This window comes from Eumetopias jubatus, unplaced genomic scaffold (assembly GCF_037043125.1).
Source record: "Eumetopias jubatus isolate StellerSeaLion01/CBP00866 unplaced genomic scaffold, mEumJub1_p1.0 scaffold_4, whole genome shotgun sequence".
In the NCBI taxonomy this organism is placed as follows: Eukaryota; Metazoa; Chordata; class Mammalia; order Carnivora; family Otariidae; genus Eumetopias; species Eumetopias jubatus.
In genome coordinates this window covers 14,830,534-14,902,324 of record NW_028274810.1, presented here as the reverse complement: position 1 = coordinate 14,902,324, position 71,791 = coordinate 14,830,534, and the positions used below count along the sequence as shown (strand labels likewise).

General features: G+C 43.8%; 2 protein-coding genes across 2 annotated transcripts in view; both read left to right on the top strand.

The window, feature by feature from the left end:
• Positions 1–19,549: 19,549 nt before the first annotated feature.
• AHCYL1 (adenosylhomocysteinase like 1) lies at positions 19,550–55,197 on the top strand. The gene is given in 16 exon segments (XM_088022334.1): positions 19,550–19,713; positions 43,267–43,378; positions 45,879–46,022; positions 47,033–47,133; positions 47,557–47,659; positions 48,797–48,891; positions 49,474–49,580; positions 50,417–50,533; positions 50,795–50,858; positions 51,661–51,749; positions 52,078–52,148; positions 52,519–52,671; positions 52,674–52,795; positions 53,180–53,248; positions 53,692–53,770; positions 55,073–55,197. Coding segments are annotated over 16 exon segments (1,671 nt in total). The 5' UTR covers positions 19,550–19,593.
• A 14,809-nt stretch (positions 55,198–70,006) lies between these two features.
• Positions 70,007–71,791, top strand: part of STRIP1 (striatin interacting protein 1) — an 18,135-nt gene continuing 16,350 nt past the window's right edge. The window contains exon 1 of the mRNA XM_028102021.2: positions 70,007–70,288. Within this exon, the coding sequence (XP_027957822.1) occupies positions 70,016–70,288 (273 nt within the window). The 5' untranslated portion in view covers positions 70,007–70,015. The remainder of the gene's footprint in view (positions 70,289–71,791) is intronic.

Here is a 71,791-nt window from a genome sequence, read left to right as displayed (position 1 = left end):
AGTGAAATTCAGGAGGGAACATTTGAAAGGTAGGAAGGAACAGATCAAGAGCTTTGAATGTTTGGCACGGGAGTTTGGGCTTATTTCAACAGGCAGGAGGGAGTCAAAGATTCTGAGCAAGATGGATGTAATCAAAACTGCTCATTAGGAAAATTAATTTGACAGTAGTGCCTAAAATGGACTGAGATGAAGAATAATCATACAGAGCAGCCAGCGATGACTGGGTACTTACTCTGCACCCAGCGCCATGCCAAGTCGTTCATACACATTGTCTCATTCAATAAAATTAATAGATAACGCATTTAAGACTCAGTGCCTGGCTCCTCGTCTTTTCTAATCTTTACAATGAACCTGTGAGTTGAATATTATTCTTACCTCAATTTTACAGATGATGCCTGAGGTGCAAACTGGTTAAATACATTATACCCAAGGTGAGAAGTGTTAAGTGGCAGGCACGCCCCGGGGCGCGCAGTCGGTTGAGCACCCAACTCTTGGTTTCAGCTCGGTCCTGATCTCAGGCTCAGGAGATGGAGCCCCGCCTCCGGCTCTGCGCTCAGCGGGGAGTCTGCTTGGGATTCTCTTTCCTTCTGCTTCTGTCTCCCCCCCACCCCGATGCTCGCTCACTTTCTCTTAAATAAATAAATAAATCTTTTTTTAAAGAAGTGTTAAAAGCAGAGCCAGGGTTTAAACTCAGATCGGTCTGACTCTAAAGTGAACTCTTAAGGGAGGACATGTTAGGAAGTAATTGCAAAATCCTGACCAGTTGGATGAACTGGAAGAAGAGCAGGAGGGAAGGAAAAGAGAAAAGGGATGCACAACTGAACTGTGGATACATGACAGACATGACGTAGCAACTGGGGGACTACTGGAGAGACAGAGTGGTCAAGGATGGCCCCAAGTTTAGAGGATGGGTGACCAACAGAAAGGAGGCACTGTAATGAAAATGAAGAACATAGGAAGTAAAGCAAGTTAAAGGAGTTCAAACTATGTCGAGTTTGATGTGTTGATGGCATTATCATGTAGAGATATCTTGCAAGCATTTGGAAAACCCACCTTATTCCTTACACCTTGTTCCTCATTTATAATGTCTCATTCTTAAGTGTCTCATTCTTTTCTTTTTTTAGATGTTATTTTTTTTATTTTATTGTGATAAAATATGCCTCATATAAAATTTACCTTTTAACCATTTTAAGAGTCTTATTCTTGGGGCGCCTGGGTGGCTCAGTGGGTTAAGCGACTGCCTTTGGCTCAGGTCATGATCCTGGAGTCCCGGGATCGAGTCCCACGTCGGGCTCCCTGCTCAGCGGGGAGTCTGCTTCTCCCTCTGACCCTCCCCCCTCTCATGCTCTCTCTCTCTCTCATTCTCTCTCTCAAATAAATAAATAAAATCTTAAAAAAAAAAAAGAGTCTTATTTTTTAAACTAATAGGACTTCTGGTTACTGCTCCAGCATGGAAGGAGCTTGGAAGTCATCAGTCCATCCACCCAACAAGTAAAAAGCTGAACAAACGGAAAAAATCAACTCTTCTTAGATCTATCAGAACACTGTGGTCGCAGAACACACTGCTGCCCCCCAGAATGGAGAGAGAGACAGGTACATACAAAGAATCGCAACTTTGTGTAGCAGAAACGGCCGTGGGAGTCAGTCCTGGGGGAGGAGAACCTAAGCTGTAGCTGACAAGTTGCTGGAGGCTCAGTGCTGACAAGTCTGAGAGTGAAAAACTCCAGGGGGCAATCATAGGGCTGTACCAGGTTCTCGCTGAGCATATCAGAGAAAAATCCCCTTGTACTTCCTTCCGGCACAGAAAGGGAAAAAGTGACCATTTTGAAATATGCCAGAGCATTCCATTCTTCTTAATGGAGGCCTGCTCCCAAGAGAAACTATTTTACCACAGCCTAACCTATTGGGGTTTTTCTCAGAGCTTAGTCCTTAACTAAAGGAAGGGAAATACCCAACTTTAGCCCCTATTCCACCTAAGGGGAGAGAAAATGAAGAAGCCTATGTGAAGTTCACAGCCCAGGAACACAGCCTCACTAAAAGACGGAGACCTAATCATCAGACTACAGAATGCTTCCCCTCCCCCCGCACCTGACCACCACACCACTAAAGGCCTATTTCCCAGAGTTCCTTTTACCCAGTACATCATGGCAGGCTTTCAATAACCAAAACACACACAAACACAAAAACAAAAAACAAACAAACAAAAAACTCTGCAAGGCATATACTAAAAGGCAAAAACCACAGTGTGAAGAGGCAGAGGAAGCATCAGAACCAGATTCAGATTATAGCAGGTGTCCTATTATCAGCCTGGGAATTTAAAACAAGTACGAATAATATGCTAACGGCTCCAGTGGAAAAAGTAGACAACATGCAAGAACAGATGGGTAATGTAAACAGAGAGATGGAGAGTCTTAGAAAGAATCAAAAAGAAATGCTAGAGATAAAAACAACAACCACAACACCACGGTAACAGAAATAAAAAATGTCTTTGATGGGTTCATTAATAGACTGGAGACAGCTGAGGAAAGAATCTCTGAGCTAGAGGATATGTCAATGGAAATTTCCAAGACTAAAAAATCAAAGAGGAGGAGTGCCTGGGTGGCTCAGTTGTTAAGCATCTGCCTTCGGCTCAGGTCATGGTCCCAGGGCCCTGGGATCGAGCCCTGCATCGGGCTCCATGCTCGGTGGGAAGCCTGCTTCTCCTTCTCCCACCCCCCCTGCTTGTGTTCCTTCTCTTGCTATTTCTCTCTCTCTGTCAAATGAATAAATAAATTCTTTAAAAAAAAAAATCAAAGGGGAAAAAGATTGAAGAAAAAAAATGGAACAGAATATCCAAGAACTACAGGACAACTACAGAAGAGGTAACATTCGTATAATGGGACTACCACCAGAAGAAAAAGAGAAAGAGCAGAGGAAATATTCGAAACAATTATGACTGAGAATGTCTTCCAAATTAATGTCAGACACCAAACTACACATCCAGAAAGCTCAGAGAACACCAGGCAGGATAAATGCAACAAATAAACAACAACAAAAAGTTACACCTAACCATATCATATTGAAACTGCATAAAATTAAATAAAAAGTCTTGAAAGAAGCCAGAGGGGAGTGAAAAAACACCCTACCTACAGAAGAGGAAAGATAAGAATGAATTTGGCTTCTCAGAAACCGTGCAAGCAAGAAGAGAACAGAGTGAAATATTTCAAGTGTTAAGAGAAAAAAAAAAACCCGCCAATGTAGAACTCTGTGCCCTGTGAAATTATCCTCCAAAATTAAGGAGAAATCAATCCTTGTTAGACAAACAAAAACTGAGGGAACTGGTTGCCAGTAGGTCCTGATTTGCAAGAAATGTTAGAAGAAATCCTTCAGAGACAAGGAAAATGATATAGGTCAGAAACTCAGATTTACATAAAAAAAGAGGAAGAGTATTAGAGTAGGTGAAAGCAAAACAAAAACTTTTACTTTTCTTATTCTGAATTAATCCAACAGATCATTGTTTGGAGGCAGGAATTTGGAATATTTTGTTATTGTAAGGCACTACCCATGAAGTGGTACAGCGTTATCTGATAATGGACTTGGGTTGGCTGTAAATGTATATTGCAAACTCTAGGGTAACCACTATAAAAAGTTTAAAAAGGAAGTGTAATTGACAGGCTAAGAAAAGACAGAAAACAGAATCCTACAAAAACTTCAAAAGCCAGAAAGAATAGAAGACAAAAGTAGGAACAAAGAACAAGGGTAATGAATGGAAAGTAGCACCAAAGATGGTAGATATAAAAACAACTATAGCCATAATTGCATTAAATGTCAAAAATCTATCATGCCAATTAAAAGACAGAGATGTCAGAGTGGATCAAAAAACAGGGCCCAGCTAAATGTTGTCTACAAGAAGCCCATTTTAAATATAATATAGATCATATATATAAATAAATATGTTTACAAGTAAAGGAATAGGGAAAGATATACAATGCCAATACTAACCAAAACAGAGTGAGTGTAGCTTCTTTCACTCAGCATAATATCTTTGGCAGTCATCAAAGTTGTTTTATATATTAATAGTTTACTCCTTTTTAATCCATTGTATAGATGGACCACAGTTTTCTTTTCTCCATTAACTTATTGAAGGATATTTGGATTATTTCAGGTTTTGGCAATTATGAATAAACTTTCATTTCTCTAGGGTAACTACCCATGAGCGCAATACTGGGTCATAAGGTAATTTGTGTTTCATTTTATAAGAATTTATCCAATTGTTTCCCAGTGTGGCTGCACCCTTTTTCATTCCTACCAGCAATGTATTGGAACCATGTTCCAACGTATGACAACATCTCATCAGTACTTGGTATTGTCAGGGGTTTTATTTTAGCCATTCTAACATGTGTACTGCTATCTCATTCATGTTTTATTTTTTTCAAATTTTATTTATTTATTTGAGAGAGAGAGAGAGAGAGGACATGTGCATGAGCAGGGGGTGGGGCAGAGAGAGAGGGAGAAGCAGACTTCCCACTGAGCAGGGAGCCAGCCCGACGAAGGGGCTCAGGGGGCTCGGGGATCTGGGCTCAATCCCAGGGCTCTGGGATCATGACCTGAGCTGAAGGCAGGCGCTTAACTGATGGAGCCACCCAGGCGCCCCTCAAAGTTTTTAATTTTAATGAAGTCCAATATATTTGTATTTTTCTTTTATGGATCATGCTTTTCTTGTCAAGTTTCAGAATTCTTTGCCTAACCCCCAAGTCATGAAGATTCTCCTGTTTTCTTCTGAAAGTTTTTTTTTTAAGATTTTATTTATTTATTTATTTGACACAGAGAGAGAGAGAGAGAGAGAGAGAGCACAAGCATGGGGAGCGGGAGAAGCAGCAGGCTTCCTGCTGAGCAAGGAACCCAATGCAGGGCTTCATCCCACGACCCCTGAGCCAAGGCAGATGCTTAACTGACTGAGCCACCCAGGCACCCCAAGGAGTTTTTAATGATAGCATAATACATATTAACGACAGAAAATGTAAATAATATAGACAGGCAAAAATGAAGCAACATCTCTTTCTTTTTCCCAGCCCAAATCCTGCTCCCTTAAAATAGCCACAAGAAGAGTTTGACTTATTCTTCCAATACGCTTCACTTCTCTATAGATACACATCAGCTCAAAAAAAAACCTCATAGGATCATCTTGCAGCCACTTTTATGCAGTGCTCTCTTAACCTAACAATACAGATTTACCTCAGTCTTTTTAGAGGCATTGTCGGTGTAGAACTCCACCACCATGCAGTCCACAGCACAGTTTAAGGAATTTCATCAGCCGCTCAAACGCATGGACAGCAGATTATATTTTGTGAATTGCAGTAATTTATGCACCTTATAGATGCAAAGTATTTTAGGGTGTATTATCCTAAGGGGAATTTGAAAACAAAATTAAGAACGAGGGGCGCCTGGGTGGCTCAGTTGGTTAAGCGACTGCCCTCGGCTCAGGTCATGATCCTGGAGTCCTGGGATCGCGTCCCACGTCGGGCTTCCTGCTCAGCAGGGAGTCTGCTTCTCCCTCTGACCCTCTTCCCTCTCGTGCTTTCTATCTCTCATTCTCTCTCTCTCTCAAATAAATAAATAAAATCTTTAAGAAAAACAAAAACAAAACAAAACAAAAAAAACAAAATTAAGAACGACTGTGACACAAGCCCCAATGTATGTGGCCTTCTTCCCTGGAGAACATTTAACACCACGCCAGCACTTCAGAGTTCTCTGATTTTAGTCCCAGGGGTGCTGCGTCTTCTGAATTCTCAAAGTAGATGCTTGATTTCTATTGCTGTTGCAAATTCTTTTCTTTCTTCTTTCCTCTTCTGAAAGTTTTATAGTTTGATGTTTTACATTGAAAGTTACATGGATTAAACATCCATTCAGAGTTAATTTTTGTACATGGTATGAGGTTTGTTTTTCTGCTTATGGATCTCCAACTGTTTCAGCACAATTTGTTGGTAAAAAAACACAAAACTGTCCTTTTTTGCACTGGATTGCCTTTGTGCCTTTGTGAGATACCAATTATAGCCATATTTGTGTGTATCTGTTTCTAGATTCTCTATTTTGTTTCACTGACGTATGTGTCTCTCCTGTTTTGATTAATATAGCTTTGTAGTAAGTCTTAAAATCAGGCTGTGTGATTCTCCCAGCTTTCTTCCTCTTTTGCACAATTGTTTTAGTTCCTTTGCTTTTCGGTATAAATTTTAGAAACTGCTTGTCTATATCTACCAAAAATCTGCTGAGGTTTTGATAAGAACTGAGTTAAATTTATTGATCAAGTTGGAGAGAATCAAATCTCTATACCCTATTGAGTCTTCCAGTCCCTGAACATGGCATGATTTTCTATCTTATTAGGTCCTCTTTGATTTCTTTCATTAGTCTTATACTTTTAAGCATATAGATCCTGGATATGTTTTAGGAGATTTGTATCTAAATCTTTGTTTTTCTTAGCTATTGAAGATGATATTGGTTTTTTGAATTTTGGTTTCCGATTTCTATTGCTGGTATATAGATATAGGATTGATTTTTATGTGTGGATCTTACCTTTTGCAATATTGCTAAACTCACTGCTAGGTGATGTTTCGTGTGTGTCTATGAATTCTTTGGGGTTATCTGTGAACAAAGGCAGTTTTATTTCTTTCTTCCAATCCATATGACTTTTATTTCTTTTTTCTAAAATCATAAATAGATGTGAATTTTGTCAGGTGGTTTTTATGCATCAATTGCTGTAATCATGTTTTTTTTTTTTCCTTTAAATGGTAAATGTGGGAATTACATTGATTGGCTTTCAGATAATGAGTAATCCCTGCACTCCTTGGATAAACCCTATTTGGGCATGGTGTGTTATTCCCTTTTTATATAGTGTTGGATTTGATTTTCTAATAGTCTGTTGAGGATTTGTATCTATGTTCATGAGAATTATTTGTAATTTTCTTTTCTTGTGATGTGTTTTTCTGGTTTGGGTATAATGCTATTCTATTAATGGATCAATCCTTTATTTTAAAGAGGATTGAACCTAAGAAATGACAAGGATTCTGCAAACATCCCATAGAGCACAATTCCTAGATTCCAAACCAGTGCCATTTGCTGTGCTGTGAATTATATATAATTTCTTGTACGTTTTGCTCCTGGGTCCAAAATACGATGGTAGTCATGTTGGCTACAGTGATAACTGACTACTGTAATCTCAATATCTCATTGCCAATTATTAAAACTGTCTTCTTCCCTGCTGACACATTTTCAGTATTTGATATAACAAATGTTTCCATTCTCCTACAGCTGCACTGTCAACCTGATCTCTTTTTCCTTTCCTTTTTGCAGTCACCCCGGGACTGCGTAAAATCTACCAGCCAGGTAAGCCCAGGCTTCTGTGCGATTCAGAGCTACACACAGTCCCTGACTTATGTATGATTCGACTTACAACTTTTTGGCTTTACGATGTTGCAAAAGCAATATATTCAATAGAAACTCTACTTCGAATTTTGAGTTTTGATCTTTTCCATGGCTATTTAGACACCTTCCGATCTTCTCTCGGGATGCTGGGCCCTGGCAGCCAGCCGCAGCTCCTGGTCAGCCACGTGATCAGGAAGGGTAAACAACCCCTACAGGTACAACCATACAGCTATTCTGTTTCTCAGTTTTAGTACAGTATTCAATAAATTACATGTGATATTTGACACTGTACAGTGAAATAGACTTATGTTAGATGATTCTGCCCTACTCTAGGCTAATGTAAGTGTTCTGAGCATGTTTAAGGTAGGCTCCACTAAAGCTATGATATTCAGTGGTTTAGATGTCTTAAATACATTTTCAACCTAAAGATATTTTCGACTTATTATGGGTTTATTGAGATAACCCCATCATAAGCGGAAGAAGATCTGTATATTGATTTCCAGAGGGCTTAGGGAATTTCTGCTTCCTTCTCTCCAGAAAGGGACAAATAGTTCAGATAACCCCGGGCCTCTAGGTAGCATGCATTTGGCTGAATAGTTGCCTGTCTGAGGCTCATGATCATATGATCATTCAGGTGAAGGCCAGCCAGGTCATCAGTGTGAAAGTAAATAAGGGGGGAACTTTCCACCAGGCAGCCCCTCTCCAAGTGATGAAAGGAATAAATGAGAAGTCAGCTATTCATTTGTTTTGTTTAATTTAATTTTTAAAATTTTATTTATTTATTTGAGAGAATGAGAGAGAAGAGCAAGAGCATGAGCTGTGGGGAGCAAAGGGGAGGCAAAGGGAGAGGGAGAAGCAGACTCCCCACTGAGCAGGGAGCCCAACACAGGGCTCCATCCTAGGACCCCGGGATCAAGACCTGAGCCAAAGGCAGATGCCTAACCGACTGAGCCACCCAGGTACCCACATTTTGTTTAATTTTTAAAAAACACAATTTTAAATGTTTTCCTAAGTATTAAGTTGATATAGTTTTAATGTGGAGCAATGTCTATAAAATAGAGTGGGAAATTAAATAATAAATACATTATTTATGTATTATACCATTCAGGTAGTGCTTTTTATATGCCAGGCACGGCTCTAAGCCTTTTATATATATGAACTCATTTAATTGTGACAAAACCCCCAACAAGGTAGGTATCATTGTAATCCCAATTTTACTAGGTAACTGTCAAAAGAGGGGTTGTAGAATAATATGAATAGCCTTATTTATGCAATAAAAAAATCCCATCTATGAAAATACAAAAAATATGTGGAGGTGAGGTTCCCCACTCTAAGCCCGGAGTGTGTGCTTCACTTTTGTTGTACATACATCTGTTTGCTTAGATTTCTTTTTACAAGTATACATTACTTTTATATTTAAAATTGCATTTTTATTCAAATTGCTCACCAAAAGTAATATGCACTGACTGTCAAATTTTTAGAAAATGAAAACACACACAAGTGAGAAAATAGAAATGACTTGTGATCTCACCTCGGAGAGGAAATAAGCATTTTGGTGTTTATCTTTTTAGTTCTTTTTTCTTTGTATAAATAAGTGGTTTTACATTTACCAAAAAGTTGCTTCACACTTGAGAGATAACCGAAAATATATATTGGCCTCTGTCCCCCATTCCTGGCTCCTAAAGAGCTCCTAAAACCCTTGTAATTTCCCATATGATCAGAACCCCGGGAGCATCTCTTGTTTTAGTGAGGTGACTATTGGTGGGCTTCTGAGTGGGGGCTGGTCAATGGAAAGAGCAAACCATGACTTGAAGCTCGGAATTTTCAGGCTCTTCAAGAAGGAATGGCTGAAAATGGAGTTAATGATTGATCATACCTATGTGAGACTAAGTCCATCAATTCCCACAGGTACAGGCTCAGAAAGCTTTCAGGCTGACGACCACGTGGAGGTGAGGGGAGAGGGGTCACTCCATGTCCCTTCTCACATACCTCACCCTGGGCGTCTCTCCCATCTGGGTGTTCATCCTTTATCATATCCTTTATATAAGAAACTGGCAGATATAAGTCAGTGTTTCCCTGACTTCTGTAAGCAGCTCTGGCAAAGTAATCAAACCAAAGGTGGGGTCATTGGAATCTCTGATCTACAGCTGGCTGGTCAGAAACACGAGTGACAGCCTGAGCACGCGACTAGACTGGTGTCTGAAGTGGGGCTGGGAGGGAGGTGTCTGTGTTGTGGGACCAAGCCCTTCACCTGTGGCATCTGATGCTGTCTCCTGATTAGATGGTGTTGGAATGGGGTTGAATTATGGGAACCCTAGCTGGTGTCACAGAGAATTGCTTGTTCTGGGGAAAAACCTCTACACATTTGGAGACCAGAAGTGAGGTGCTCTGTCTAAAAGTAGAGAAGACACACAGGAGAGACACACATTGGGCAGGAGCTGGGTTTTCCCCATTTCTAGGTGGAAAACGGAGTCTTTCCATACACAGCACTGTAACGCCGTCTGAAAAGCTGCCTTTTTTGGCTAGCCATTTTACGACGAACATCTGTCCAGGTCATTAAGCCTTCTTGCATGGTATGGCCTTGACCATAGTTTTGGTTCCCTGCAGCTATACTTCTCTTTTGCTATTGGAAGTGGGAGAGGGTGATTAATTGAACATTTAAAGTAGTGGGATAACGTGATTGAGAAATCAGCTATATGTGGTTTTCTTGGCTGTAGACTCTTCAGGAAAGAATGTGAAGTATTTTCCCCACATCCTCCCAGGAGGGTGGCCAGACTTTCCAGTCCTGGAGGTCAAAGGGGAATTGGAGCTGGTTTTCCAAGCTGGGGAAGCGAGAGCCTTACCTGTGGGGCCGTTACTTCTAGTACCTGAGAAGAAGGTGCGAGATCACGAGTGTCCACAAGTGGCAGACGTTGAGATCCGGCTGGAACACACATCCCCTGACCCCACGCCGCCCGCCCCCCTCCCCCGCCCGCCGCCCCGGGGGGTGGAATCTGGTATGGGACAGCTATGTGGAGGAGCCAATAGTCACAGACAGAAAGGACCGGCATTCAGCATGTAGTACAAGGAGCAATGTTACTGTGGTCATTTTCCCTGAATAAGGACCAGCTGCCCCAGTTTTACAAGATCAAACCCTTTGTTTGTTTGGGCATTTTGGGGTTTCTGTGGGGGTTATTTTGTTTTGTTTTGTTTTTTGTTAAATCCAATGGGCCAGGGGATGAGGACCTAATAATGATTTTAAACTTCTCACCAACTGTGGATGGGGCTTGTGATCAGATTTAAATAAACCTGGCAAAATGAAAAATACTGGCATTTATTCTCCATCAAGTTTCATGGAACCGTTCGTTTCCTCATTTATGCACGACGATATGAGGCACATTCATGTGACTAAATCTGTGTTCATTCTTGATTGCTGGCTGTTCATTCCAAACATCTCTTGGCCTGGAAAGTGGGGCAAGGTCAGCTGGGCCGGTCAGCTCCATGGATTAAGAGACCAAACCGGGCAAAGACGGACAAGAGTATGGGAACCTGGTTCCAGTCCTCACTTTGTCGCGACTGTGCTTTATGACGCTGAGCAAGTCTCTTTACCTCTCTGTGCCTCCGTTTTCTGATCTGGAAAGTTCTGTGGACCCGTAAGTCCTTGCTTCTTGGAGCCCTCAGTCTGTAGGAAGTTGAGACAACTCGCCAGTAAATTAAATGACATATTCATGGAAACCGTAAGCAGCTCAGTATCCTCCCATGTGCTCTGGTCAAACTAGATGGTGGGCCATGTTCCAGAACATACGCTGAGGTTTACACATCCGTGGTTTTGCTCTTGCTGTTCCCCTAGAACAAGTGGCCCTCGCTCCTGCCTGTGGAAGTCCCACTAGGCCTTTGAAACTCAACCAAAACGACTCTCCACGAGGCCACCCCCCTTGGAAGCCCCCTTCCTTTTTTCTTCTCTTTTCTTTTCTTTTCTTTCTTTCTTCCACGTCTTATGCCTGAAACTACAGTCATCAGGGTACATTTTTCAAGCTCCCTGAGGGCAGGGGCTGGGCCTCGCTCCTCTCTGTGGTCCCCACAGGGCCCAGCCCAGGATGCTACATGTTATGGTGCAGCCAAATGTTTGTGGAACTAAACCGGGATCTGGGCCTAGGCTTGGCTCAAGTTTCAGGCTATTTCAGGCCCTGGAATGGGTGGGGTGACGAGGGGAATGCTGGGGCTGCAACATAAAAGGCCTGAGCGGGAATGTGGCCTAGGCTTCACAGCCTGGAAGGGCCTCTCTGCCTCCCTCCTCTCCCTGCCATTCAAGCTGATGCAGGGAAACACTGTGTCCTAGGGACGCTTCCATCAGACCCCTGTGGGCCCCTTAGAACCCCAGCCCCGCCCACCCCTTCCCTGGGTCCCTGGCATGGGGGAGGGGTGGGCCAAGGCCCAAGCAGGTCTGCAGGAAATGGTTGGAGGGGCTGTGGGGAGAAGTTAACGCCCAAGCTCCTGGTCTCCGCTTGGGCCCCACTGTTGCTTTTGGTCTAAAACGTTGTGTTGACCCTTTGTCCAGGCTCTGTTTGGAGTGTGGAAGTGGCATGAGCTCATGCAAGAGGCCGAGGAGCCTTTCCTCACTGCTGCAGAATGGGACAAATGCTGAGGGTGGGGATGAGGGAGGTTAACTCTTCCTGGGGTTAGAGTCCAGGCTTGCCATGCCTAAGGTGGAGGCTTCAACCCTCCGATGGCCGCCCAGGCAGAACTCCTGCATATCACGGGGCAGAAGGGAGGTTTGCGAGATCCAGACAGACAGGTGTGAGGGGCAGCTCTGGGAATCTAGGTCAGCTATAGGAAGGGCTGGGAGGCTGAAATGGTTAAAGGTTTGTTGAAAAACAGGGAGAGTCCCTCCTCCAGGGGCCCAGTTGGCTGCAAAGCCAGGAGCAGAGGCTCCAAGGGTGATGCAATGGGGCCCGCCCTGCACACCAGAGAGGGTGAGGAAGGCGGGCTCCCACCCAGCAGCAGCCTCCACACTGACAGCTGACCACACTCCTCCAGCTCCAACAAGCCAACCTTGGGGCAGGGCCTTTGGGGCAAAGGGGGCAGCATCCCAGCCACCAGAGACTTAGAGGGTTGAAACTTCTGGCTGTCCCACTGCATCCAGCCCCAGTGTCCTTCCCGTCAAGGCAAATCCCTCTCTGAGCCCCCAACAGCAGATCTAATCAACCTGGCCCAACCTCTTGTCTCTCCCAAATCCAAGACCATTTCCAGCCCTAGGGGCAGGTGGCTAGCAGCAGGTGGGAAGCCAATGCTGGTGAGAGGTGGAGACAGGCAATGCAGTCCCCGATCCCAGCAAACTGGTACCTCCGCCTCACCAGCCCATTCTCCGTTGTCTTGGGACAGGATATCTGCCAGGGAGACAGTATTCCAGAAACTTCTAAGACTCCAGGACAGAGCCAGGGGTGGGTAAGTCGACGCAAACTCTGGAGATGGACGGCCGTCCTCCACCCCACCCTGAGGTCTGGCATGGTAAATGCAGTTTACTTCTCAGAAGGACTTTGCAGGGTGGGGCACATGGAGAGAGGAAGGAAGAAGGCCCCACTCTGAAAAGGTATGAGGGGGAGACAGATTTTGTGACCGAGTCCTGCTGTTGACTCTAAGCCCCATGAGGCCAGGAACAGTGTCTGTCTTGTTGACTGCAGGCGCCCTGACATCCAGCCCATCCCCTGACAAGAAGCCTGTGCTTAATAAATAACTGACTGGCAGAGACCTGGCCACAGGCTGGTGCCCAAGGCCAGTTTCACAATTTCTGGAGTCTGCTTTTTTGGTAAACTCCTTACCACTAACACACAGTGCACGCGCGCGCGCACACACACGCACACTCGCAGGCACAAGAAAGTACACAAGATAGCACAAAGAACCATCAAAACAGGTTCCTTGAACATTGTTTACAATGACTGGATGCTTGCCCAGCCTTAACTTTTCCCGGCTGCAGTCTTGGAAAAGGAAAACTGAAGAAAGATACATCAGGCTCTCTGGTCCAACCCAGGAGAAAGCATTTGAGGAAGCCTGGAGGGGCTCCTGGATACACAGTAGCCAGAGCCCAGGCCAGGCTGCGCCAGGGAGGTGGTAGCTCCTCACGAGAGCGGCAGAGCGGCAGTTCTCAAGGAAGTACAGTCCCAGTGTAAGCAAGGACTCAGCACCAGCACTGACAAGCAAGTAGCTGCTGCTCATCACTCTGGGAAGCGGGGCACCGAGAGAATTCCAAATTCTCCATGATAACACCTTCCCCTCCCGATTTTTAGCTGGAGCCACATTTTGGTAACTTACATTTGCACAATACTTGTAACTTGTTCAAAGCTCTTTGATATTTATTGTTTTATGAGATTGGATCATCACAGGCCCCAGATGGAGAGCTATCCCCCTGTTTTGCATGAAGAAACGGAGGCCCGGAAAGGCCCGGAAAGGCCCAGGATTCCAGCAGCCAAGTTGGTAGCAGAGTCAAGACTTGAGAGGCCAGATCGCCATCTGTCCAGAGGCCCGGCTTCCCTCCACACCATGCAGCACCCTGTGGCACCCCGGGAGTCAGTCATCACGAATTCCAAGCACTGGGCCTCACATCCCCTGTGGCTTAAAGGTGCCTTACCCCCAGTTTCTATTTATAGCCAGGACAATTGGCCCCACTCTTTACATTTTTGCTCCTTCTCTCTGGCAGGACCTGGGGGCTGTGACCCAACCTTGTCTATGTTGTTTGAAAGCCTATCCCTCTCTGACTCCTACTCTGGCCCACACTTTATTCAGAGGGCACTAAGTTGGAAACCAGGGCCCAGCACTGGGAGCACGACCTAGCTAACTTTTATGGCAAGATGATGGAATGCTTGGGAAATGCTGACAAGGACAAGCATGTAAGCAATCTCTGTATGTGGTAATGTGTTTTCGAAATATTGTAATCTGATCAAAGCAGAACACAAAGCGACATGCACCTACTAATCACAGGTATGTAAACGCCAGCTTCTGCAAATGGCCAAGAACCAGAATCTAACTTAGAGGGATGTGAAGAGATTTTTATCTTTGCAGGTTTTTCTTTCCTATGGTGTTCCAAACAATAATAAATTATAAATATGATTGTCAGAAGCAGAGGAGGCAGAGAAGGAGAAGGCCCCTGGGGGACTGTCCATCTTCTCAAAAGGGCTAGAGTTACAAAGGGAGGGGGAAGACTGGACATGGGGAGTGAAGGAGCTGGGTGGGAGGTAGGAGCCAGGCATGCTTGCGGAGCCAGTCCCCCTGCGCCCCACCCCCCGGCCCCGAGATGCAGAGGTGCAGCTGGGAGCCTCGCCTCTGGGGGTCCCTCAGGGCCAGGAGGGCAGATTAGCCATCTGGAGTCCTGCTTCAGGGGCCCCTTCATGTCAATGTTCATGGTGTCTCCCAGAGTTGTGCAACATGGAGGCCCTGGGACAGAAAGAAGATGGGCGGTGATCCGCCGAACGTAGAGCCACGGAGCCTTGCTCCCCTGCTTCTGCGGTCATCCAAGATCTCTTGCAATTTTTCTGCACCTTTCATTTCAGAGGGCTAAAGGGAGGCCTGGCCTACAGAAGGTGAAAAGCCTCCAGGGGAAGGCCAGCCTTGCTCTGTGGGGTGCCAGCCTGGCAGGGAGCCAGCAAGTATGAAAGGCACCAACCTGGGCTCCCCTGGGACTTGGGAACAGTGCTCTCCACAGATATATCGAACTCGACACATCTGAAGCTGACTCCTTTTTTTTTTTTTTTTAAGATTTTATTTATTTATTTGACAGAGAGCGACACAGCCAGAGAGGGAACACAAGCAGGGGGAGTGGGAGAGGGAGAAGCAGCCTCCCCCGCGGAGGAGGGAGCCCGATGCGGGACTCGATTTCAGGACCCTGGGATCCGGACCTGGGCCGAAGGCAGACGCTTAACGACTGAGCCACCCAGGCGCCCTGAAGCTGACTCCTTATCTCAGCAGCCCCTCTGCGCAGACTTGCTTCTCCTCCCATGTTCCCCATCCCGGTGGACGTCACCACCACCAGCCCTCGGCTTGCCAGAATCTGCAGGATCTGGCTCCAACTTCAGCTCTCATTCTGCTCCATTTTGCACCCTAGGCCCCACCTGCACTGAAATATTTATAGTGACTATAATAAACCAAGTTATTTCATTGCCCTGCCTTTTCTCATGCAATCCCTTCCCTACCTTGTCCAGCTGCTTGTATGTCAAGAGTCAGCTCAAGGAGCATCCATCTTTACAAAGCCTATCCTGCTCATTCCCACGCCCCAGACCCTCCCATCTGTCCCCCAGGAGAGATCAGTACTTCTTTTGTCTCTGTGGCCCCACTATCTAGTGCTGCTCCTGGCACATCTTCAGCATTTGATGTATATTTTATGAATTAAAAAAAAAATGAATGAATGTGGAGGGTACGTTTTGGGGTAGACAGAAGGGTCAATTGGATTAACAAGACCAAGCCCAGGCATGAGAGCCCAGGGCCAGCGCATTTCTGGTGAGGGCATCTCCCAATTCACCTCTACCCTCAGGCTACTCCTTTCTAGAGCAGGGTCACTTCTGACCCCAAGGCTCGTTGGCACCTTCCCTCCACCACACACAACAGAGGCACCTGTCCTTGGGGCTCTGCTCTTCTCAAACGTGGGCCCCTGGTCATTGTTCTCCTCTGTGTGTGGATTGTGCTGTTCATGGGAGTGAGCCCCGACTCATCCACCTGACTTACCTCAGAGGGGCCAAGTCAGATGGGTAATAGGTGGGTGGGATGAGAACAGGTCATTTCTTGTCATCCATGAGAAGCAACCCCCTTAGCTGGGCCAAGTGGGACCATCTAGGAGGGAGAGGGGCGGCGTGCAACAGTTCTCACCCCTATTAGGTCCACACACTCTCTGGCTGGGTGAGTTCTTGGGGCTCTAGCCCGCAAAGGTGGGGGCAATAGTATCCACCCATGTCCTCTGTGGCGGGCTGACTTCCGGAAAGGCCCTGGGCCCTGGCCCGATGTGAACCACACAGCCCTGCTGCCTTTTCCAGGGCAGGGAGGGAGTACTGTCCCTGCTGCCTTCCAATCTAAGCACCCAGTTCCCTAGCTCGGCCTCCCCAGCCTCCCCCTGGGCCAGGCACTCAGGTGAGTGGAGTCAGACCTGCCAGTCTCCTTCCTGGCTCAAACTGCAAAGGTACTACTCTGTCGAGGCCTGGCTCCATTTTCAGCATCCTTAGTAGCAGCAGCGGCCGGTTCTGTGCGTGAGGTGTTAGGGAAAACCTGTTAACTTTGATCCAGGAGAAGTCAGAGAAAAGGGATCTTCCACCTCCAGGAGTCTCAGTCTGATTTCTTTCTTTCTTTTTTTTTTTTTTTAAAGATTTATTTATTTGAGAGAGAGAATGAGAGAGAGAGAGAGAGCATGAGAGGGGGGAGGGTCAGAGGGAGAAGCAGACTCCCTGCTCAGCAGGGAGCCCGACGTGGGACTCGATCCCGGGACTCCAGGATCATGACCTGAGCCGAAGGCAGTCGCTTAACCAACTGAGCCACCCAGGCGCCCTCTCAGTCTGATTTCTAACACGCATGGTGGAACTTGGGCTCGGAGAGACAAAGCTCTCAGACAATGGGAGTTTTAAAAGATCAGATACAAAAGACAGACACATCTACTTTTTTTGTGTTTTTTTGTTTTTTGGGGTTTGTTTGTTTTTTTTTTTTTTTTTGGTTTTTGTTGTTGTTTTTAATAAGCTATCCTAAGTCACATGTTTTCCTATTCTAGGGATGTGGAGTTTTCACCTCTGTTCCAACTGGCTCTGCCTCTGTTCTCTGAGCAGGCACCTCTGATCCCTGGACTCTGACAACAGTTTGGGCAAACCCACAGGATACGAGCTACTCTAGGCTGTAGGTCCAAAGACTCCTGGGTGGGCAAGTATGGCTCGTGGCCCCAGCTGAGAGATAAAGAGGAAGGTACCAGTCTGGCACCCTTGTGGATGAATCTGGTATTCTAGTCCTCCTGCTCTCTGTCCCTTGGGGGACAGGAATACAGGGAATACGGCTGAGAAGGAAGTTGGGGGCTTGAAAGAGGGGGCAGAGGAGAGAATTCTAACAGTTAAGATGAGGATCTGCAGAAGTATGCTTCCTTTCGGGCACTTTCGAAGCCTGATTTAAACAGATGGCCCCCTGGGGCGGGGTGGTTGGAACATGGGCTTCTCTGACTAAGACTCTAGGGCCCCAGAGGCATGTGTTTCACACTCTCCCCAGTCTTGAACACAAGGCAGTGAAAAAGATGTCATTTCAAACCACAGCTTCTTTCTTGAAAGAGTTGAGCCTGTCAAAGACCTGGTGGGCTTCTGGATATGAGGCGGTGGGCTTGGTGAGGCAGGGGGAATTTGAGAAAAGGGCACTGGGAAGACCTGAATTACTCATCACAGTAGAGAGGAATCTGGCTTCCCAGAGTCGTTCAAGGAGGAGAGGGGGAGATGGAAGAATGGGAAGGGAGTAACGGATGGGGTAACTGGGTGACTGGGCATTAGGGAGGACACATGATATTATAATGAGCCCTGGGTGTTACATACAATTGATGAATCACTGAACTCTACCTCTGAAACGAATAATATACTATATGTTAATTAATTCAATTTAAATAAAATTAAATAGGAAGGCAGTAACAGGAGGCAGCCACAATAGACAGCAGTGGGCTAGAAGAGCTTTGCGGGGTGGTGTGGCCAGTGAGAAACCCCAGGTGACAAGACAGCCAAAATAACTTTTCAGAACATTTCAGAAATGTGATTTTAAATTGTTTGCTGTGTGATGTAATCTCTCCCCTGTGGCCCACAAACCTTCATTAAAAGTTCTGCTACGTGTTACAGCATTATTTTTGCAATTGTTTTGGAATAGGGGTGGGGGCTGTGTTCCATATTTGAATTGACAGCAGGAAATGAAGAAACAGCCAACACCGCTAGAATAGTGAATAAAACTTCAGATGTGGCAGAAAACTGGAGCCAGAGGTAACCATGAAAATTTAAGTCCTCCCCCCCGCCCCACCCAGTAATTCACAGAAATCCTGGGGAGGGCACTGGACTTTCCACAGGACATGGGCATTCAGCCAGTGTCATTTAAATCTCAAAGGACATGCTACCTCAGCTGACATTAGGTTCCAAATAGGCTTTACCTCTGCAACTGGACTAAGCCTTGCAAAACATAAAATGTATCACACACACCTTTACTATCCAGGGCCTTAGCAGAGAGCACATATTGGGGCCAGTAAAAGAATGCCCTGGGTGCCACCGGGAGTTGGCAGAGTCTATGCTGGGAGTGGGGGGAGCAAGAAAACCATTCAGGGCAGGACTTCTCTCTCCCACCCCCAAGTCCCCCTCCTTCTCTCCACTCCCTACCCATTAGCCCTATCCCAATGGCCAGATAATATTAGCTCTGCGGCCTGAAGGTCTTGTAAACAAGCAAGACCCAGTGGAGACGGTGGTGGTGGAGGTCACAAAAGGTCGTGCGGAAACCAAACTGCTCTGAATCTGTTCTGCTCACCCCATAAGTGTGAGCAGAAGGGGAAGACGCTCCTGGTCCAAAGGGTCTGGGTCCCCGACTATTTCCTGGTACTGGCCGTAGAATGCGTCGCGTGGGGCTCTGGCCTTTGCTTCCAAACATCCCCCTTACGCCTTTCTGAGGCCTTGCGGGGAACCCCACAGCCCAAAGAAACCCTCCCCTCCTCCCGCCAAGTTCCGAGGAGTCCTTGCGGAAACCACGCGCCGCTCACAGGGCTGATGCCGCCACCTGGCGGCGGAAAGTGTTTAGCTCACTCTGGGACCCGGAGAAGCAGGAAGAAGAAGGCGTGGCTTCTGGTCCAGCGTAGTGACGTCACGACAAGGCGCCATTTCTCCCCGCCTCTTCCCCTTACCCCGCCCCGCTCGGAGCTGCCAGTACTTGACGTGGCGTCACCGCCCTCTACCCTTACTTTGCGTGCGTGTTTGCGTGCGGCGGAGGTGGCGGCGCGGGCCGGTCGGGGCTCGGCGTTGCTGCTCTTGGTGCTCCTGTCGCCGCCGTCGCTGTCCGGCTGGTCTAGACTGCCGAGGGGACGAGACGCTGGTCACAGCACCTTAGCACCGGGCGCAGCTCCGCGCGGGCCCGGCGGGAGGGTGGGCGAACGCGTGTCGAAGGGTGCCGCGCGGGCGGGAGGGCGGGCGGGCGCCGGTGAGGGAAAGAGGCGGGGGCGGCGGGTCAGCCGCGGGCCGGGCCGGCCGGGGGATGTCGATGCCTGACGCGATGCCGCTGCCCGGGGTCGGGGAGGAGCTGAAGCAGGCCAAGGAGATTGAGGACGCTGAGAAGTACTCCTTCATGGCCACCGTCACCAAGGCGCCCAAGAAGGTGCGGGGGCTCTGGGTGGCGGCGGGGGCCTGGGATGGGGCCTCGCGGAAGGGGCGCGAGCGAGCCCAGGGCCCGGGCTCCAGCTAGTTCGGGACTTCAGGGGCCAGGATTGAGGTGGTCCGGGACGACTGAAGTGGTGGGAGGGGTGGCGGGTGAGTGACCCCCAGACCTATCCCGAGCTGGAAAGGCCGCCCCTGACCTCACTTTCCTTTGTGCCTCGGCCCTAGTCCTCCGGGATCTTTCTGAAATCCGAAAGGGCCGGGCCTTTAATTTGCGGCGGACTTTTCCTGGATGAAGGGCTTTTCGAAGACGGGAGGGGGGGTGGTGAGCCAGCTCAGTCGACCCTTGTGACCAGCCCCCGGGGATGGCGCTGTACAGAAAATCTCCCCTCAGGTGAGTGGGTAAATCCGGCAGAGCTGCTTTGGGCAAATCCTTGGGAGCAGTGGCTGGTTTATCCAACAACTGCGTGCTAGCTTGGAAGGCCAGAGGAAAAAATACGTGGAGCTAGCTCTTTTATGCAGGTGAAAGCGAGGGCAGTGTGAGATCGAAAAGGAAAGTATGATTTTCACCTTCTGTGGTCATCCAGTTGCTTCGACATATGTAAGATATTAACGTCTGGAGGTTGGTGACAGACACTGTCATGGATACAGGTTGATCGTAGTCATGTGAGTAGATCACTTAGGCATCCCTTGAGAAAGGAGCTTGGGTGGGTTGGAGGGGTGGGTGGTAAGGAAGGATTGCTCATTCTTTACCGCACTTAACTGAGGCAGAACAAGTTTAGTCTATTGTGCTGCAGGTTGAGCTCAAAAGGACATCCTTCTAATTCTCTTCTTGTCGTGAAAGATTAAATAGCAACCTTTGGAGATTTTAGTCTAACTAGCTCTCTGAACGATGGACTTGGGATCCCAAGTGCTTTGTGAGCATTTGCTGCCAACCACATCTTGACTTTCCACATACCTGGCACCCAGTTAACAGTAGACGGGAGAACCTTTGCAGAGAGGTGACTTTTCTGAAACTGATGAGAAGCTGGGTAAATATTTCCCTCCTGTAAAGACAGAGTTTCAAGGCTGTCTCTGCCTGCAGTGTTTGATGGGATGCAGAGCTTGTATAAGCTGAATACATGGTTTGCAGGAATAGTTACAGTCCTTGAGGCTCCTACACCTGAATTAGTTAAGCTGTCATAGTGGGAGGGATGACTTTGTTTTTAAAGGAGATTAATCTACCACTCCGGAAATCAAATGCAGGATTGAAAAGACGGGTTGCCATGGTGTGCTGTAGCTCTCTTTTCCCACAAAATTAAGGAACTTACCAACAGAATGCCTTAAAAAGGTAGTAGAAGATCCTTTGATTCTGTGGAGTCTGATTAACCTTATTTTTAGTGCTTTCAGTTCAGTTGACTGCTTTGTTGGGGCAGTAACTGTAATCTGCAGTATTTGGAGACACAGTCACAGTCTTTCTAAGAATGCTTAAGGGTAATACCTACGATGAGTTAGGGGAAAAGCCCTGGTACCCTCATTCCCTGAACTCTTCCTCTCCCCATTAGCCTATCCTCTTTTGACTAGTTGCTTCAGGGATTAAGCGTCTTTAATCTTACGTGCCTTAATTTTAATAAGCTCGTATTCTTGCCAAGTGCCACTTAGTAATGCAAAGTTTGTATTGTAGATTGTAAACTCCATAAAGGCAGGGACTCTTATTCACCAGTGTATGTATTGTGCCTAGCTCTATACGTAGCATACAGTAGATATTCAAATATTAATTGCCCACCTGGCTAACTAGTAATTGAGATGTCTGTGGGGCCACCTACCAGGAATAAATATTCCTTTTCCTCTTTTCTTCCCAGGAGGAATATTGTTAATGTGTATTATTGTCAAGCCAAGTGCTAGTGATTTTAAAGAGTCATTCCATTAGCTGAAATGAGGAGTCTCTGCCAGGAATGTGGGAAGACCCTATTATAAGTTTCCATTTGTTGGTAAATGTCCCTCGTGTTTCTTATTAATCTTACTCTTTCTGAGGTTTGTTGTTTAGCATTTACACAGCACTTCGTATTAGAGTGATTTATGATGACTAATTACCCTTCCCCTAGTGATGATTAAAGGCATTTATTTAGTTAATGAGTTGACTGAGGACTAGTCAAGGTCACATAGCAAGTTCTAGGTGATCCGTTTTTTTCAGAACAACTGAATTGGACATTGTGTCTTAAGTCACTTTTGTACCTCTGCCATGTGTGGATAATGTGAGAAAGCATGAGAAAAGAAAAAACGTAGCTTGGTGTGTACTGAATGATGTAAGAAAAAGGCCTCTTCAAAAGGTGCCGGCCTTACCCTGTGAGGATTCCAGTGTGGCTCTAGACCAAGTAATCCTTAGATCATTTCAAAGCCCCTCAGGAAGTGAGGTGCCAGTCAATCTGTAGATTACGTCCTTAGATCAGATTCCAGTGTAACTGGTGAAATCTTACTCATTTTGGGGGAAGAGTAGATGTCCATCAATTAAAAGCATAGATTGAGATTCTTCAACTATAATCGTAACTTAGTTTTGTATGCCCCCAGGGTCTGCCACAGTACTGTGAAGTTAATAGGACTTGTCGGTTTGATTCAAGGTTTGATCTGGGTGTCAAGAAGTCAACTAAGTGGGTACCACCTTAAGCAAGTGAGGTTCTGTGCCTCAGTTTCCTCATCTACCAAAAAGTACTTTTTATTTGGAACAGGTAGAGATAGGTGCATGTTAGCTAAGATTGCATCAGTGGTTTTAAGGAAGTCTATTAGTATACTTACACTCCCTCTTTTTAGTGAGCATTTGAGATGGCTTATAACACAAGACACATACAATATAAATAGAAAGTCAAAACTAGGGATGCCTGGGTGGCTCAGTCAGTTAGGTGTCTGCCTTCGGCTCAGGTCATGATCCCAGGGTCCTGAGATCGAGTGCCGCATTGGGCTCCCTGCTCATTGGGGAGCCTGCTTCTCCCTCTCCCCTCTGCTCGTGCGCTTGCTCACTCTCTCAAATAAATAAATCTTAAAAAAAAAAGAAAAAGTCAAAACTATAGAAGGAAGGGAAAAAATACTAACCGTAAGGGCTAAGATAGTTGATGAGGCTGATCGTCACATGCAACTCCACACTTCCTAGGAGTCAGATGATAAAGGGAATCCCATTAGCAGACGTGGGAAATAATACATACACCATTTTCTTGGGAAGACAGCTTTGGCTGACACAGATTTTTAAAGGAGATGTTCATGGGACAGTACTAACAAGCTATAGTATAAATCAACATCATAAGGCTTGTTTACAACTGTTACTGTTTATTTCAGATTGTATTGCCAGGAAAATTTGGGTGAGAAAAGGGGTCCCTTAGTTGTAAGGGTAGTGTACATTCTGCCACAACTAAAGAGGGTCCTTGTTTAATGTGTTGGCTATTTTGTTTAATGTTGGCTATTATCAGTCGACCCAAATAAACTGGCTAGTTCCTGGTAATCACTGGTTATTTATCCCTCTTTCTGCTACTTTGTATTGTGGGAATGAGAGCTGTCCTTGGGCCTTTGGAAATTGACATTGTATCAAGTTGATTTTTTTTTTTTCTAAGAGTAAACCCAAATCTCCAGCTTGATGAAACTTCCTAAGATAGACACGCTTCTCTGGAAGGCCTATCAGAGCATTTGCTATTCTCTGCACTTCTGAACATTTATGGGGGGGGGCTGTCTGTACGTCTGAGTATTGGGGGGTACTCTCCAGAGTGATACATTAGGCATTGAACCTAAGATCTATGCAGACAGACTTTTACCACCAGCATAGTAGAGGAAAAGAGAAGACACACAACTACTTTTGCTTGTAGGATATTCTTTATTTGAATAAGGCATATATAGCAGCCTCAGTTTGTCAAAAGGGTCGGCTAGGACTTAGGAAGCACACTAAGTAGAGCCCTAGTGAGTACTACTTAGCTCTTAACCTGTTGGGTGAAATATATGATGCTCCTCTTCTCATCAGGGCTGTATTATGGCTAATTCTTGGTGCGGTTTTATAGAATTTGCACGGATACTTCTTAGATTCACCGAGAAGAGGTTTGACAGGTGGATATTTCCTATTTTCTCTACATCATCAGTATCTCTTGATCTCTTCAGGGCAGCTACTGTTTTAGTGACAGTCTTCAAACAGAAGTCAGGGTGTAAGAAGATCTTGTTTGGATTTCTCCACAGATACTGATTATCTCTTTTTCTAATTTGAGTTGTTAGACACTAGTTTCCAAATTACTTTGTTCTAAGTTCCTTTAGACTTTTATCTTGTAACAGAGAGAAATCTGTTCATTGTCTAGATCCCTTGCTGGCAAGATTACAATTGTGTTATCTTTTATTTTATCAGGGGGTTATCATTTGGATCCAGGGTGTGTTACCCAATGTATTCTTGTAAAGTTATTTATGAAGGATATTTTGATACATAGAATCATGTAGATTTCTAGTTGCCTGTGACTCTTCATAAATTTACTCTGCCGCCTCAAGTAGTTAAGATTCTTACCACAAAATTGTCTTTCCTACCCTTGTCAACGGTGTCAGCATCTTGCATATGATAAGCAGTTAAAACTTCACATAGAAGTATGGTCACCTTTTCTCTTACGATTCCATATTTCCCTTTGACTCATTCAGGTAGTTCTCTTGCTCTCCCACTCTTGGCTTGGCTGTTACATAAGATCTCTTTAACTTCCCCTTTTTGTTCCTAAAACTGAGGAGTACAATGTACATCAAGCACTTGATTTTTGGAGTCAGGTTTACCTCCAGTCCCCACCATCCAAAAACCATGTGACTTTGGGCAAGTGACTTAACCTGTGGAGCCTCCATTTTCTTGTCTGTAAAATGAGGAATAATGATAGTTCTACAGGATTGTTCAGGGCATTAGCATTTAGTAAATATTCTTAGTGCTTTTGTTCCTTTATAACTGGAGTGACCATATTTCTCATTTGCCTGGTGCAGTTCTGGTTTAGACCTGTTATCCCATCATGCTGTTCAATGACTGTCTCTGTAAACTCTGAAAAGTACCCTGGTTTATATGGAATTTTGAAATAGTCTTAAAGAGCCAAAACAAAGATGCCTCTATTGGAATGTCTTTTCAACAGGAAAAAAATTTGCCTTGAGAAAAATGTTATTTTACATACGGCTTAAACCTATTGAACACTAAAACTTTGGATTTCTTTTTTTTTTTTTAAGGATTTTATTTATTTGATAGAGACACAGCGAGAGAGGGAACACAAGCAGGGGGAGTGGGAGAGGGAGAAGCAGGCTTCCGGCTGAGCAGGGAGCCCGATGCGGGGCTCAATCCCAGGACCCTGAGATCATGACCTGAGCCAAAGGCAGACGCTTAACGACTGAGCCACCCAGGCGCCCCTAAAATTTTGTATTTCTAAGAGGTACGCAGACAACGGGAGAACTTAGAGCTTGTGATAGAACTGGGATGTGCTCTACCTGACCCCCCCTCCTCCCCCACCCCCCACAGCACACAGTGCCCCTGTAGAAGGTGGGCACCTTTCAGACAGTGGGCTAGCTGAGTCCAGGAGTTTATTTCCTCAAACTGCAATCATCTGGGAGTCTTCCCAAACTGGAATCCTTGAATTACATGAAACAATTCCAAAGACCCTTTTGAGGTGTGACTTTATCTTTTTATATAATCACCTTCAGATCACATCCCCGTGTACTCCCAACTCCCTCCCTCAGGTACTGTTTCTCTTTGCTCTGAACAGCCTGCTCCTAATTACATTTAACAGATTTTCTCCTGCAGAAGTGTGTGGCCTTTGCCCCAAAGCAATTACAGAGCTAGGGTGGAACACCCATGCTTTTGTTAACACTCAGACTGGTTTCATTTTTTCCCTATCTCTGTTCAGTTTCTCTAAAGGATTCAGTCCAGTGCCTTAATCTCAGAATGAGTGTAATGATTGGTGCTACTCAGCAATATACAATGGGGCTTAATCATTTACTACCAAACAGGCCACAAAGTGAAAAAGTATAATGAACCACCGGTAAAAGGTAGTATTTGGAATCCTGTGGCCGACACAAGGAAAAGACTTTGAAGAAACACAAATGGAGGACTAGCCCAGCATGCTCCTGCTGCCTTACCACAGAAGTCCCAGTGCCTCAGCTGACATTCCTCTGTACTTAACCGGTAGAGCTTAATGGACTGAAAATGTTCTTCTTCACCAGCCCAAACCAGTTCACTGCTAAAATGGACACCTCGTACTCAGTTGTGTGCTCCAATGAGGTGTAAGCAGGAGGGTCTTGGGATTGCTCACTGTTACATGCTGTTCCTCTTGGACCTGCCTCAGGCTTAGTTCTTCACAATCTGAATAACTGCCCAGCTAGAACAAGCCCTCTTGTATATTTTTCTCGAAGAGTGTGTATGTGTTCAGTGCCACCAGTGGAATCCCACTGAGCATGCTGTGTGCTCCAGGTGCCAAGGAAAACACTAACGTGCTGATCCGCTGATCCACAGTGGTGCACAGCTCTGTGAGCTAGATGGTGAACTGGTGAGTGACCGAGTGAGGGGTTAAAGGCCCGAGGGGATGAGTGTAACCATGTTTCATTTCCGTCTCCTGAATGAAGCTGTCCATTTCACTGTGTTTTGAGTAATGTCAGGATTTTGGAAGTTCTGTTTTTAATAGTAAATGTTTCTAGCTCTTATGGTACTTATTAAAGTGAACCTTTGGGGCACAGGTTTCCATGGGCATAATGGGAATTACTTTATTCCTTTCCCCCAGGACTGGCTTGACCTCAAGTCAGAGTTTTTGGGCTATGACTTGTCTTCATTATGATCTTAGGATCCTGAAATCAAAAAAGGGACCTATCAGAAAAGTAAGTAGGACAGTGGTTCTTCTCTGCCCTTTTTGACCACCTCCTTTCTCAAAGGTCTTATGAAGGATTTGTTTGGACCCTCGGGATGGTTAGCTTTATTTTGGAGATGTAGAAAAGACCTCTTCGCCTTGAATTTTTAAAGTGCACACCCTCATCTCTGTTTCTACCTTTAGGAGACAGGTCAGTAAGTAGATAAGTCTGTGTGGAAGGTAGAGAACTGGAATGGGTTTCTCTTTTGCCAGTTTGAGGGATGCTGCGGAGATTGTCGCTGGATTAGAAACTCTAGAACGATGGTTCTTAATCTTTTGAGTCAACAGATCCCTTTAAGAATCTTTTGAAAATTACAGTTCTTTGGGAAAATTCAGGAACACAAAAACTTGCATATATGTTTCAAAGGACTTGTGGTACTTCCTGAAACTCATCCATGGATCCTGGGTTAAAAACCCTGATTTAGAAGAGGAGGTCTCTAAGCCATAGTATCTCTTTTCTTTACAGATCCAGAAACTGCTGAGACTGTTTTCTGCTTGCAGTTTGTCCTTGAAACAAAGCTGAGGTTGTTGGTGTTCTTTGTCATCTCCCTCTTTGGGATATTCCTCAGCTTCCCAAGAGACTCATTATCAATGCCTTGAGGGTTCAACCCAGGAACTTAGGCATACTGAAACCAGCATTTCAGCAACTTCTGGGGGTTCTTGTACTATCTCATACCCTCTGCCCTTCATATGAATTGTGGTGCCTCTAAAGCTTCAGAGCTGATTCTCAGGAGTGCTTAGGGAACTCACGTGCTATTCTCTCAAAACCAAACAAAATAACTTGTTCCTCTGTATCAAAAATAGGACTATTTTCAGGACTGACTTGATACCTGAATCTTAATTTTCATTTGATTTCTGTAAACCAGGCATATTGAGGGCAAGGACCATATGTCACACTTACGTATAGTATGCAGTGCTTCCCATGTAAGTACTGTCGGTATTTGTTTTTTGAGTAAAATACTGTGAGATGATTATCACTAGGAGAAAGTGAGTTGGACTCACTGGGTTGTTTTGGCTCCCTGTCCCTTTCAGTTGGCAAAACGTTGTTTTTCTAACTCAGATCCCTCTCATTTGGGTGATAATGGAAATACCAAGAACTGCAGGTGAAAAATTGATAAGAATTTCCAACAGCTGAGTCGATCCCTCTGTAATGCCAGAAATAGGAGGTAAGGGAGGAGACTGTTGAGATACAAGGCCTCCAGCTTCTTCGCCCAGTAGCGGAGAACCACAGGGCAATAGGCTAGAAGCTTAGGGGATATCCTTCCATGTAATGGGAAGGTAATTTGATGTCCCACCAAGTTTTAAACCCTTAGCATTAGGGACATTGCCCTGAGTTGCAAGTGGTATTCTGGTTTACACATGCTCTTGATTTAAGGAACAGAGGCTTACTCTTAGGGTGTTTGAGATTTGAGGGCCAGCAGTGAGTTGAAGAGTTTCATTTTGGAATTTGTGTTGGAAAGGAATAAACAACAGCGCTGCCCGGCAATGCTGGGCAAACTTCTGATTCTTATTCCGCAGCCCTAGCTGTCCCTTCTGAACCAATGGCTGAGCTCCATGTTCTAAAGCTTTATATGCCCTTGTCTTTGAAATACACCTCCTTTAGAGTTACAGTCTTCTGGGAACTGGGCCAATGCTTGTCCTAACCAGGAATCAGGCTCTAGTTGGCATTGAGGATTTTGTGTCTTTGTTTCCCTAAGTATGTGATGTAAGCAGGACTCGGGGGAAAGGGAGATCTTCAGAATTTTGTAGTTTTGGAAGTAGAAATAGGCACTTCGTAAAGATGGCAGATGTGTTCGATTGTTCTGGTAACTAATTCAGTTTCCTGTGGGTTGCCAGGTAGTATCCTACTTCTAATTCAGTACTTGAGTTTTTAGTGCCCAGCTTCAGAGCACCAGACTTCTTAGCACGCAGGACATGAAGATTCCCAATGTTCAGTTCTTACGGAGAGTAGCCCAGCTGGCTTGTCATGCTGGGCTAGATGAATTGTGAATGTTAATTATACTGATCAATACAGTGGCCTTGGTAACAGACTTGTAGCTGCTGTAGAATCTGTTTACTTCAGGTTTATAACAGAAAAGAGACCAAGCTGGTTGGGAACATGATGTTCTAAATGTAATAAGCTGTATTGTAAGTCCACGGAAAACGCATGCTGGACGCACTGACCCTATTGCACCCTTCCCCAGGATTTCCCAGAGGAAAGCATTACTCTGGGGGTGGTTTCTGTTCTTATTTGCCAGTTGAAAATGAATTAAAGTTGGCAGAGGCATGGCTTTTGTGAGATGGGGTAAAGGATATTTACAAATCCTAAAGGTTGGACGGAGAGCACCCATGTTGGGAGGCATCTCCTTCCTCTACCTAGTGTGTAATTAGGAGTGGAGAGTGATCAGATTAGTTGCAACCCTTGCATTCAGAAGAAGGAACCCCTCCTATTTGAGGAATAGAGGGTTCAGAATTCTGCACATTCTTTTCTGACTCCACAGGGAGGGGATTAGCAGAACACTGGGCATGGTTGGAATGAGAGCATCTTGCCAATTCTTACTGATTTTGGACCAAGCCATTGTAAAAATACAGTCTCTCTGCCTATAACAAGCTCTTTGTCATGTTCTCCTAAACCCCGTAGATCTATCTGATGGATTGGCTGTACCTGACAGATGGAGTTGGTATTAAAGAGGCAGATTTTCTGCTTTCTTTGCCTTATTTGTTTTATCTCTGAACAAGATATGTCTAGTCTGTTTGTTCCCTGTGTGCCTTCAGTTGCTTTATCAAGAGCCTGGTAAACTCAGTGTGCTTGTGCTTGCTTTTTCGGATCCTGCTGAGACTGTCTCTGATGAGTACTTCTCATGGCGTGGAAGGAATGGAAGGACTCAGTCACCTAGGGAGTGCTCCAAAACACTCATTTCAGGGCCCTAACCTAGATCTACTTAACCAGAAGGGGAAGGGTTGAGGGTTAAGAGCAAGTGGAGAGTAGGATAGTATGTGCTTTTTGAAACAGCTTAAACTTGAAAGATCCCATGGTTAGAACCAGTCTTTTAGATTATCTAGCAAGCCTGGCCAGCGTTGTTAGGAAATCTGATACTGGGATGGTAACGTAGCCCCCACCTACCTCGAATGACTTTGGCCATGAGAAAAAATCTTGTGCCCCATGTGAGAGGTCCTGAAAGTAAGTAGCCTGTGGTTACTCTTCCTTTCCAGAGTACTCAGAGTAAGCGTGACCAGAAATTATGCAGCTCTATCAGCTCAGGGTTGAGCACCTACTGCTGTATCTGAGGACCTGTACTGGGCACTTAGGATTCATCAGTGAACAAGACAAAGATCCATATCCTCTGGAGTTTACATTCTCGTGAGGTTATTATTCAGGTCGCATAAGTCTAGTGTAGTGGTTCTTAACTGTTTGGGGTTTGGAGCCCTATCAGAGCTGTGTTCATCTTCCAGAAAAATAAACACACATTATTATATAAATACATATGTGTATATATATGACATATAAGGGGACTTGGCAGCCTGAAGCCCATCCATGAACCCAGGCTAAAAACCTGGAATGCTTGCCTAGAATTGAGAACCTGGTGTTTGGGATCAGGCCAGGCCATGAGTTGCATGTTAGGGACTATTATCTGCTAGCCACACTGGTTTGTAGTTTCTTTTTCTGTATAGCCAAGGCCATTTGCAAAGAACTTGAGGGTGTCTCTAAAAAAAAGCAAGTGCTAGGCCTCCACTACATCAATGGCATTTCTTGAGTCTGTGCTCTCTCTGAATGATTTTGACTCTGTTCCCATTCCCACCTCTTGATTTCTGGTTGGCTGAGCTTCTTGGACTCAGTAGATTAAAAATCGGGTCAGAAGATGAGAATTTCCTTAACATGATAATTTATACTATCAATTCCTGGACTAAGAGTGTTAGTAAAATTATAAAGATCATGAGAGGACATTTTAGCGAAATTCTGGCTTCAGAACACAACCTCACAGAAGGAGCTGATTGATGAGGGACTGAGGAAATAGCCAAGGAGTAAAGACTGGAGAGAGATGAGAGGAAACAAAGGAGGGCAGAACTCAGGCAGTGAGGAGCTGGCAAGACAGGTAGCCTTAAGCCAAAAGGAGTGGATTTGAGACCCAGACCAAAAAAAAAAAAAAAAAAAAAAAAAGATTCCTTTTTAGTCCTGAGGGGTCTGTCACTATTCCTTTATTATCAGACCGAACTCAGGATAAAAAGGGGAGGGCAGATAAGGCTTTGCTTTATATATACCAGTATTAATACATCTCTATCCTTGGAAAAGTTGGTGTTTGACTTGAATGAGTGGCTAAACCCTGCCTCAGAGTTAGTACCACGTATAACGTATACTGCAGAAGTATGAATGAAATTTCATTTGGGACACTGGGAGAAAGATAGAATGATGTGGCCAGATTTAGACGTTTGGAGCACAGTGAGCACACAGAGTCCTGTACCAATTCTACCTTTACCTCCCTGGAATCTGATCTTTAATGTAACTGCAGATCAAGACCTCCTGAAGGGTGGTCTTTCCAGGGAATTCTTGTTTCTCTGCCTGAGATCTAATGGAAACTTTCCAGACCCACACTGAGGGATTGCTGAGAAAGTGCCGTATTCAAGGCCTTCTAGGCCAAACTGCTGTACCCTCAGAGCGTGTTAAAGAACAGAGCCCACAGTTCTCCCCAGAGGAGTCTGGAGGCTCTAGATGATTCCAGTTGTAACTGCTCTAGTTTGTCCAGCGTATGGAAAAGCTGTTCTATGAAACTTTCCAACCTGTTAGTATATGGATGTCTCATTGTTTGCTCAATGATGCATTAAAACCAAAGCTCCCTAATCTAGGGGAATAGAATCATACCACTGATTTATTTTCTATTTTTAAAGACGCCCCTTGAATGATCAAAGGGATTTCAGGCCTCACTTCCTGGGACTGTTTATTTTAAGGTTCTTTTCAGTGTGTAAGCTGTGTAGTTAAAATCTGCTACTCGGTTTTTGGAAAGATTCTCCAAAATATATAACATATAAAATATATATATATAAAATATAACAAAGATTCTCCAAAACATATAGCCAGAATGTTTTTTTTCATTCATTAAATGAGTAGTTTAAATAAATACCTACTGTGGATATGAAATCAAAATTCAATAATCATATTGCTTAAATCCAGAGTACCTCAATAAAATTAATACCCTTATAAGAACTTTTTTTTAGTCATAGTAAAGTCAGAGAATTTGTTTTGTATTTGAAAAATCTGACTTTGCAAGATCTTTCAGACATGTTATAAGATGCAGGGTGACTTGGAGTGGATACTGTTTGAGTACCACACCACAGATGAGAAAGGGACCTGGTGGAGTTCTCCGTTTAAGGGCATGAACTCTGATTGTGCTGTGTGTGAGAGAAAAATCCCCACATTCCCATTGTGCACTACATAAATTATTTCTTATGAAAATAGCAGGTTTCCCAGATGATGGGGAAAAAAAATTATTGGTTTTAACCATACCTAATTTGAAAACCTCTTGTGTAAGTAATCACAGGTGGAATTTTTACATTGCTCTTGATGCCTACAAGACATTCTCGGGTCATTTCTCTCATCCTAGTGGTCAGGATTAGATTGTCCATGCATTCTCCTCTTCCCCATCCCGCCCCCAGAAGACAGTGGATGTATATGCTAGAACAGAGCTTTTTGCTTCCACAGTGTTTGGGCTCTTACTCTTTTCTCACCCTTTCCACCCTGAGGAACCTCAAGGCAATTCATTGGCAACTTTAATATATTACATTTCTTTGCATCATTGCACTTCTCCCAAAATCAATGTAGATTTTGGAACAGAAAGAATTCTTTTCCTTCTCTAGAGTTCACAAGTGTTCATCTGGAAGCTCAGAAAGCTTCAGTGCAATAGTAGACTATTCTGTAGCTGACCTCTTGAAAATAAAGGGGAAAGCTGCTGTTTTCCCCAAACTATTCCAAAAGAAGGATAGTAGTACAGGACCTGTAGGGATTTTTTTTCTCCCTTGCTTTTTTCCTTTTTTTTTTTTTTTAATCTCAATATTGTTAGCAAATTTGCCTTCAGCAAGTCACTTAATCCCCACCCCTGTTCTGTTTTTTTCATCTGTGAGGAGTAAATCCCATACTCAAAAGATTCTAAAATTTTTTGAAAATACAAATCCTCTATAAGGAAATCATATCTGCAGGCCACTGATGTTGAAGCAGAGTGCTTAAACTAGAATGTCATAGAAATCTAGGCATTCAGGGGACGCCTGGGTGGCTCAGTCGGTTAAGCGTCTGCCTTTGGCTCAGGTTATGATCTCAGGGTCCTGGGAGTAGATTTGGGCTCCTTGCTCAGTGGGGATCCTGCTTCTCCCTCTACCTGCTGCTCCCCCCTGCTTGTGTGTCTTCGCTCTCTCTCTCTCAACAACAACAACAAAAATCTTAAAAAAAAAAAATCTAGGCGTTCAGGACCTTTGTTTTTACGATACTGGTTAAGTGTGGATTTCGAATTTATAATCAGCTTTAAGTAAAAGTCCTGACGTAATGCTCGAAGGTGGTTTTACTTGTTCTTTGTATGCCAGAATTTCAACAAAAATGGTTTGAAAAATACTGAGATCAGTGATGTTCTGGCATTGTTATTTATTGATAAAATTTGCTGAGTAACTCTTCTATACCAAACTTGATTTTGACTTTTAGTTTGCAATACAGCCTAAAGCAAGAGATCTTTATCCTTGTGCGTCTGTCCACTTTACTCATTAGAAAATGACTGTTTAGGGAGTCATGGGTGAGGAAAACTCCACTTTGGTATTTTGGTCTGGGAAATAGAGGGGATTGTACTGTATTCATTATGGAGCAATAGGTAGTTTGTTTTTGGGGGGTTTTGTGTTTGGTTTTTTGTTTTTGGTTTTGTTTTGTTTTTTTGAGAGAGAGCGCATGAGTGAGCACATGGGTTTGGGGTGGGGGGATGGGAGGGGGAGATGAAGCGAATCTTAAGCAGGCTCCGCTCCACACCCAGTGCAGAGCCAATGCAGGGCTTGCCCTCAAGACCCTGAAATCATGAGAGCCAAAATCAAGAGTCGGTTGCTTAACCGACTGAGCTACCCAGGTGCCCAGGTAGTTCTTCTTTTTAAATAGCCCCAAAGACATTACAGCCAACAATTCCTTTCAGCCAGCTTCTTTCTTACAGGCTATCTAAGGTCATGGTTTCATACTGAGACTTTTATCTAAAATTGAACATATACACCTCGAGTTTAGAAAGCCAGGAAGAGATGGCAAATATTACCTCTCTAAAGTGAAAAATATAGTTATGTTTTTGATGTGACTGTCAGATTCTTGTCCTTGTGTTATATCTCTAGTCTCCTTCTAGAAGTTTAATATTTTGTGTTTTGTTAAGAGCTGTGGAAACTAAAAAAAAAAAAAGCTGTGGAAACTAAAGCCACCTGCAGCTGATCTTTAAAGTGATTTTACCTGTTTTTTTGAAATTGAAACTCTTCTACCTCTCTACAGAGTGGATTCTGAAAGATCCCATTGACCCATACTACATAGTTACTGTTTAGTATTAGGTCTTTAAAGTCAGATTTTTTATTTAATGTTTTGATGGCTTTTTCCTCCCTTGAGCCAGTACTTTATGGGAAGCAGTGGAAGGTAACTAAAAAACTGATGTGGTTTTTGTCTTATTAACCTTTGTTGGGCATTAGCCTGGGGTTTAGAAAGCACACCTACATAAACTGAGCTGCCACTTTTTTGGAGCTGCTTGTAGTTCTTCTGCCATAAACTATTTGGCAGGGATTTGCATGTCTTGCGCCTCTCAATGGATATAGCCTTCCCAAAAGCTGCTCTGACTTAAAGGTGAGATTCATTCACTCCAGCAAATGTGTGTAGAGGGTTTCAATTTGTAAGATGTAATTGGCTTTCAACTTCATTTAAGCTAAACTTCTAGATCAAGGAAGGAAGAATTGTTTTTGTACATCTCCAATCTTGTTCCTTCTTGGCAGGCTAAGATATTATACAGATGGCATTTACTCAGTCTGTGTGGCCACCTTCCAAAATGTCAGAAACTCCATCTTCCTTCTAGACCTGTCCATTGATCGATTGCTTGCTTTCACTGTTAACTTTTCTTCTCATAAAAATTCGTTTGACGAATACAGATTTACCTATTTATAAGCATTTGACAAATTTTCATCTTAAAGAACATCCCAGCATACCTTGCAGTGAGATTTGCCAGTTTAATTTCTTGTGAGCTTTATTTATTTAAAGTCAAGATTGGCTTTAGGCTAATGACTTTTTATTACAAACATATAAGGTGAACAGTAGTAGTAACCTGGCTCAGTCCTTCCCAGCATTTAAGAATTACTGCTTCTTATACTCTGAGCCAATACAAAGTGATTCCTAAGTGGAAAAAAAAAGTGCAGAATATTTTAGCATTCTACCTTTTGAGTAAGAAAAGGAAAAAAGTATAAATATATACTTGCTTTTTTTCTACCTCCAGAAATGAACAGAAACCAGAAACCAGTGAAAATGGTGACGGGGGGTGGGTTAGAAATGGCAGTGACACTTCTCTGAATATACCTTTAAAACTTCTGAGATGTGTGTTTCATATGTAAAAAAAAAAAAAAAGAAAAAGGAAACCTTAAGATTGCTGTTAACAGAAACAAATGAATCGAACTACATATCAAATTGATTATATAATCACCCAGAAAACCATACTTGAACTATACATCATTTGTGAGATATTTTCTAAAGACAAAAAGAACTTCAGTGAAATATTGGCACTTCACTATGTAGAATATTGTTAGTGATATTACCCTTACAATTTTGAAATTGTTTTAGATGTATTATAGAATAAAACAAGTAAGTGTATCATTGGTAACAGAGACCAAGATTGTCAACATATAAGGGGAAAGAAATACAAATAGGAAAATTAAAAGTTTTTAAAAAGGTAATGTTAAATTTGAAACGGATATATCAATGCGAACTCATGAATAAACAAAAAGATTTCTCTGTACCCTGAAAGAACTTCTTAGCACTGACACCTGTAATAACAATTAACCCACTTTATACTCAGATACTATTTTCTAAATAACATTCCCCACTGAAAGAAGTCAGTGCTCTTTGAGAAATGGCTAATTTCAGGTCTGAAGCAGAGAAAGAACAAGGTAAGCCTGGTGTATCTTCTTATGCCAGAAAGGAAGGAAGCACTTAGAAGAGTCAGCTTGAAGGAGACTCCCACTGGCTCAGTTTGGGACAACTGGAGCATTCAGCGTACTCATTGTATAATATAGTGTAACAGATTGAATAAATAAAAATACGAATGACAAAGAAACAAGTGAAAGAGGGAGAAGAAAAGCTTTTCTTTACAAAATAATGCCAGCTAATACATGTGGAAAGAATGATAGGGAAAAAGCCATGATTCTGAAACACTCCCCCCAATATAATTGGTTCAGGCAAGGATTATGAGCAGATGGTAAAGTCACTAGGGAACAGGATAATCACAGGCTGAAAAATATCACCCCACAGTTTAACCTTTACTTGCAAAGGAGAAAATACACCTTTCAGAGACTGATGGTCTCACTTTAACCCAGGGTTCAGCTTGGTGTCACTAATCATGGAACAACCTGACGTTATGTGCTGCCTGATATGATGCAAAGTAAAGTATACAACATTATCTATGAAATATTCTTTTTTAATTTTTATTTATTTTTTTAAAGATTTTATTTATTTGACAGAGCACAAGTAAGCAGAGTGGCAGGCAGAGGGAGAGGGAGAAGCAAATTCCCCACTGAGCAGGGAGCCCGATGTGGGGCTCGATCCCAGACCCTGGGATCATGATCTGAGCTGAAGGCAGCCGCTTAACCAACTGAGCCACCGAGGCACCCCTGTCTATGAAATATTCTTGCCAAAATTTTAATCTCTTTCAAGTCAAACCTCAAAACTGAACTTCCAGTTTACAGGAAAGAACTAATCTAAAAAATTCAGAATATAGGAGATTCCATAAGGCAACTGGCCTGGACTCCTCCAGGAAAAAATATCACAGGGGAAAAAAAATAAAAGCAAGAGAACTGTTCTAAATTACCAGACACTGAAGGAACCTAACAACCAAATGAATTTAGTGAACCTTGATTCTCCATCCTGGGTTGGAAGAGTTGGGGAGGCATTTGGGTCTATAACTATGAAAGATTCTTTTTTTAAATTGCTCAAGTATGAGTAACAGTGTTATATTAGTTTTAGGTGTACAATATAATGATATAGCAATTCTGTACATTACTCAGTGCTCATCAAGATAAGTCTTAGTCTCCTTTATTTCCCCCACTACTTCTCTGTCAACCACCAATTTGTTCTCTGTACTTAAGAGTGTGGTTTTTTTTTTTTTTTGGTCTCTTTTTTTTGTTTGCTTTTTTAAATTCCACATATGAGTGAAATTTATATGGTATTTGTCTTTCTCTGACTGACTTATTTCCCTTAGCATAATACCCTCTGGTTGCTGCAGATGGCAAGATTTCATACTTTGTTATGGCCACATAATACTCCATTGTGCACATACCACATCTTCATGAAAGGTATTCCTGAGATAATTGGAGAAGTTTGAATACAAGCTGGATGAGATAGGGTTATTAATATTCGTAAAAGCATGAGAATGTTATCGTGGTTCTGTAAGAAAATATCCTTATTCTTAGAAGATTCATTCTTAAGAATTTATTGGTGAGTTTTCATGTTTGCATTTTTTTTTTTTGGCAGGACCACTTGAAAGTTTGCATATGTACATGTGTGTATATATACAGAGGCAGAAACCTAATGTGGAAAATGGGAGGATTCGATGTAGATGGAGGGTATACAGGTGTTCATTAAACTATTCTTTTAAAGTGTTTACATGTAGAAAATGATAATAAAGTTGGGAAAATGGGACAGTGGGGGTGGAGAGTGAGTTGGAAGGGAACTTTGGTGTATCGCTGAAGTCATGGGTATGTTCCAAGAATCTAGATTTCTTTAGTCACCTGTACAAAAATAAATATAAATATATGTTTATATATATATAAGTATAAATATATGAATATATATATAAAACCTAGAGTTGATGATAATTGAATGTCAGGAGAAAAAGAAGAATGACCAGCATCTTTTCATATAATACTGGTAGCAGATTGAGGATGAGGAAAGTGTGGACAGGCCAGGCAGTTGGACAGGCAGATAGCTAAATGGGCATTGAAATATAGGGGAGAACGTGTTGTAAATTATGGTTTTCAAAAGATTAGGAAGCCCTCCCTGTCCTACTTGTTGCCAGTTTTTAACCTCTTAATTTTAAGAGGTTGGCAGTTGGAGGCCCAGATCATTCACTTTCATTAGACCATTTTAAGAGCTAATAGAAAGCCACTGAGGTACGTTGTCTCATATGAAGGGTGGAGGATGGGGGAGTGGCTGATAAGGGTAAAACCACTCTTTGGCAGAGGTTTTCAAGCTTTGTATTACTTCCTCACCAGTTAAGTGACTTGGCACTGTAAGCCCTGGTGTTGCCTCACCCCTTCCTCCCACCGACATTGATGAAAGGTCAAGTTAAGTCCCATTTTTGAAAGGAGTGTTTCTTCTGGAAGTGGATTCTAGCAGTGTGTGTGTGCACACGCACATATTATATCCTGTTACCCTTGAGACAGAGATGGGTGGAGTGGAGGAGGGAGATGTGTGCTGTGATTAGTCAGTTTGCTGTCTCCCTTCCCCTCCCCCCCCCCCGCCCCAAGCTCAAGCCCCATCTGGGGAAACTGAGAACTTAAGAAACTTGAGACAGGGAAGGAGGACAGGGAGCAGCCAAAACCTGCTGAGTCTCAGAAGACTGGTTTCTGCACTAGGGAATGGAAGAAGTGACTGAAGGAGGCTGTGGATTTGACTCTGTGGCCGGAGATTGATTCCCTTGAGATAAATTATTTTCTGGTGGTATACTTGAGAGCAATGTGTTGGGAAGAGGATACCCTTCTTCTTTGGGAAATTTCTTTTACCTAATGGAAGGTCTGAAAGATGTGCAGACTTAGATAGTTCTTGTACCAAAAAATTGTTGTTTATTGATAACTATTTCTTTGGATTCATCTGAAATGGAATCAGACTGATCACTGGTAAGTATCAAGGAAAGGTCTTGCACCTCTTTAGTTTAGGCTGACAGCCATACCCTCTTCCTTCCCTCTGAAAAGAGAGCAGATGAGAGTAGATTCTGTAGAAGAAGAAGGAATCTATTAGCCAGAAGATGTGTGAAAGACGGATTAGAAAAGATGTAGGAATCCTGGAAGGTGTTATAACACGTTGCTTAGTAATTGACCTTGTTAAAATTTTTAGCTTCTGATAGTCTTTTTGCTCAGTTGCTAAGTGTTAGCTAAGAAATATGCTGACCATCATTTCAAAACAGAGAATTCTGCACACACAGTATGCTAGAGGAGACAGTGTGACAGATTATATAACTTTGGGAATGCCTCAGGAAATCAGTAGTGTACCAGAAGGAGAGATACTGGCCTCTCACATACTCCTCAGCAGTTAAGACAGACCAGTCCCTCTACTCACTTCTAAGCTATGCTTTCTTAATGGTTTGTTTTCCTAATAATTGCTATTTACCTTTGAGTCTAGTCCTTCACCCTTAGGAGGAAACCTTTCTGAGGAAATTAAAAGCTGCTAGATAGGCATGTGAAATCACAGGTTTTGTGAGATGTCTAGCCTAACCTCTGATTTTTGGAGGCCTAAGCTGAACAATATCCAGATAAGCCTGTTAAGACTGCAATATCTAGGATCTTCCTTAAGAAGGAGTAAAATTCTGTAACAGCCATTTGTGTTATCATTACCCTCTTGGTCAAACCAAATCTACAGATTGTAAGGGCCCATATTTGCTTTCATAGATCTTTCCTGGGATAGCGCTGGGTGCTTAGTTGGTGCCTCCCAAATGTGTCAACTAAAAGAATATAATCCATGAATATTATCCTGATCACCATCCTTTGGCTATAGTGTCATAGTGCAATTCTGATGGCTTTCACTTCTCTGGGATTCAGGAGCTAGACAGCAAAATTGGGTGGGACCTGGGAAGGAAGTGTAGCTAAGCTATTATCTAACATCTGGGGAGATAGAACATGTGTTTGTGGAAGTAAACTTCAGCTTCTAATGGTAAAAAATATCAGTTGGGATAAATTGAATGAGTAGTATACGACAGTTTTTCTTCCCTGGGGGGTTATAACTGTTTTGGGTTGCCTGTGATCCCTTTTTCTTGATAAATTATATACAGCAGTTCTTTCAGATCACTTTGTCACCAGACTTAACCACGAGGAGGTGGGTGTACCGTATCCCAAATTGTTTCTTTGCAAAGCTGCTTTTCATCATTTTCAGTGTCACATGGAAGAGTGTTTGTACCCACTGAGTCCTTTGAAGAGGTGCTTTAAAATAGCACATTGAATTGGCCTGATACTTAATTGAGTTTTTAAGGCACAGCAAATAGACTTCTGTGTTTGGATGTGCTATTTGGAGAATGGGTCAATCTGACCTTCTAACCTTTCTCAGATGTAATATTAGTTCAAGAATGAAACACTGGCATGCTTGTTGTGGGCAAGGCTGTTTATGGAGTGGTGAGTATTCAAAATAGTTCTTTAACATAGGACTTTTTGATTTTCAGATACTTTTTTTTCTTAAGATTTTATTCATTTATTTGACAGAGACACAGCGAGAGAGGGAACACAAGCAGGGGGAGCGGCAGGTAGAGGGAGAAGCAGGCTTCCCGCCGAGCAGGGAGTCCGATGCGGGGCTCGATCCCAGGACCCTGGGATCATGACCTGAGCCGAAGGCAGACGCTTAACGACTGAGCCACCCAGGCGCCCCTGATTTTCAGATACTTTCTGAAGTTCCAACTACCTTATCTCTTTTTCCTTCCCCCTCTACATCATATTTAGAACTAGCCTTCCTTACAGATACGGCTTTGAAGAAACACTGAAGTACACCAGTTGAGACTTATGATTGGGAGAAATGATGACAATAGGAAGTAATGTAGACAGAACAGCTTTGCAGCCGTCCTTGGATTTCATTTTTACCTAAATGATCATATTGTGTAAATGTGGTGAATTCATCCCAATTCAGAGGGCTGTTACTGAGATCTGGTTTCACTAGAGGGGAAAACCTATGATATTCAAAAACCGCTTTTGACAACAGTGTCTTGGTTTACAATGTGAAGGTGAATGGCATTCCAGGAGGTACTTCAAAAGGAAGACAGAGCTGCAGACTGTAAGGCAGCCATGCAGCAAGCAGGCCTGGTGGAGACTGGCAGAGCAGCAGTTGTGATCTCGGTTCTCTTCAGCACGCAGTTCGGTGGTGGGAGAGAAGACAGGTTATCGTGCATCTTCGTATAGCCGGACCACCTTAGTTGTAAGAAGTGAAAATATCAAAGAGCTGTGAGAATAGACAGCCACCCATCCGTGTCATGGCTTGAGTTAACAGTCTGCCCACTTCAAATATGGACCATATTCGTTATTTGAGACATGAGGCACTGCACTGATCAGTAAGCTGCTTGCAACACAGTCTAATATTTTTAGATGGGAAAGATTTTGCTAAGCTTTAGGCTACTGTTGAGCTGCATTAATACAAGGTAGGATTATGACTATTAAATTAGTTCTTAGGTTGCTGAAGAAACACATTTCTATCTTGCCACAGCCAGCTCTCTCTCTATTTAAGAAACGGCGAATGTTACTGCATTTCCCTCCCCCACCCCCGCCACCACCAGGTAGGTGGTGTCTGGGAATATGCCCGGAGCCTTTTGAAAAAAGATGAACAGGGGAGGGAATCGTAACAGCTAAGAGAGAAGACTAGCTTCCGACTAGACTGCCCATGCCAGGAACAAGGAGGCTGATGGAGGAAGGGCTGCCTCTGGGGAGTGTTAAAAGGCATGACAGTCTCTTGACTGTATTTTTTCTGCCACCAAAAGAACTGCATATTGGGTTGAAAGTCATTACGTTGGTCCTGGATTAATCTCTTCACTAAAACTCGCTTTGCTGACTGCAGAAGTCATGTGAACATGCGGTGGGAAATCCTATCTAGAAGGGCGGACGCTGACCTGTGGCCACTTCAACAAGTGGGTTTTGTGTTTTGTTTTAGATTTATTTATCTGAGAGCGAGAAAGAGCACATGGGGGGAGGGGCAGAGACAGAGGGAGAGAAATTTAAGCAGACTCCATGCTGAGCACAGAGCCAGGGCTCGATCTCATGACCCCGAGATCCCGACCTGAGCTGAAACCAAGAGTGGGTCGCTTAACCAAACGTGCCACCCAGGTGCCCCTCAAGAGTAGGGTTGGTTGGTTGGTTGGTTTTTCTGAAAGGCGCTGTGCTTTTAGCATTTTAAACTACTTAAGTTTTAGCACCTAAACTAAACAAGCTGCTTAGGATGTATAAAGGTATTTGTTAATCAGGTTCTGGTGCCATGTATGTTGTTTAGGGTGAGTCCCTTTTACTTATTTCTTCTGTGTTGCACATTTAAGCCTGATTCTCACACTGCTAGCTGATGCTACCCTAGCTGGAGGGCACATGTGTCAGAGGAGGGGGATGTTTTGCAGCTGTAACAGATGGGCAGTTTACTGTTCCTGGCTTCAAAGTGGGTATAACCACGTTGCTAGCATTATGGGGAGACTTTTAATCTGTAATAGCTTTTATATTTCCAGAGATCCCTGCTAAAGACTTACCTTAATGGATTCTCCGTGGGAACCTTTTCAGATTTAGTCAGATTGTGAGGAGAATCTCAATTCATAGTCTCAAACCGTTTTGTTTTTCAGGAGGCTAAAGCTTATTTTATATCTTAAAGGGTTTATCAGAGCTTAAATAAAGAGTTCAGGAGGAAGGTTTAAACCATTTAATAGAAGAAAATGTTTTCATACACTTTAGAAGCATCCATTAATTTGACTGTAAATTGTATTAATTGTAAGGTATTTGCCATTTGTTAAAGCCAATTTTCCAAGTATCCTTCAAACAATTACTTAGTTCTGGTGTATTTCATTTAAAGAAGCTTTTAATACAGAATTTACCAAGTCATTTATTTTCTCCTTCAAATTAGTCCTAATTAGTTGGATTTTACTGTGGAGTGCAGAGATTTTTTTGTTTTTAATTTTGCTTTCTTTACTGTATGCAAGTATTTTACTGGATGTAGAAAGTTCTGCGCATACTACATTGCCTTTGTGAAGTATAGGTATGATTGGACTCTGAATTGGCACCCCAGTGCCCATTACCATTTCAAGGCAGCTCCATAATTTTTCAAACAACAAGACCATTGCTGATTTTAGGATAAGAATGTGCTACAAGAGGATCTTCTGGGAAAAAACAAAACAAAACAAAGGAACAAAAAACAAGCAGAAGCACTATGAGATTGTGCTATTTTTTGGTAGAGTTGGGAGGAAGGGTAAAGAGCTTAATGTGTGTCAAGGTTGTAAGAGGAAAGAAAACTTTATGGAATGTGAGAAGAAAGATTTGTGAAATTTGGACAGAATGCTAAAAGAAGTTGTGTTTAAGCTCTCCCCGTCCCCCCAACAAAAAAATTCTACAATTGGAAAGAGGCAGTAATTGGCATTTGGGGAGGAGTCAGCAAGTCGCCTCCGCCCACCCTTGTTCTGGTGGGAGAGTTGCTGGCTTAGTAGGAGCTATATAATAACATTAGGTTTTAGGGAAGGAAATGTATGGCCTTAAAAAATGGAACATTTCATAGAATGCTTGTTGTAAGTTTTCAACTGTTTGTCTTCCTCTTACAGCAAATCCAGTTTGCTGATGACATGCAGGAGTTCACCAAATTCCCCACCAAGACAGGCCGACGATCTTTGTCTCGCTCCATCTCCCAATCCTCCACTGACAGCTACAGTTCAGGTAGGTATGAACTTCGTGTCCACTCTGATCTCTCTTCCCAGGTCCAGAGCCTTAAGCTAGTTCTCTACCCACTGCTCTGTTTATCTAGAATCTAAAAGTACCTCATATCAGAACTCCCCATCTTTCTGCTGAAAGCTGATAATTAGCACTTGGGCAATGGGAATATCCCCACCCAGGCTTGTAGCTGGGGAGGCTTTTGTCATCTGGAGACTTCTCTTCCCCTGGCTGTCTCTCTGTGTGGTCTGCGGCCAGTGCCTGCTTGGTAGTACTGGGCCTGTTCCCATTCCCACGTTTCTCCGCCCACATCACAAAGGGAGAAAATCAATTCTATTTTGGCTGACGGAACGGGCCTTGAAAAAGAGGTGTACTTTGGAAGCATAATTTCCAACTTTGTTGTTTAAGATATACCCCACCACCTGTCTTTTTCTTTCTTGGCTCCAAGACTGCTTGAATGGTGACAAGAAGAATGAATATTTGGGCTCCTTTTATTTGCTAGGTCACCCTTTATGTTGAAGTGTCCTCCCCTGTTCACCTCTGGAGTAGGAAAGGTTCAACTATGGTAATGTGGCTCCAGCTGTTTCTTTTTAGTCCTGCTCTCCTGTTTTAACCTTATATAAGTAGGCCTTTTTTTTTTTTTTTTAATTGTGTTCTTCTCAACTTCAGAGGGAGTACTGGAAAGTTAATGTGGAAAAGGATGTAGAATTTAGGATTTGAGTACTAGTGGAAGAGACACTGAAAGATCCACAGGGGCATCTGATCTAACCCTGCCCCCTCATTGTTCAACTGAGGAAACATTTAAGAGTTTAAGAGGCTTGCCCAAGGTCATAGATTGCTGTTAGTTTCAGCAAAGAGATTTGCTGTCTCCATGAATGACTTTACCAGAATACTGTTTGTACAGTGTTATTAACATTAAGGATCTGGCTTGAGGTGAATGGATTGTAAAAAAAAAAACAACAAGTAAATGCATTTTAAAAAAACGTGTCCTCTGCTCTGTGCCATTGATAACCCAGCGTGGGTGAGATAGGCAGATAAGAGCAAATTGTGGTCTACAGGGTAAGTACTGAAATAGATGAGTATTCAGAGTCACCGTGGCATGTGTGCAAGAAAGGTTCCAAATATAATGGCTGTCACAAATGAAAGGAGTGAAAGATGCCAAGGAGTGGGAGTGATAAGCAGACCGATTCCAGCTAAGAGAGAATTAATTGTGAAAAACTGGGCTATAAGAGGAAGAAGGAAGGAGTGAGTGAAGAAAGCTTTGGCGAAGTTCTCAAAGATCTCGATGTCCATGTATTAACAGGAGCCTATCAGAGCATTTTTAAAAGCTTTATGACCTAGGGGCGCCTGGGTGGCTCAGTCGTTAGGCGTCTGCCTTCGGCTCAGGTCATGATCCCAGGGTCCTGGGATCGAGCCCCACATCGGGCTCCCTGCTCGGCGGGAAGCCTGCTTCTCCCTCTCCCACTCCCCCTGCTCGTGTTCCCTCTCTCGCTGTGTGTCTCTCTGTCAAATAAATAAATAAAAATCTTAAAAAAAAAAAAAAAGCTTTATGATCTAGTTAAATTGTCCCGGTGGGACAGATACCTTTGGGAGTATTTGTGTTAGCTAGCAGTGTGTAGAAGACAGCGAGAGAGACCTGATGCACTGGCAGAGACAGAAGAAATACTGGTCGATTCAGAGAGAAAAGAAGTGAATTGAGAGTAGGGGAGTGATTATTGTATGTCCCCCTGCATATCGTCTGAAAGGACATTTTTATATGAAGCTGCTTTTTTTTTCCTTAAAGTTGAACATACTGAGTGATCTCAGGGCTGACAGTAAAACCAGAGCTACCTACTCACCTTTTGAGTCGTTTCTTTCCATTTCTGTATTCCTTGAGCACAACCTAGTGTAAAATCCCTTGTAAGATTCTCTTATCACTGTCATCCGTTTTAGTGGTTCTCAGAGTGTGGTCTTCTGAACGGTGGCAGCAGCAACACCTGGGGACTTGTTAGAAATGCTAATTCTTGGGCCCCACCTGAGACCTACTGGGTGGGACTCTCTGGCGGTGGGGCCTAGCCATTTGTATTTTAACAAACCTTCCACGTGATTCTGATGAATGCTGTAGATGCTTGAGTTTGAGAACCAGTGTTCTACAGAGATGGTGTTCCTTACATGCGCTAAAGTATTCTTGCGTTTTTGCCGTGTCTGGTTCCAGTCCACATTGGGACCAAGCGCCTCTGTTAGCTGGGACCCCGAGAGGTGGTGCAAGAGTGGGATCCATAGCTTCTGTTACAGGGACTAATGGCGGAGGATCATCAGGGTGGATGAAGGGGCCAAAACACTGAAAGAGCCACAGCAGTTTCATTCATCTGTTAGACTCTGAAGGAGTAGAGCTGAGAGTGATGTAAAAGGTGACTCCCAATTCCGAGTTTGCTTAACTTAAATGAGAGTCCTTTGGGGAGTGCACTTTGTGGAGTTGGGACCATTGCGGTTTTTCTATCCTTGTTTCTTTCTGTCCTGGCTCTAGCTGCATCCTACACCGATAGCTCTGATGATGAGGTTTCCCCCCGAGAGAAACAGCAAACCAACTCCAAGGGCAGCAGCAATTTCTGTGTGAAGAACATCAAGCAGGCAGAATTTGGACGCCGGGAGATTGAGATTGCAGAGCAAGGTAAAGAAAGGGAGTGGGTAGGGGACCAGAAGCAACCCACTTGCTGGTCATGAGGATCCACAGACAGCTTTCACTTGAAAGCTAACTTGAAAGTCGCCTCGAAAAATTCAGCACTCTGGACTCTTGTATAAGCACATCTCTCTGTGTGCAGCTTGAGCCTCAGGGTTCTGTTCTCCTTGCTTCCTGTTCTCAGCACGTAGTAATGACACAGAGTAGTTTCTGTTTTCCTCCCCCATGACACCATATTTGGAGATCTCCTTGTGGAGTCAGCAAGTCCCGGATCACTACATGGTGGTTAGGTCTGCGGGATTCTACCAGAGCTGCCAATCTCAGAGACCCACATTTCCCAGAAGCAGCAGATGTGGGAGGGTTTTCAGCTAAGGATGTGGTGACCAGGGTCTCTTTGGTCTTTGGTCCTTAGCACCCTCTGCTGGAGCAAGAGTGAAAGTGACTGACAGTCTGTTAGATCTTGGTTTCCCCACCCACCCCACTCCTGATAAGGTCTTTTTACTCTTATTACTTTCACACTGAAGGCGTGCTGTCTACTGGGGGGAAGTACGGAAACCAAACAGACTGACAGAATGGGGTTAGGCACTATAGAAAAAGCAGCAAGTGCTCTTCTGCTGAGGGTGAAGTCTTCCTTCCTGGTTTGATGATTATATAGAGGAGTCCATTAGCCAATGCCATAACCACTTCCCTCTCCTCCCTAGTGAATAATAAGACTTCCCCCTCCATTTTGACCACATGTGAGAATTTACTTCATTTTCCATTCAGTCCTCTGCATAGAAGGCTGAAATGGTGGAGGAAGAGAGACATTTCCAAGTCATTGGATGACAACTCCCCAACTGCCTTTCTGCTGTTGAAGCCGCCAGTCATGGAAGTTTGCTTAGAGTGTTTCTACCTTATCTTGTAGTATCTCAACAGATCCAGACCACCCCTAGATGTTGCTGGGGCAGAAATTGATAATACTGCTAGTGCAGACCTAGCTCAAATCCTCTGTTCTTTCACAGACATGTCTGCTCTGATTTCACTCAGGAAACGTGCTCAGGGGGAGAAGCCCTTGGCTGGTGCTAAAATAGTGGGCTGTACACACATCACAGCCCAGACAGCGGTGAGTTTGTTGGGAGACACAAGAGGGACTTCAGATGAGGGGAGAAAAGAAATTTGTTTTTTCTTGCTTTTCCTTCCCTATCTATCCAATCTCCAAATGCTAATGACTATTAGGTGGGACCTCCTATTACACAGGAATGGGGTTTTCTACTCTGTGTGGGTAGCTATAACCTATGTTTAACAGACCTGATTCGGGGAGGTCTAGATCTGCAAAAATATGACTGTTAATGAAAATGTTAAGACTTTTAGGAACACATCTTCTGGGTAAAGTTAGATGCCAGTAGGCTACCTCGCAGGACCATATCCTCTTGTAACTTCCCAGTGTAGCACTAGTTGCTGCAGAGTTGCTGGGTATTGTCCTCTTGTGTGCCGCTCCTACCTGGCCCTCCTCTATCTCACCCTGTCTTCCTGAATGTCTATCTAGGTGTTGATTGAGACACTCTGTGCCCTGGGGGCTCAGTGCCGCTGGTCTGCTTGCAACATCTACTCCACTCAGAATGAAGTGGCTGCAGCCCTGGCTGAGGCTGGTAAGTTTAGCTTTTTTCACCAACTTTGCCTTGAAATAATTATCTAAATAGAATATTTTGGATCTAAATTGTCTTTACAGTTACACGTATGTCTAGGGGCTGTAAAACATGGAGGGTAGTAAGAATAGCCACAGGAAGAAAATGGGTAATAAAATGAAGGTCCATATCCCTGATGAAATATCATATGGTCATTAAGAATGACCTTTGAAAAGAATTATAAATACATGGGGAGATGCTTAATTCTAATGGTAAGTGAACGAGGAGGAGTATTAAACTGTATGAGGTATATGAGTTCAGCTGGTCTCTTCTCACCAAAAGCTCATCACTTTTGAGGGAACACAAGAAGTGCCTTCTAGATTGGTAGCTCATTAGATATTGCATTGAAAATACATGGACTACTTATAAGTTTAGTTTAGGTTGAAACGGTTTTTATTGTAAAAATATTCAGAGGAAAATCACCGTGAAGTTTCTGAAGGACTTACCATGTCCCTGGGATCCTCAGAGAGCAACTTTATAATACTTTTGTTTTCCTTGTTCTTGTGTTTATTGCAGAAAATTTAGGAGTTTCCAGAATAATAATAATAATCCTACTTCACAGGGATAATATTTTACACATTTTTCCTTTTTTCTATTCACTTTTTTACAGAGATAAATAAATCTCAATATACAATTGATAACCTAAAACATAACATTTTCAGAAGGAGTTTTCCATATCACTGAAAACTTCTTGAAAGCATCATTTGTAATAATCACGGCCACGTGATTTTACTTCACTGTTTTACTCACATTGAACATTTCGGTTGTTTCAAGATTCTTGCTAATACAAATAATGTTCTAGTGAACAACTTTATTTTGGTTTCCATTTCATTTTATCTCCTGAGGTAGAGTTCCAAGTATAAAATTGGCCAAAGAGAATAACATTTTAAAATTCCAAAATATTTTTAAAAATAAAAATCTCTTAAATTTGTTACCGATTTCTGAACTACAGGTGCCATTTTGACTTTTTGCCCTTTCGAAGTTGTTTCCGTTCCATCATAGTTTCTGTAGCCTTTTTCTCTTCACATGGATCTCAGGAAGTGGTATTGGGATAGCAAACTCCCAGAAGGAGGAATCAGCTGGTCTGTTCCCATCCTACAGGAGTTGCAGTGTTTGCCTGGAAGGGCGAGTCGGAAGATGACTTCTGGTGGTGTATTGACCGCTGTGTGAACATGGATGGTTGGCAAGCTAACATGGTAATGATGTATATTCATCCTACACTTTGACCATAGATTTGTTTCCCTTTTTTCCCCTCAAAGCATGGTTCCCTAAATATGTTTTGGATGTATGTTCTGATATACTTACTTTGTTGCCAAAGTGTTTGGCTGATACCTGTTCAGAATGGGTCTGAGTACTGAATGGAAAGGTGGGGGAAGGGTAAGACTAAAGTGAACACATGTGGCTCAAACACAGCAGAGTGAAATAGAAAGGAATAATGTGCTTCCTCTTTGGGGTAGAATTCTGGTTTCTCTCCTTCCTGCCCCAGCTCTCCTTTTGCATCCCACGGAGCTATATATTTCAAGACTCTAGACTAAAAACGAGTCTGTGATTAGCCTCATACTCTTCACTATAGCCAAGAACAAACTTAGGAATCCTTTTAACCATTCTACACCAACAGATTTGACTGTGTTTCCACTGTCTAAACCTGCTCTAAGGAGCTCTGAGGAGTGCTCTTCCAAAACATACAGGGCTCTCTTACTAGTACAGAAAGTGGGTTCAAAGTTCCCCCCAGCTCTAGCAGCCTGAATGCCCATAGAAGTCTTCTGGCTGTTCTATAGATCCTGGATGATGGGGGAGACTTAACCCACTGGGTTTATAAGAAGTATCCAAACGTGTTTAAGAAGATCCGAGGCATTGTGGAAGAGAGCGTGACTGGTGTTCACAGGTAACAGATTCTGGAGTAGCTGCCCCTTGTGTCCTTGCCTCAGCAAACTCTCCTGCTCTCCGTTAGGCTCGAGGGCTGTGTTTCAGACTTGTAACTAAATGGGAATACCTTCATTAGATAAAACCTTCTCTGTGTTTACTTCTGAAGAATCCAGGAGATCCTAAAAGGAAGTTATCTCAGGTTCTAGTTCACACATTTTTCTTTCCCACTTATTCCACTGTGAGTCTCAACCAGTGTTGGGAGGTGTAGGAATGAATATATCTGGAAAAACTGTATTCAATATTGTATTATAATTTTATATTTGAAATATGAAAAAAAAATCCTATTGTAAAACTATACATCATACACACCACAAAAAGTAAAACTGGGCAAAATATTCTTGGCTTGTCGAAAACCCTGAAAGATCTCTCTCTGAAAGAGTGTTTCTCAGTTGGGGGCACACTGCACATGCTCACACATGCACACATAGGGAACCGAAGCAGAGTTATTGATAATCTTTGTTTGTCAGAAGTAGGCATGTTTGATTTTTTTTTTAATTGAGAAAATGCTGGTCTAAGGAAATACATCCCCTTTTATGGAAGAGAAGTCCATTTCTTCTGTTGAAAGGGTTTTTTTTCCCTCTCCAAGAAAAGGGCGGGGGCCCAGGGGGAGAGAAAATGAAAAGAGGTGAGGAGGGATGACAAGGAAATGACCTTGTTTACTAATATCCTTGGGCAGTAAATACAGCTGGGGTGGGCAGCATGGAGCTCGCAGAGAATTAGGCAGATTTCACCAGGTAGTATGTTTTACCAGCTAACTTTGGTTTTGTTTGTTTTTGTGGCTTCTTCTCCCTTTAGGCTGTATCAGCTCTCCAAAGCTGGGAAGCTCTGTGTTCCAGCCATGAATGTCAATGACTCTGTTACCAAACAGAAGTTTGACAACTTGTACTGCTGCCGAGAGTCTATTTTGGATGGGTAGGTTGAAATGTATAGATACTTAAACTTCTAAGGGGACAGGTTTGGGTCGGGTTGCAGTGTTAGTCTGATATCACGCCAGTCTTGTCTCGTGGTCTTCCTTTGCCACTAAAGGTTCGTTAGAGGGGTTCATGTCATACTGAGCCCAGCCAGCTACCAGCTGGAGTTCTCGTGGGGCATTGCCTCACACTTTGCTTTTGTGCAGAGGGACTGTGTTTGGGCTAATAATGTTTAAGTTGAGCCCTTATCTGTTTTCCACAGCCTGAAGAGGACCACAGATGTGATGTTTGGTGGGAAACAAGTGGTGGTGTGTGGCTATGGTGAGGTAAATAGCTGGGCCTCAGTGTGTCTTTTCGTAGACTTACTAGAAATGTTGAGTGAAGGAGATCTGTGCTGTCAGTGTGGTCACTGATGTGGGGTTAAAATATGCTTTGAGATAATGGATCTCAATAACAAAAGTGCTTTATTCAGATTTATGAATAGAGAAACACAAAATCAATTGAGTTCTCAGATCTCACCACACTATTTTGTGGAATGGCATGTTGGCATCATCCGCCCTTTCCCCCACCGTAACAGTTACCTTTTATGAGACTTAATTCAAGTGAATATGTAGCATTTTAGCCACATAAGTGACTTGGTATTAGAGCGAAGGGTGGGATCCGAAGTGGTATGTAGTTATCTCAAACCTAGACTAGGTGAAGGAGATTGTGTTGTCATCAGTGACCCATGATGGTTCCTGAACTACTGGGCTATCCTTGAGTTAGATGCATCTCAAATGGGAGTTAATGAGGTTTTTCTGGAATAAGCTATGAGAAGTTAACAGTTGCTCTTCCTTGGTCTTGTTTTCCTAATGGTAACACTTATTTGATCTCCGCATTTCTTTTACCATCCCAAGCCCCAGCCCTTGCTATGAAATATGAATGTCTGCTAAATCACCTCTCTGACTGAGGGTTACAGCATAATCTGGATCTGTTTAAGCTCTGCTTGGTTTGGAGCATCCCTGCAAGGGCTCACTAGAGGATTGGTGATTTCAGGGTGGTTAATTCCCATCTCCCGAAGAGCCTACCTGCCCTAGTACCCGTGCCTTAATAGACCTGACACCCCTACTTCTTTCTTCTGCTCTGCAGGTGGGGAAGGGCTGCTGTGCTGCTCTCAAGGCCCTTGGAGCCATTGTCTACATCACAGAAATCGACCCCATCTGTGCTCTGCAGGCCTGGTAAGATTGTGTTTCTGAGAGTTTACGATTGATTATATTAATCATTCCTTGCAGGAATCTCTCAAAGGAAGAGAAAGCTATGAGGATGGCTCTGTTCCCTCCACTGTAACCCCAGGGCACGCCTAGAGCTTCTTGGCATTCCCCTTCCTGAATGGAATCTCGGATAGTCCGAGAGGCCAGTGTGTAGTGTAGCACAGCTTGTCACTTACCCCTGTAAGGTAGCACTGGACCTGACTTCAGAAGGGAATTTAGCAAGTCTCATTTTGTGACCAGCTTCTGTCCCACAGTCTCCTTGCTTTGCTCATCTTGTTCCTTCCTTTTCTTCCAGCATGGATGGGTTCAGGGTGGTAAAGCTAAATGAAGTCATCCGGCAAGTTGATGTCGTAATAACTTGCACGGGTAAGTATCAGTGCTTTGGTGTACGTGGAGGACTGGTAACTCTCAGGCCAAACCTTGAAAGTGGTCTGACTTTCAGATAAAGTAGGTGAGACCTTGTGCTTGGTGGAAAAGTCCCAGAACCAGAATAAGCTATCAGAACCTTAACATGTTTTCCAGAACCAAGAGCCTTTTCACCTGATGGTTGTTTATACTGTTGAATCTTAAAACCAGATCACTGAGCCTAAAGAGCTGTTACGCAGTGTACTCGTTTCTCACAAAGGATGCATGCCCTTTAATGCAGCAGACCTCCTCTTTCCCATGTTCTCACTGGAAGCCAGTCGATACCTTTGTTCCCCAGCATCTTTCCTCGGCTATTCTTGTTTACCTTTAGGAAATAAGAATGTAGTGACACGGGAGCATTTGGACCGCATGAAAAACAGCTGTATCGTATGCAATATGGGCCACTCCAACACGGAAATTGATGTGGTAAGTTTTCCCTCGTTGATTTGCTGCAGGGCCTTTTTCCCCTCCTGTGATAGCCACCGTCAACTGTGCCGTCTTCCTTTCAGACCAGCCTGCGCACTCCAGAGCTGACATGGGAGCGCGTGCGTTCTCAGGTGGACCATGTCATCTGGCCAGATGGCAAACGTGTCGTCCTCCTGGCAGAGGTACACACACAGGAGGGCAGTGTCGTTAGATCCATGGCGGAGGGGGGAGGTGGGGAAAAAGCATTAGGCCCACGTTTCCCTGAACTCCATCTTTGGATAGACATATAGTTCTTAAACTTTCTGGTCCCTAAAGTAGAACCACTCAAAAAACAAAAAATCTACCTTTTTCCAAGTAACACACTATTTCTTTACCCCAGCGGCTGCTTTAGCTTGTCATACTCACATGGGCTTACAGGAAATAAGATACAATCTAGAGTCCTGATCTGGAACTGTAATTCTTTTTCTACCAACTGAGTCCTGTCCTGCATTTGCTTTGCTTGTATGACACTGGAATCAGACGGAGGGGGGAGCACAGCTCATCCCAGGGCTCTCTTACCTTTTCAGGGTCGTCTGCTCAACCTGAGCTGCTCCACAGTTCCCACCTTTGTTCTGTCCATCACAGCTACAACACAGGTATGTGACCAAATGCCTGCTTCTCCTGCCCTGATATTAGTGGAACCGGGCCTTGGTCAGAGTTCAGTGAGACTGTGCCCTGCTATGTTCTTTTCAACTGGTTTCAGGTCACGGGTGATCAAGATGGGCCTTCTTGAGTGTAGAAAAGAGTCGTCAGTCAAGCAGAGTCAGTGTTGTGTCCCTTTGAGTTGGCTGTGTTAGTTGAGAATGTAGGGTTCCAGCTTAGTTGTATTTAGTCTGCTCTTTTATTAGGAACTAAACGATAGCAGCAGCAAATTCTCTTACGATGTATGGTGGTGTTTATTGCAGGCCAAGCCCTGGGAGCTGTCCCTATGATAGATCACTATAGTACCTACCCCAAGACCCTGTTAGATCTAGTTTTATTTTTATGTCCCTGTCTAAGAAGGGTTTTTGTGTCTTCTGATCCTCTTTTCCCAACCTAGGCTTTGGCACTGATAGAACTCTATAATGCACCCGAGGGACGATACAAACAAGACGTATACCTGCTTCCTAAGAAAATGGGTGAGCGAGAAACAGTAGGAACCTGTATTGATCCCCAGTCTTTTGCATGATTTGGTAAAATGATTATCATTGAAATGAAAGTATTGGATTTGGAGTCAAGAGTTCTAATCTGCATCCTAGCATTTCGTGGTTTCTGGACCTCAGGACAAATTCTAATGAGCCTCAGTATCTTTATCAATAATGTGAGAGTAATAATTACATACATTGCAGAATTGTAGTAAGATTTAGAGCTAATGAGTAAACGTGCTTAGCACAGTGGATTAGGGTAGATACTCTTATTCTTAGTAGCCATATGGAGTTTAGTAAACTTCCCACCACCAGTGACTACAGCCTGGGACCGAGACGAGAGAAACAGAAACAGATCTAGGTTTTATCATCCGTCCTCTGTCTACAAATATGCAAACTCCTGATATTCTGGGGGACAGCTGTGTTTTGTTCCTGTGGCGTAATACATCATCTCTGGTTCTTTCCCTTTTTGAATAGTGGCACCCACCTCCCATCTATAATTGGTCAGCCCCTGACCCCTTAATTAAAGCTGAAAGACTTCTCACTCTCATCTCCTCCAACAGCTTACCTCAGATTATTGTTGTTTTTTTCTTTAATTCATACTCATAAAAGTAAAACCCAGGAAGTATCTATGGAAGAGTAATAAATTTGTACCAGCTGCCTTAGAAATCCATGAACCTAAGATTTGAGGTCTTTATGGATGTTATTCTAAATAAATCTTTTTTTCTAATTTGTTTTTATTGTTATGTTAATCACCATACATTACATCATTAGTTTTTGATGTACTGTTCCATGATTCATTGTTTGTGCATAAAACCCAGTGCTCCACGCAGAACTGTGCCCTCTTTAATACCCATCACCAGCCTAACCCATCCCCCCAAAATAAATCTTAATGACACAAAGCTCTTTTGAGCTATTGGTGTCTACTTTGTTTCATAGTTTGTAATTCATTTAAGGAAGTTGCTGCAGGAAGGTGAGAGTCATACATAGCATGTTGGCCACTGGGGTAAAGCCATAAGCTTGGCTGGAGAATGATGGGGAGGTACAAGTCCACCTCATTTTGTCACCCTGGCAGATGGCTTTCTACATGCATTCTGCTTGTACAGAGAGAAGTACCCTGCCAGAGGGGCAACTTTGAGGTTTCTTTAAGCAATTATTTCGAGTTATAGATGCTTTCACAGTTATTCCATTCCTTGTCCTTTTTCTCGAAAAGCTTCGGAGAAAAATAGGGGGAGGTTGTGCCCTGAGAGGCAGATTGAAATGGAGTCTGCTCCCCTGCCACTGTGTTCTTCCTAGATGAGTACGTGGCCAGCTTGCACCTGCCATCATTTGATGCCCACCTGACAGAGCTGACAGATGACCAAGCAAAATATCTGGGACTCAACAAAAATGGGCCATTCAAACCCAATTATTACAGGTAACTTGGGGGGAAAACAAGTGAGAAGCTCTTTTACCCAATATTAAACAAGTATGCTAGCCAGCTTTCTTAAATAAAGTGGTGTGCCTGATTTTGAAGAGTACAAGAAATCTGCTCCAGACTAACAAGATAGGCAGAGAAATTGTATATCTAGTAATAGATGTAAAGGAGTAAGGGTTTTCTAGAATTCTGAAGCTTGGGCCTCACCCCCAGAGATTCTGATACAATTGGTCTGGCATGGGCCCAGACTTACTTTGTAAAAGCTCCCTAGATTAATGTATAGTCCGGGTTGAAAACCACTGGTTTATATTATTAGGAAGCAGGAAATGAAACCAGAGATGTCATTGCCAGAAACCCTGTGGAAGCACAGGGAAGAATGATCCGTGGGGAATGGCTGTAGGGAACCCCAACTGGGGCCGGGGAGGGACCCTGGGGAGTGTCCTCTGTTTCTGATTTTTCTCTGTGGGATCTCTCATGTGGAAGACCCAAGTGCTAACCAACCAGTCTCTTTCTTTACAGATACTAATGGACCATATTACCAAGGACCAGTCCACATGAACCACACAACTCTAAAAAGAAATCTTTTTTAAGATAACTTTTATTTTCTTCTTACTCCTTTCCTGTTGATTTTTTTTTCTATAATTTCTTCTTTTCTTTTTTTTTTCATCTCATTGTCCAAGTTCTGCAGACCACACAGGAACTTGCTTCATGGCTCTTTAGATGAAACTGAGGTTCAAGGTTCCTCACCCTAGTCACTAAAGAAGGATTTTACTCTCCCAGCCCAGAAAGGTGATTCTTTCTTTCCCATTTCTGGGGACTTTAGTCTTAATTGGGTACCTTATTAACAGGAAATGCTAAGGTACCTTCTTTGTTGAACAATCTGCAATGTCTAAATTGCCTTAAAAGAGCCCATTTCTTAGCTGCTGAAATCAGTGCTCTTCACTTTGTCAGAGGAGCAGGGATGGTACCCACTAGCCAGGTAGGTTAGATGTTAGGTGGCGCATGCTCATTTCTCCAGGTGTTCCAAGCCCTGTTTCTTGTGTGAAGGTGGTGTGTCCGGTTCAGAGATGTGTACTGTTAAGATCCAGTTGGTCCACTTGGATTTAGTACAGCCCTTCCTCCACTCCCACCAGACCTTCTCATTTTTCGAGTTTTTAACCAGACTGCACTCTACTAAGTTTAATTTTGTCCCCTAGCATTGATTTCCGTTGTACAAAAAAGGAAAAAAAAAAAAAGTAAGAAAAATGTTTAGTGTTAACACTGAGGAACTGCTTGGGTGATTAGTTGTTACCGGTTTCTCTTTTGAACCTTTGGAGCTGAGAGTGCAGAATTGAGTCTGGAGAAATGCTGGCCTCAAACTCATCATAAGTCCCTCTGTCTCTAGCCCATAATGTATAGCATCAGTGAACTGGGGCCATAATGGCAAGTTCTGTCAGCTCTGCCCCATATAGCTTGTGCTGAAGGCGAATTTCTTGAGCCATTATTCAGTCTAAAACACTGAGCTCTATCTTTAGGATTTATCCTTTAAGAGCAAATTTCTGGTCAGCTGTGCTTCTGCAACCTAAAATATTTAAAGGGAGGTAGATGTGGATGAGAGGAGAAGAGTAAATTGGGCAGGGTGAGGGAAATGTAGTTCCGTATAACTGGTCTGGGACTTTTGGCCCCATGTATAACGTTAGTTTTACAGAAGTGGTACCTCTTTTAATTGACATGTGTCACAAAAAGTTTATGAACCAAGATCTTAAAGGGCAGTTTGTGCACAGAGAAGGTAATCAGTGCGTCCTGGCTCATGCTCGGAAAGAATCCCTAGAAAGGCCCTCAAAGATTGGAGAGGTGTATTCCCATGCCATGCACCCTGCTTACCAGCATTTCTGCATGGTCCGATGAGCTTTATGCTCATGAGCTTTAAGTATGTAATTATGCAGGATTCTAAATCCTCAACTTGTTCTAGCTGGCGATCCTTCAAAGTTGGGTCAGGCATTAGTGCTAGGTACTAGCAATGTTCATTTCTCTGTTGCCATCGATCGGAGAGACAAGACGTTAAAAACAGTAATATAAGAAAGGAAAGCTTTCACTCTGCAGCCTTCTAGCAGAGTCTTGCCAAAACATTTTTCCTTTTCCTCTCCTGGTTCTCCCCCACCCAGCCCCTTCCTGCTCCTTTTCAGTGTGACCATGCTTTCTTCTCTGTAGATGCTAACAGTTCAGGCCCTTTTCCCCAGGGCGCTGAACCAGCCAATCAGAACACCCCATCCTTGAGGGGCAGTAACCTGGCCAACAGTGGTATCCGTCGTGTCAGCTCTGCTGGAGGCGAGGGGCCCAGGTCCCGCTGCCCTCTGGCCTGCCCCCTGCTCCCAATCTATTACTGTGTCCATAGGAATAATAGGTAAGGGCTCCATCTCTGTCAAGCCATGTAACAAAGGACACTGTGGGAAAATGTCTGGCATCAGAGGGAGCGTGTGGAGAGCAACTCGGGAAGAACAAGTTTATTTTGTATTGAATGATTTTTAATGAATGCAATATTAATCCTTGCAGATGAGCAATAATCATTAAAGTCAATTAAAACGATAAGACCTTATTGGGATTCTGTGTCATTCTTGCCTGAACAGCAGAACGTCATTAGAACTTCTCTTCTAGGGCAGGATAAGTCACAGGTCAGTGAGCAGTCCCTCACAGAGATTTGCTGAGGACCTGATATGGAGAGGAGCAGGCTGGATGCAGAGTTCTGCAGGACTGTCTTAAGGTGTGTTTGCTCTGTGCCAAAGCACTTGCACTCAAAACTCCTTCAAGAAGCCAATCTGTGAGGTGCCTGGTTGGCTCAGTTGGTAGAATGTGCAGTTCTTGTCCTTGGGGTTGTGAGTTTGAGCCCTTTGTTGGGTGTGGAGATTACTTAAAATCTAAAAAAAAAAAAAATCTGCTTAAACTTCGGGGCCCCTCACTTACATAGTCCCCCTTCAATACCCTATACCTAATTCTTTTCCTTAAAGAATGTCTCCGGGGCGCCTGGGCAGCTCAGTCAGTTAAGCGACTGACTCTTGGTTTCAGCCCAGGTCATGGTCTCAAGAGTCATGAGATCGAGCCCCGCGTTGGGGGGCTTATTAACGGCGTCTTATTACGGAGTCTTCTTGAGACTCTCTTCCTCTGTCCCTTCCCCCTGCTCGCTTGCTTTCTCTCAAATAAATCTTAAAAAAAAAAAAAAAAAATGTCTCCCCAAATTAGGAAAGCTTCAGCCCCTCCCACACCTGTATCCAACTCTGGAGTTGTCTCTGTGTCTTTTGATGTAACAATGTATCTATTAATAATATTAAAAAGTAATACCTTTTCTTTTTTGTTAAATTGGTCCCAAACAATGGTGATGATTTCTATGCAGACTGGTCAAATGAGTGTTTTTCATGCTGGGAGGCTTTATCCATGCACATAAATCCAAATTTAAGATAAACTTCATATTGCCTAAAAAGAGATTTAAACTTTCAACTGTTTTGTAAGTCTCTTTTATAACTTTTGAGATTATAAAGTTGCCTATTGTGGGAAAATATCTTAATATATTTGAATATAAAGAATTTAAATGAACTGTTGACCTTATAGTTTCATAAAATTGATTCTTTGAAATTTTTTTTTTTTTATTGCCTATTACGTGCCAAGGTCTGTTTTAGATCTTGAGACATACATCAGTGAGAATCCAATTTCTCCCTTTGTGGAGTTTACATAAAATTCCAACAAGTCTCAGATTCCTCTTCCCCTTTTTCCTTCACCCACAATTCTGCAATTCAGTAGGGCAGAGCAAGCTAGGCATCTGCATGGATTTGTAGCCTGATATGTGGATGTGGGAGCTGGGGGCAAGGCCCAGTGCGGGGAGTCATCCTAAGTGGGATGAGGAGGGCAATGGGATTGGGTAAGAACAGGGGACTTGATCAAATAAGCAAAAATATTAAGGATAATGGAAGTCAGCTTTCTCATTTTCAGAGAAGGTGTTCCAAACTGGAAAGAGGAAAAGACTAGAATGAACTCTGGTGTTGTGTTTGAACAGGAGGTATTGCTGTGAATTCATGAATTTCAACATAAATACAGGAATGTGTGTGCGCGAGTGTGTATGCACAAACATTCTCTAGCTCTAAGCCTTGCAGCAGTCTCCTTCCCCCGATGCAGTGCACACATCAAGCATCCAGATTCAGGCATTACATTCTCCACTTAAAGGAGCCAGGACCATTTGGAGAAAGGCTGATTTCCATGGATGGGCAGGAAAAGCACAAGATGAACCAGAAAGAAAGGAAGTAGTCAAAAAGTGATGGGGGCATGTCAAAAGGACACACAAGCCAGCTTTGAAGGGATTTAGACTGGGCAAATAGACAATCTGACATCAAAATAATGGCTTACAAACCATTAAAATGAAATAGGAAACTATGAGTCTACACTGATATGAATGAATGAATGGAGAAATAAGAAATTGGATACGTACATAGTTTCAAAGTACCTCCCCATAAAATACTTAAAGTACAATGGGAGAAAGTAGTTTTAAAGTGGGGAAGCTGGCAGACCACCTTAACTGAACACGATGAAAATAACGGGGAGGATTCTAAATCTCCACCCCTGGGATGCATTGAGAAGGGCACAGCATCCCTTCTGTAATATTTCTGCCAAAGACGCAAAACCCAAATGGAATCACGAGGAAACAGACAAATCCAAATTGTTTTACCAAATTACTTGCCTATAGTCAGTCTTCAAAAGTGCCAAGGTCACCAAAGTCAAAGAATGACCAAAGAACTGCAGAGACTAATAAAACAACTAAATAAACTGAACTGGACCGGGCGCCTGGGTGGCTCAGATGGTTAAGCGTCTGCCTTCGGCTCAGGTCATGATCCCAGGGTCCTGGGATTGAGTCCTGCATTGGGCTCCCTGCTCAGTGGGGAGCCTGCTTCTCCCTCTGCCTCTCTCTCTCTCTCTGTCTCATGAATAAATAAATAAAATCTTTAAAAAAAAGAAAAAATAAACTGAACTGGATCATTTTATTGTAAACATTACTGGGACAACCGGTGAAACTGAACGGAGGCCAAGGACTAGGTGGTGGGAACAGCGGTGTTAATTTCCTGATGTGAATGGCTGAACTGTTGTTCTATAGAGTGTCCTTGCTTGGAGGAAATAAGCACTCAAATATTAGGGGGTGATGTGTCATCAGGTCAATGATTCACTCTTGGGCTAGGAAAAGATTATTTGTAATGTACTTGCTATTCTGTAAGTTTTATTGCGAAGTCAAAGAATTTTAATGAGAGTTCAAAGACCAAAAAAAAAAAAAATCAGACTTTAGTTTCATCAATTGAGAAAAATTTTTTAAATCTATTGGCTCTATTTAGGAACATCTTAGACCAGATGATAAAGGTTAAGCCTCCTGGGTTAGCAAAGGAAAAGAAATCAACAGAAAAACTATTTTACCTGCCTACACAAAACCGTATTTCACTGACAAATCCCAATGAAAGTAATAACACAGACCCGGATGGATCAACAGAAAGGTGGACATTCCTGTGTGGGTGCACTGTGGTGTAACCACTCAAGAGTGCTCCCTGAACAAAGTCTTAGCTGCCAAGTAACTTCGGAATGTGGGAAATTTCAGAGAAATTTGCGAATTTTGAGAGAACTTAGAGCAAGAATTGACATCAGTACTTACCTGTTAACTGGGTGCAAAACTCTGGGTTAGAGCAGGAGTCAGTAAGCGATAGCCTTCCCATGAGCCCAATCTGGCCCATTGCCTGTGTTAGCACAGCTCACAAGCTAAAGAATGATTTTCACATTTTTAAATGTTTTTTTTAAATCGTGACTGAGGGGCACCTGGGTGGCCCAGTCGGTTAAGCGTCTGCCTTCGGCTCAGATCGTGGTCCCAGGGTCCTGGAATCGAGCCCCAGCATCGGGCTCCCTGCTCAGCGGGGAGCCTGCTTCTCCCTCTGCCTGCCGCTCCCTCCGCTTGTGCTCTTTCTCTCTGACAAAATCTTTAAATTGTGACTGATACTTTGTGACACATGAAAATTACATAAAATTCAAACTTCAGTGTCCATGAATGAAATTTTATACACAGCCACACTTATTTATATAATGTCTATGACTCCTTTCATGCCACGATGAGTTAAGTAGGTGCAACCAAATAGCTCACAAAGTGCAAAATATTTACTGGCCTTTTATGGAACAAGTTTGCTGACCACAGGCATAAAGGTTGTGTTAGGTGTAAAGGGAAAGATGTGTTGAAAGGCATTTCATTTGCATTCTATTAGGTAAGAAGAGGGAGTCTGAGAGCAGAAGCTGAGAGAATGAAAGCACTGGAAAGTAAAGGATGTTGAACAGAGTATTCTAGTTCAGGTAGCAGATGCTCAATCCATCTGCATCCTGGCCAGGAGTCCCTCTGGTACAAGGAAATCTCAGCAAACCGATAAAGCAACTTAAAATTTACTTGGGGAAGACAATTTGTGATTCCAGTCTAGAGTGTGTGACTGAGTAATTAATTTAGACTTAGTAATCAGTTTTAAATTGCAACCATTTCTCTATATATGGTATTGGAAACTATCCGGAACTTTTAATAGTATTATTTTGTTTGTGTTTGGTTTGCCAAATAAAGTACTCCAAAAAGGAAATCGAATATATTAAATACATAAATACAATAAATGCAATAGGAAATGTTTAAAGGTGTTTAAGTTTATAAATTGGATATTCAAATTTCCCTTATTAAAGTAATTAACATTTGCTAGATTTATAAATATAAGATCTAGAAGCCAAACTTTAAAAAGCTTGTTTTTGTCACTTTAGTAAATTGAATATTAATTTTTTTTGACTGAAGTGATGTCTTCTCTGCCCATACAGCAGCACTTGAAGATATTTTAAAATGTCCTCTAAAAATTTTTCTTCTGAACTGTGGGCCAGGGGATACAAGTCTCTGATGGTGGGGCTTTTCCCCCTCATCCCGTCGTCCTGTGGCGTGGTTCTCCACTGCAACCACCAGAGGGCGAGTTTTCTCACATTGTCTGGTTATCACACACGGTCTCTGGCTGGCAAATGATAATGACATGTAGCTCCACAATCCCGTCTCTGAAACCCCTGTGTTTTGAAGTTGAGAGTATTACAGATTTTTAGGAAATACACAAATACACAGTATATCATGTAATACCTATTGGTGTGGGGCAGCATTCCATAAGCAAATGTGTTGATATTTCTTCAATTAAATTTTAATATTCAGGGCGCCTGGGTGGCTCAGATGGTTGAGCATCTGCCTTTGGCTCAGGTGACGATCCCGGGGTCTTGGGATCGAGTCTCGCATCGGGCTCCCTGCTCCTTGGGAGCCTGCTTCTTCCTCTGCTTCTCTCTCTCTCTCTTTCTCCCTCTGTCTCTCATGAATAAATAAAATCTTAAAAATATATATATTTAAAAAAATAAATTTTAATATTCACAGACTAAGGGATAAAGACTATCAATAGCCTCCCATCAGTTCAGATCAGGTTTTGCTGCCAAATTGATTTGTGCCAAACTTCAGGGAAAAACTTTTTTTAAAAGATTTATTTATTTGTCAGAGAGAGCGAGAATACGCGAACAGGGGGAATGGCAGGCAGAGGGAGAAGCAGGCTCCCCGCTGAGCAGGGAGCCCGATGCAGGGCTCGATCCCAAGACCCTGGGATCATGACCTGAGCTGAAGGCAGACGCTTAACCGACCGAGCACCCAGGCGTCCCAGGGAAAAACTTTTTGATTTTTAGAATTTTTTAAAAATTTTGGAGTTGTGAATAATGGTCTGTGGCTCTGGAATATTAAGAGTAACACAGTGTTGTAACTGGCTCTATTCTAAAAGCTTTCCGCAATTAGCAAACTCGATCTTCACAATAACCCCATAAGACAGGTACTACTAATCTCCCCATTGTACAGATGGGGAAGTTGAGACGGGGGGGGGGTGGTGAAGTAACTTGCCCAACGGTACACAACTCCTAAATTGGTGGAGCTGGGATTAACCCAGACATTCTGGCTCCTGGGTCCACGCTTAAACACTAGGCAATATGGCTTGTAGGAAAGAGCCTCAAACCAGGTTTCTAGTATGAGTCACATATGGGGCTGGTTAAAAATATAAATTCCCAATCCTGTCCCAGACGCACTGAAACAAACTCAGAGCCAAGAGGAAATCAAATACCTCGAGTCCTAGTGCACTTGATAGGTAGACCGAGGATTTAACCTCCAGTCTTTATGGCTCCCCGTGGCCTTTCTTCTGAGTTCCCTTGAAGCTCCCAAAAGGGTATTTTGAAGCAGTTTCTCTATGGTTCTCATTTCTTAGCAAAGATCCTTTCAGCAGAAGAAACGGCATGGGCATGAAGCCCCACACTGCAGATGCTGTGACTTGGCAGATGCTTCCTGAATAGCAAGCCCTGACCACCTAGGGAACCTGCTGCCTCCGGGTGCACAGAACTCTTGCTTCCCAGAGCCAGAGCCAAGCTGGGTCAAAGTCACCCACTCTCCGGGCCTCACAGATCCCCTGATGACCCGTTGGGCCCTTGTGCTCTGCATTGGGTTGTTCAATCACAAAAGTTCACACACATATTCATTACCAACCCCACTATTTTCGTGCACAAACACCAAACGAAAGGTGCATTCTCTTCAATGATTCTCTTGCCTTTGTATTTCTATCTGGGCAAAGTACTTCTGAAGGGCCACTTAGAGGTGTCTTCCCGTCAGGGAAAGCATAATGAGGAGCTTGAACTGGATAAATATGAGCATGATGCTTTCCTGAAGGTCAACACAGCCTTTTCTGAGGGGCACTAGCTCTTACCGCTTGCTTTCAGGCAAATCTGTCGACAGAGGGGAAAGCTGTGTGTGAATTTTCTTTCAAGCAAAGATGGCTTTACCTCAAATTTAATGGTAAGGTAGAGGAAGAAGGGAAGTGTCTTTTTCTGTCACACGTACAATGGGGAACAACCCATCAACGGTGGCTTTTTCCTATCTATGCTGTGGGCTCACTAATGTGTGTGCTTTGGTTGTTGGATAGAGTGTTCTGTGTGTCTGTTAGCTCTGGTTGGTTTATTATGTTAAGTCCTCTATTTCCTTGCTTGTCTTCTGTCTGATTGTTCTATCCATTATCATGAGTGGGATATTGAAGTCTCCAACTATTACTGTACAACTATCCATTTCTCCCTTCAATTCTATCAGATTTGCTTCATACATTTTGACGGTCTTCATTAGATGCATAAATGTTTATAATTATTATAGTTTTATGCTGTATCGAGCTTTTTCTTACTACATAATGTCCTCCTTTGGGGCGCCTGGATGGTTCAGTCAATTGGGCATCCGACTCTTGGTTTCGGCTCTGGTTGTGCTCTCGGTGTCATGATCTCAGGGTCGTGAAATCGAGCCCCGCCTTGGGTTCCTGGCGCAGCACAGAGTCTGCTTGAGATTCTCTCTCCCCCTCCTTCCGGCCCTCTCCCCGCTCGGATGCACTCTATCTCTCTCAAATAAATAAAAATCTTTTTAAAAAAATATATAATGTCCTTCTTTGTCTCTTCTAAACTTTTTTGATTTAAAATTGATTCTGTCTGGTGTGCCTGGGTGGCATAGTCAGTTAAGCGACTGACTCTTGGTTTCAGTTCAGGTTGTGATCTCAGAGTCATGATCTCAGGGTGGTGAGATGGAGCCCTGTGTTGGGCTCCACATTCAGCATGGAGTCTGCTTAAGATTCTCTCTTCCTTTCCCTCTGCCCCTACCCTTATGCTTGCGCTTGCGTGCACTCTCTATAAATAAATAAATAAATAAATAAATAAATAAATAAATAAATATCAATTGTCTGATATGAGTATGGCCACCCCTGCTCTCTTCTGCTGGCTATTTGCATGAAACATCTTTTTCCATCCTCCCCTTTCAACTTGATAGTGTCTTTGGATCTCAGGTGAGTCTCATAGACAGCATATAGTTAGGTCGTATGTTTGTCCATTCTGCCAATCTCTGTCTTTTGATTGCTGAGTTAAATCTATTTACACTTAGTTACTTATAAAGAGGGACTTACTTCTGGCATTGCACTATGTGTATTCCATATGCCCTATAGCTTTTTTTGGTCCCTCATTTCCTGCATTACTGTCTTTTGTGTTTAGTTGATTTTTTATAGTGAATTGTTTAAATTCCTTTCTCATTTCCTTTTGTGTATATTATACAGCTATTTTCTTTGTGGTTACCATGGGATTACATTTAAGTCTAAATTTATAATGCTCTCATTTGAATTTATACTTTCAGTAACATACAAAAACTCTGCTCCTTTACGGCTCTGTTCTTACTCCTTTTGGTTACTGATATTACAGAATATCATCTTTATACATTGTGTGCCCCAAAACAAACAATTCTTTTAAATTCACTATTCTAAATTATGTAGAAAACAAAGTGTGGAGTCGCAAACCAAAGATACCGTAATACTAGTTTTCACACTAACAATTTTTTTCTTTAAATGTATCAGTCTCATATAGAAAAAAGGTACAGTTACAAGCCATTGGGGGATGGGGAGTTGCTACTGTGCTAACAGCTGAAACTGATCAAAGCGAAGGTAATTTACTCTCTGGGTCTTCCCCTGGAAGTTGCAGAGCCTTCAGCAAACCTCAGAGTTCCAAAACAGTTACATCGGACAGATTCTGCCCCTGCAATTGTCCCCTAGGTGGGGAGACAGATTTCCTGGTGCTTCCTACTCTGCCATCTTCCTAGGATCCTCTCCCTGCAACCCCTAACACCTACATATCATTTGACTATGTCCCACCATCTCCCCCCTCCGCAGGTCAAGCTGTCAGATAAGACCACCCGGGCAACCGCTTGACTGTAACCTCGTGCAAGACCTTGACAGTGACGCTCTCCTTGTCCAAACTTCAGTCAGCCTCCTCTGAGCCCTTTTCTTGATGAGGCCTTGACCTTGGCCCCCTGTCCTTGCCAGGCCTGCATTGCCCAAGTGTAACAAGAATTCTGCTAAGTCAGTTTAGCAAGAATCTCCTCACCCTTGATATCTGATCATATTCTTCATTCTCTACCCTTGATATCCGATCACCCTGGACTGCCTTCAGCAAGAATCCTGTTATGTCAGTTTAGCAAGAATCGCCCTACCCTAGGTGTCTCCTCTTAGTAATATCTTTTTTTTTCATCCACTAACCCCCTCATTCCACTTGTTGGCTGTAAGTCCCCAGCTGTCTTTGCTGGATTTAGAGTTGAGCCCAATCTTTCTCATCTCGTGATAGCCCGGACACCTACTGCAAGAGTCCTGACTGAAGTCTTCCTTACCACGTTAACAAGTGCCAGAATATTTGTGCTTTAACATCCCTGAGCTAGAGGCACTCAGCAAAGCCATCCCCAGACTGCTGACCCATAGAAACGATGAGATAATAACTGTTTGTTGTTTTGATCCTTAAATGTGAGGGTAACTTGCTATGCAGAACTAGAAGCTAATGTATAGTGCTCACACTCTCCTTTTGGAGCTGGGGCTCTCTTGCTTCCATTGCCCGCAGTGTTGGCTGCTTAGCAGTTGCTGTTTCCAGAAGTCTTTCTCCAGTGACTGCCTTTGGTAAAGAGAACTACCTTGCCTAAAAGATATAGCCCTTCCCCAGGCAGTCTGCCAGCAAGGATTTGTCCATGCAGGAATATAAAGGCCTGGCTCCTTGGCCTCCAAGGTGGGACAACTCAGCTCTACAGGGCCCTGAAGGGTCCACCGAGATCTCTGCTGCAGCTGCGTCACAGTTCAGCTTCTCCCTCCCCCATTCCTGGTGCTCTCACCTCCGTAAGGGGGTTTGTGCCAGGGTCAGTCTCCAACACACCTCCTAAATGCAAATCTCTGCCTCAGAGCCTGCTTTCCGGGGAACCTGGCCTCAGCCACTATGTGACCTTGAGCAAATACTTTACCTTTCTTTATCCTGGTTTCTTTGTCAGCAAAATGGGAGAAACACCAGTGTCCATCCCAGAGCATTGTTGTGAGGATTAAATGAGTTTAGGTCCTTGGCATGGTGCCTGCCATATGGTCAGCACATATACATAGTTGCTGTTATGATTATTTCTATTCTCTATCAAAAGAACATTCCAAGCTCCCTGCTCCCCTCACCTCAACAAACCAGCTAGTGCCAAGGTCTTGAGGTAGCCACAGACTTGGCATGCTAGAGAGATAGAGCGGAGGTGGGGGGTGGGGGTGGGGGTGCATGAGGCCAAAGGAGGAGAACAGCAGGAGATGAGGTCAGAGAAGCAGGCAGGGCCCTGCTGGGCCCACGTGGGCCTTGGATGTTAGGGTAAAGAGGTTGGATTTAAATCTAAGGGAGGTGGGGAGCCATGGCAAATTGGGAGCAAATAAGTTACATGAGTTGCTTTGGGGTTCTAAAAGCCCAGCCTGGGGGCGCCTGGGTGCCTCAGTCAGTTAAGCGTTTGGCTCAGGTCGTGATCCCGGGGTCCTGGGATCGAGCCCCGCATCACTGGGCTCCCTGCTCAGCGGGGAGCCTGCTTCTCCCTCTGCCTCTGCCCCTCCCCCCACTTGTGTTCTCTATCAAATAAATAAATAAAATATTTAAAAAAGAATAATAAAAGCCCAGCCTGGCTTGCTGGGAGAGTCAGGCAAACAGCAGGGAGTGAAGTGAGGGAGACTACAGGTGTGATGTTCATGAAATAGGAGCGTGAGGGCAGGTTTTGGTGGGAGAGTCACCCGGGCGCCCCAAAATAATTTTTTTAAAAAATGCTTTATAGTTTTCAAAATGATTTCACATGAATGAGCTCATCTGATCCACAGCCTCATAAGACAGATGGGATTATCATCATTTTACAGATGAGGAAAGAAGGAAGTCATAACCATTCTCCTGTCACTAAAAATTCTTCTTAATATTAAACACAAATATTCATGGCGTCTGTATATTCAATTTTATCCATGCCCCCATTTTTAGTCATTTTCTTATTGGCTACTTCTCAAATTAGGTTGGTCCCAACTTTACACAGCTGAAAAATACCACTGGCTGGAACATCATCATATATATATCTTTGTCTAAATCTTTGTTTCCTTAGGATCTATTACTAGAAGTGGAATTACTGAACTAAAACCTTAAACCTTCCCTATTCTGAATAGAGCTGAAACAGTATAGGATGTTTAAAGGTCTATTCCCACCCACTCCCCAGCTTGTGGTAGGTCCGTCTTAGTACTTGGCCAAACTGGTCACTAAATTAGATAGCAGTTATGTGTTGGGTTTTGTGGGACCTGCTGGTTTTATCCAGCATTAGTGGTGCATTGTCCTTGGTGCATTAGTCCTTTTCCTGCAAATTCCTTGGTTTTTCCTATCACCTTGGCCCAGCCCTGCTTGGACGAAATGCTAATTTACAAAGTATATTACTGGATATGAGAAGAAGGGGGCAAAAGACAGGAAGATCAGTAGGAGTACGTAGCAACACAGTGGCTTTAGATTTATTTATTAGTTTACAACAAAGACTTTTAAAGTACCTCTACTAGTTGGGTGGTGGAAATTTCGCAAAAGTTGCAACATGGGGACTTTCTGAGAATTGAGCTGGAGTAGCCAAGATGGAGCTCCGGAGAGACAAAGATGGCGAAAATGCCTTTAAGGACTTCACAGCATAGTAATAGGTAATTATCAAACATTACCCCTAAGGAGTCTAATGGGCATCTCAAATTTGACATGTCCAAAACAGAAATCTTGATCTTCTTCCTAAACCTGTTTTTCTTTCTCCCAGACTTCCCTATTTTAATAAGCAACACAACCACTCACCTAGTTACTCAAGCCAAAAATCTAGGACTCATCCTTTACTCCACTCTGTCTTGTTGATAGGATTCCAGCCTTTCACTAAATCCTTTAGGATCTACCCACACAATATGGAAACATCCTAACTCCATCCTGGTGCAAGCACCGTCATTGTCATCTATAAAGTCTCCGAACCTGCCTACCCTCATCCACTGTCAACTCCCTAATCCTTTCTCCAAAAAGCAGCCAGATTGGTCTTGTATACATTAGACCATGACAGCTCCCTGGTTAACACCCTCTGATGGTTTTCCATCTCACTTAGAATACAATTCAAAATTCTTTTCATGCTCTGCATTTATGTGCCTCTGCATTATCTGGCCCTCACCTCCTCCTATTCTTCCCCTGGCTCACTCACCTGCCACACCGACCTCAGGTCCCTCTGCTTAAGTTGCTCCAGGGCGCTTTGCTTGGTTCTCAGTTCTTCAGAACTCATTTAAAATCGTACTCTCAGGCCTGCCACCCCTGGCATCCGACCTAACATAGCCATGCGTCCCATCACCACTGCCACTTCCTAATGCCTTACGCTACTTTTTGTTTCTTCTCAGCACTTCTTTCTCTAATGTCGTATTTGCGTGCTCATCGTTCACTGTGTCTCTGTCCTACTCGGTACTATGTCAGGTACCATTAGCGCGGGAACGTGATGTGTTCCCCATTCTATCGCACTGCCTGGAAGCACAGAGACGTTTATTGTTTGTTGAATGAACGATGAATGTATGCTTGTCACAACACTGATTGTTCTATTGATTTATTCATTTGTTTAGCGTATCTCCCCCAGGTGAGTGTAAACTCCGTGAAGACTGGGATCGTGCCCATTTTGTTCACTGTTCTATCCCCTAAGCTTTGAACAGAGCTGTAACAGTGTCACGTGCAAAGTTATATTAAAGCGAGGTGGGCGCAACTAAACTGACCTAAGGAGCTATGGAAGTACTCACAGATAAAACTGCACCTAAACAAGTACTGAATAGGGGCGAAAACCAAAAGGACAGAGAAAGGTAAGAGTCTCGGCAGACGCAATCTCGCGAGGTGTTGGGCAGCCAAGATGGCTTCCAGCACTTGCCGCCACACCTAATATGGCGACCAGGGAGCGTTCCTGGAGGAAATCACGCGGGAGTTGCATCACGGCTACCGGCCGTGAATTGAGCCGGGGGTGTGGAGCAGCCAAGATGGAGCCGGCAGCCGGCGGTCCCGGCCCACTGATCATGAACAACAAACAGCCCCAGCCGCCACCACCTCCACCACCGGCAACCGCGCAGCCTCCACCCGGAGCCCCGCGGGCCGGCGGGGGCCTCCTGCCCGGGGGCAAAGCCCGGGAGTTCAACCGCAACCAGCGCAAAGACTCGGAGGTCAGGAGCTTCGGGGGGCGAGTATAGCACCGGGCGGGTGGCGGCGGGGGACCCGGGCTCGGGGCCTCCTTCGGGTTCCAGCTGGGCTGCCCGGAGGGTTGGAAAGGGCCCGGTGGGAGAGTTGTCATTTTACAGCGAAAGGAGCAGGAAGCAAGGCTGGCAGCCCCGGTGCCAGGGGCGTGAGGCCAGGGTCCCATCCCGAGCTCGCTGTTTGCCAGAACCTCCCGGGGCCGGCGGCTCCTCGTTTGCTTCTCTGGGGCGGGGGCTGAGGGTGCGGCCTCCAGGCCCCAGCCCCTGGGGAAGCCGCCCCCGGCCCCAGTTCGGGGGTGAGGAGTCAGTGGTCTGCGTGCGCTCCAGGGGGCGGGCGGCGGCACCCCGACCCCTAATCATCTCTGTGGGCTTGTCCTGTGGGCTCCGCAGCGTGCGGTGGGCGGTGTGTGTGGGCAGGGAAGGGAGCTGGGAGGCGGACGGAGCTAATTATCACTAATAGTACTACGCGCCCGGAGATTTTGAGAGTAGGAGGGAGTAACATTCCCTATTCAGTCTGACCTTAGCTATTTACAGGTGCGGGCTGTCGTTTGACAGTGCCTAGTCCGCCCGATGTCGAACTGTTAACGATCACAAATACACACTGTAAACAAGCATTAGGGCTTAACATTCCCTTTCTTGCTAGTGGGCTCTTCCTCTGGTTCCGGAGACACCATAGTCTGAAGCTGACTAGTCACCTCACCCCGAGTTAAAGAATTCCTCCCACTCCCTCCCAATGTAGATTTCATGAATGAAGACACACACGTCGCAGCATCTTAGGGCTTCTTAATCAGTACGTTCCCAGAGTATTTACTGTGAGGTCTCCTTCACCAGAGATAACTCAGAGGCTGATCAGCAGTGAGGCGCTTATTAATGAGAAGGAATTCCTCCTTGTCCAGACGCAGTATACCAGGTCATACCAAAGACTGATATGTGAAATCAGTTCCTCTCAAGCTTTTGTATTTTGTTCGCAAGTGCAAAGCTCTGGTAAAACGTGTCAAAATTTGGCAAGTCCAAAATAGAGATACTCTGAGCTTGAGGTGAATTTGAAAAAGCAATGAAACTGACTTTTTAGGAGCCTTTGCCTGGTGGGGTGATGGAGGATTATCAAAGTGGTGGGGGTGAACCCGCCTTCATCAGGAGAGGAGTTACAGTTTAAAAACAGTTTAAAATTTCCCTAGGTAGCCTTGAAAGAGCAAATAAATACCCTTTGATGCGATTTAAATTTCTCCTACCCTTTAGTTTCCATATAGACACAACATGTGGAAGGCCAGCCAGTGAACGCGTTTAAGCTGAGAGATCTGTTTCAATTTATTTTCTTAGAGATGCCGGTTCTGCACCCAGCTCTTTGGGCCTAGCTGGAATCAGTCGGCCGGGAGCTTGAGCGATGCCTGGAGGACAGGGAGGCCATCACTTGAGGAGAGCCACCTTTGCGCTACATAATTCTGATTAGTCCTTAAAAACCTTCAGGATAGA